This window comes from Sminthopsis crassicaudata, chromosome 5 (genome assembly GCF_048593235.1).
Source record: "Sminthopsis crassicaudata isolate SCR6 chromosome 5, ASM4859323v1, whole genome shotgun sequence".
NCBI lineage: Eukaryota > Metazoa > Chordata > Mammalia > Dasyuromorphia > Dasyuridae > Sminthopsis > Sminthopsis crassicaudata.
Genome location: NC_133621.1, coordinates 163,472,586 through 163,544,674, shown reverse-complemented (window position 1 = coordinate 163,544,674; position 72,089 = coordinate 163,472,586). Strand labels below are relative to the sequence as shown.

Here is a 72,089-nt window from a genome sequence, read left to right as displayed (position 1 = left end):
GATTTTCTTGACCCCTAGAATATCATCTTCTTCTTCCTTATCTACTACTAATGCCATTTTTCTTTAAAACCACATTATGCATATAGGGAACCATAAGCACCTCATCATTATCATCATCATGCATTCTCTCTCCTTGCATTGTTTGATGGATGGATATGAAGGTATGCTGTGATATTTGTGTGATAGTGTTAGAGTGGTAGCTTATTCAACAAAAGAATATGAAACTTCTATAGACATGACACCAGGCCACATTTTTGTTGTCATCTTCTTTTATGATTGACTTTGAATAGAATTTCAGGCAAAAACACTATCAAAAAAATCCATCTTCAATGTAATAACGAAATAGAACATCCTATGTAATTAAGGCCTGAATGATGGACTGACTCATAAAATCCACTGTGGTAATATTTCCTGTTCTGAATAGCACTTAGTCCATACACTGAACCAATGAAATAACACCAGAGGACAGGAAGATGATAAAAATATTACCAGATACTAACTCCACTTCCTTTAGATAAGCTCTATAATAACCTAGCAACAGAATAGCTTTATAATCCTCAGCTATTTATCTCCTCTGTGTGGCATTTAAAGCCCCTCATAATCTGTCTACAACCTTTCCAGATTAATTACACATAATTCCCTTTCACGTACCCTATGTCCCAACCAATCTGCTTTACTTGCTGTCTCTTGTGACTATCTCCAACAGTTCTTTCTGCCTATGGCCTATCTGTCCCCCATGCCTTGAATGTATTCCTTCCTCATTCCTTAACTTTAGAATTCCTAATGTCCTTTAAAGGTCATCTCAATGATCTCCTTCAACATGAGGTCTTTCCAGATTCTCCAGTTATTAATCACACTACCCTCCTACTCCCTGAAATTACTTTGTACTTACATATAAGTGTACATTTTGATTCCTTGTCAAATATAAGTTCCTTAAGGACAGGGAACTGTTTTGTTTTGTGTGGCACTTAGCAGGGCTTTAGAATCTAGACATCTATATTTTCTTGATTCTTACTTTTAAGGGAAAGTGAATTTGTCACCCAGGAGAACTGAATCCTAGAAACAGCTTGTTCCATATACTGATGGAAATAAATCTATGATTTTGAAGTGATCTCTCACTAAGATCTAAAAGGATGATAAAGCCAAAAGGGGGGACACTCTTTGTCTAGTGCGATATCAGTCTATGGTTTGTAAGTGATAGTTAAAAGAATGACTATTAAAAGCAACTCTTAGCTCATGAATCCCTTGGGCAGGATGATGACAAAATATGTCATATAAAAAATAAAATGCCTAGATTCTAAAGAAAGCTAGTTATATTGTAATATAGTTGTTTAAATTTTTTTCTTTAAGTTTATGGATCTCATGATTTGGTACAATGGCATCTTTTCCATCTCAATCTCTGTCTCTTCTCTAATAGGGGTTTAAACTAAGCCTCTATTTTAGGTGCATTTCTTTTTTTGTTGCTGCTGGTAAGTTGCACCCCAGTTGCATCAACTAGTTTTGATCAACAGGAATATATTTTAATGATGCAATAAGAACAGAAATATAACTTTCCTCCTTTGGGGGAACATTTTCCCTCATACTCTCCTCTATCTCTGGTGAAAGTAGGCTAATTCTTAGTACAGTTTCTACAGAGCATTTGCTTAATAAATTTATGTGCAAATGAACATTTGGACCAGGTGAATCCTTATCTCAGCTAGCACCAGTTATGTCCCAAAGGTTAATCCTCACTTTGGGATGGGATGAGGATTTAAAGAGGGTGGGGTAGAACATTGATAATAATAACATCAACAACTACTTACATATATTTAGTGTCTATTATATATCGGGTCCTGTGCTATGTTTTACAATTTTTATTTCATTTGATCCTCATAACAACTCTGGGATGTAAGTACTATTGTTATCCCCATTTTATAGATGAAGAAAAATAGAGCAAACCCAGGTTGTAATGTGCCTAAGATCACACAGATAGTAGTAGGATCAGAATCTGGATTTAAACTTAAGTATTCCTGACTCCAGATTCAGTGTTTTATTCACTGGGCCACCTGATGCTCACCTGGCTACTTACTGGATACTCAGCTGGACCCCTGGAGGCCCACAATCTCAGACTTCTGGATGGCTTGTTTTCTTAATTTTTGAAACTTACAAAATGATGCTTTGAACCTATGCAGCAAAAATTGTAACAATGCTTTTTTGGGGATAGCTGACATTTTTTGTAAAGCATTTACTTTGTAAAGTATTTTTAAAACACATGCATATGTTGTTTTCAACACTCATCCTTGCAAAACTTTGCATTCCAAATTTTTTTTCTTCCTCCCTCCCCAGCCCCAGACAGCAAGTAATCCAATATATGTTAAACATGTGCAATTATTCTATACATATTTCCACATTTATCATGCTGCACAAGAAAAATCAGATCAAAAGGGGAAAAAATGAGAAAGAAAAGAAAATTTAAGCAAACAGCAAAAAAATACTATATTGTGATTCACTCATCTCTCTGGATGCAGATGGCTCTCAAGCACATAGGACCATTGGAACTGGCTTAATCACCTCATTGTTGAAAAAAGCCACGTCCATCAGAGTTGATCATCATATAAACTTGTTGCCATGTACAATGTTCTCCTGATTCTACTCATTTCACTCAGCATCAGTCCATGTAAGTCTCTCCAGGCCTCTCTGAAATCATCCTGGTGGTCATTTCTCATAGAACAATAATATTCCATATCATTCATATAACATAATTTATTTTAACCATTGTCCAACTGATGTGCATCCACTCAGTTTCCAGTTTCTTGCCACTACATAAAGGGCTGCTACAAACATATTTGCACACATAGGTTCTTTTCCCTTTTTATGCTCTCTTTAATGTTCTCCAAAGCTGGATGAAAGAGTATGCAAAATTTGATAGTCCTTTGTTCATAGTTCCATATTGCTCTCCAGAATGGTTGAATTAGTTCACAACTCCACCAACAATATATTAGTTTCCTACTTTACCCACATCCCTTCCAACATTCATCATTATCATTATCATTTTCCCTGTCATCTTAGCCAATTTGAGAGGTGTGTAGAGTTACCTAAGTGTTATCTTAATTTGCATTTCTCTGATCAATAGTGATTTAGAGCATTTTTTCACATGACTAGAAATGGTTTTATTTTCATCTGAAAATTGTTCATAGCTTTGACCAATTATCAATGGGAGAATAGCTTATATTCTTATAAAGTTGAGTCAATTTTCTATAAATTTTAGAAATGAGGCCTTTATTAGAACCCTTGGATATAAAAAATTTTCCCAATTTACCTTCTAATCATGTCTGCATTGGTTTTGTTTGTACAAAAACTTTTAAACTTCATATAATCAAAATTATCTTCTTTGCATTCCATAATGTACTTTAGTTCTTTGGTCACAAATTCCTTCCTTCTCCACAGATCTGAGAGGTGGATTATCCTTTGTTCTTCTAATTTGTTTATAGTGTCATTCTTTATGTCTAAATCATAAACTCATTTTAAAATCATGAACCCTTATCTTATTATAGGGTGTTAGGTGTGGGTCAGTGCCTAGTTTCTGCCATACTAATTTCTAATTTTCCTGAGCAATTTTTGTCAAATAGTAAGTTCTTATCTCAGAAGCTGGGGTCTTTGGGTTTATCAAACATTAGAGTACTATAGTCATTGACCACTGTGTCTTATGAATCTAACCTATTCCATTGATCAACTAGTCTATTTCTTAGCCAGTACCAAATGATTTTGATGACTGCTGCTTTATAATAATATAGTTTTAGATCTGGTACAGCTAGGCCACCTTCATTTGCATTTTTTCATTAATTCCCTTGAAATTCTTGACCTTTTGTTCTTCTAGATGAAATTATAATTTTTTTCTAGTTCTATAAAATAATTTATTGAGAGTTTGATTGGTATGACACTGAGTAAGTAGATTAATTTGGGTAGAATTCTCATTTTATTATATCATCTCTGTTATTCTTCCAATTTATTAGATCTAACTTTATTTGTATGGAAAGTGTTTTATAATTGTGTTCATAAAGTTCCTGACTTTGTCTTGGCAGGTAGACTCCCAAATACTTTATATTACAGTTATTTTCAATGGAATTTTTCTTTGTATCTCTTGCTGCTGGATTTTGCTGATAATATATAGAAATGATGATGATTTATTTATTTTTATATCCTGCAACTTTGTTAAAGTTATAAATTGTTGTCTAGTAATTTTTTAGTTGATTCTCTAGGATTCTTTAAGTATATCATCAGATCATCTGCAAAGTGATCATTTGATTTCCTCATTACCCACTTTAAGTCCTTTACTTTTCTTTTCTTCTCTTATTGCTAAATCTAACATTTCTAATACAATATTGAATAGTAGTAGTGATAGTGGCCAACCTTGTTTCACCCCTGATATTACTGAGAATGTTTCTAGTTTATCCCCATTACATATGATGCTTGCTGATGGTTTTAAGCATATGCTACTGATCATTTTTTTTAAATGATTGTTTTCATTTACCAGATATATCCATGGGTAATTTTACAGCATTGACAATTGCCAAACCTTTTGTTCCAATTTTTCTCCTCCTTCCCCCCTCCCAAATGGCAGGTTGACCAATACATGTTAAATATGCTAAATTATAAATTAAATACAATATATGTATACATGTCCAAACAGCTATTTTGCTGTACAAAAAGAATCAGACTTTGAAATAATATACAATTAGCCTGTGAAGGAAATAAAAAATGCAGGCAGACAAAATAGAGGGATTGGGAATTCTATGTAGTGGTTCATAGTCATCTCCCAGAGTTCTTTCACTGGGTTTAGCTGGTTCAATTCATTACTGCTCTATTGGAAGTGATTTGGTTCATCTCATTGTTGAAGATGGCCACATCCATCAGAATTGATCATCATATAATATTATTGTTGAAATATATAATGATCTCCTGGTCCTGCTCATTTCATTCAGCATCAGTTCATGTAAGTCTCTCCAGCCTTTCTGAAATCATCCTGTTGGTCATTTCTTACAGAACAATAATATTCCATAACATTCATATATTACAATTTATTCAGCCATTCTCCAATTGATGGACATCCACTCAGTTTCTAGTTTCTGGCCACTACAAAGAGGGCTGCCACAAACATTCTTGCACATACAGGTCCCTTTCCCTTCTTTAAGATCTCTTTGGGATATAAGCCCAGTAGTAACATTGCTGGGTCAAAGAGTATTCATGCTACTGATCATTTTAAGGAAAACTTCATTAATTTTTATATTCTCAAGTGTTTTTAATAGGACTGGGTGTTGGATTTTGTCAACTGTTTTTTCAATATCTATTAAGATAATCATATGATTTCTGTTATTTTGGTTGTTGATATGATCAATTATGCTAATAGTTTTCCTAATATTGAATCAGCCCTGCATTCCTGGTATAAATCCTACTTAGTCATATTGTATTATCCTGGGAATAACTTATTGTATTCTTTTTGCTAATATTTTATTTAAGATTTTTGCATTCACTAGGTAAATTGGTCTATAATTTTCTTTCTCTGTTTTCATCTTACCTGGTTTAGCCATCAGTATCATATCTGTGTCATAAAAGGAATTTTGTAGGACTTCTTCTTCGGCTATTTGCATAGTATTGGAATTAATTGTTCTTTAAATGTTTGGTAGAATTCATATATAAATACTTCTGGGAGATGTGACATTTATATATTACTTCAAGTTAGCAACCAATGACTGCTATGAGGGGCAGAGTTCCAGGCCTGGATTCTTGAGTTCAAATCTGGCCTCAGACACTTACAAGCTGTATGACCCTGGGCAAGTCATTTACCTGTTTGCATCAGTTTCTTCATCTGTTAAATGAGGTGGAGAAGATATGGCAAAGCACTCCATTATCTTTGAGGAGAAAATCCCGAATGAGATCACGGAGAGTTGGACATGACTGAACAACTACTACTATAAAGCTACAATATAATTGCCATTCTATATCTTTACTTAATTTTTCATTATGTTGAAATATATAGGGAATTTTCCCTTTTCTATCTCCTCCCCCAGCTAATGAGACATAATTAGCCAACTTTCATCATGGAATAATGTCTTCCAGGATAAATGAGTTACTGCACAGATAACTATTTACTTCTTCCACTCACAGAAGAGATGTTCTAATGTTCCCTTATATTTTTTCCTATGATTCTGCATTTGCTCCTTCCTCAACTAAGTGGTTCTGGAGTCAAGAAGACCTGAGTTCAAATTCAGCCTTCAGATACTTATTTACTATACAAACTGGGCAAATCACTTTACCTCTATCTGTTGCAGCTTTTTCAACTAGAAAAAGAATAATAGCACCTACTGCCCCAGAATTGTTGTAAAGCTCAAATGAGATATTTGTAAAGTACTCCACACAGTATCTGGCACACAGTGGGCACTTATTCATGCTTGCTTGCTTCCTACATTTCTATAACTAAGATTCAAGAGCTGTCAATCTTCTGTCTCCTCATCTTCACTATTGCAGCATCTCCTCCCTGGCACTTGTCATCACTGTTTCTAATCCTTATAACCAGTGTTGTTGATCTCCACAACTTTCTTCATTTATTCCCTTTCTTGTCTCTGTCACTTCACAACTTGTGTACAAAAAGGATGGCCTTTTTTAGACACTGAACAACAGGGTACTCCTTTTGTGTTCTGGGCAAAGAATAAAATAAAAATAAAATCTGTAGACTTCCACTCCTCTGTTTCCTTGCTGGCTTTGATATAGAACTTAGACATCTTCAGGATATAGAAAAAGGATTGTGTGTTGGGGCTGAGGATGGATTTGCAGATTTACACAGTATATGATTTGAACTTTTCTTTATACACATCCAGGCTCTCTGGATATAATATACAAATCCAGTTTGTTGCTGATTATTCAGGAGCTATTTCTTTATTATCAGAAAATGATTTCTTCTGTTATTTCCCCTATTTTTGAATAAAAGGTCATTCTGGAAGTCTAAACATTCCTGAAATATGGGATCAAATGGCCACAGTTTTATTGTATTAATTGTTGTCATATACAATCAACACCACTACACCCCCCAAAAAAAAACTTACAAGAAAAGAAAACTACTTTCTGCAATCTAAGTCTTTGGGCTCAAGTAGAATCATAGACCTTCTCCTCTCCAAATTTTATCTCAAGACCAACTATCTGACTCCATTTGAAAATCTTCTTTTAGACAAAAAAGGATACATCCATAACAATCTAATCTTTGACAAACCCAAAGATACCAACATTAGGGATAAAAATTCATTATTTGGAAAAAACTGTTGGGAAAACTGGAAATTAGTATCGCAGAAATTAGATATGGATCCACACTTAACACCATATACCAGGATAAGATCAAAATGGGTCCATGACCTAGGCATAAAGAATGAGATAATAGATTAGAGAAACAGAAAATAGTCTACCTCTCAGACCTGTGGAGGAGGAAGGAATTTATGACCAGAGGAGAACTAGAGATCATTATTGATCACAAAATAGAAGATTTTGATTACATCAAACTAAAAAGTTTCTGTACAAACAATACTAATGCAAACAAGATTAGAAGGGAAGTAACAAATTGGGAAAATATTTTTAAAAGTAAAGGTTCTTACAAAGGTCTCATTTCCAAAATATATAGAGAACTGACACTAATTTATAAGAAACCGAACCATTCTCCAATTGATAAATGGTCAAAGGATATGAACAGACAATTCTCAGATGATGAAATTGAAACTATATCCACTCATATGAAAGAGTGTTCCAAATCACTACTGATCAGAGAAATGCAAATTAAGACAACTCTGAGATACCACTACACACCTGTCAGATTGGCTAAGATGACAGGAACAAATAATGATGAATGTTGGAGGGGATGTGGGAAAACTGGGACACTGATACATTGTTGGTGGAGTTGTGAAAGAATCCAGCCATTCTGGAGAACAATTTGGAACTATGCCCAAAAAGTTATCAAACTGTGCATACCCTTTGATCCAGCATTGCTGCTATTGGACTTATATCCCAAAGAAATACTGAGGAGGGGAAAGGGACCTGTATGTGCCAAAATGTTTGTGGCAGCTCTTTTCGTAGTGGCCAGAAACTGGAAAATGAATGGATGTCCATCAATTGGAGAATGGTTTGGTAAATTATGGTATATGAAGGTTATGGAATATTATTGCTCTGTAAGAAATGACCAGCAGGATGAATACAAAGAGTCTTGGAGAGACTTACATCAACTGATGCTGAGTGAAATGAACAGAACCAGAAGATCGCTGTACACTTCAATGCTGTATGAAGAGGTATTCTGATGGAAGTGAAAATCTTCAATATAAAGAAGAGCCAACTCACTTCCAGTTGATCAATGATGGACAGAAATAACTACACCCAGAGAAGGAACACTGGGAAGTGAATGTAAATTGTTAGCACTACTGTCTATCTACCCAGATTACTTATACCTTCAGAAGCTAATACTTAATGTGCAACAAGAAAATGGTATTTACACACATATATTGTATCTAGGTTATATTGTAACACAAGTAAAATGTATGGGAGTGCCTGTCATCAGGAGGAGGGAGTGGAGGGAGGGGGGGATAATTTGGAAAAATGAATACAAGGGATAATATTATAAAAAAAATTACTCATGCATATATACTGTGGGGGAAAAAATCCTAAATAAAAAAAATTAAAAAAAATAAAAAAAAGAAAATCTTCCTTTATTCTGTCTTCAGCCATAGTGAGCTGCTGCCAAGGTGATTATGTACAGAAATCTAGAAGACATGACTTAATTATCAGTTCAGGACCTGCTGTGTATCACCCAAAAGGTGTATGTACTTTATAATATCTGTCATCTGCATATACTTCTTGGAGAGTATTAGTAGGCAGGCATCAATTTTGCCAATGACTAGGGTTAATTGGTTGATTGTTATACTTCCTTCTTCAAGAAGACTAAAACCACATCACTGTTAGAATCAAGCTACTGTGACTGATGAGACCAGTATGAGCTCTGAATGCTCTGCCACAAGTTGGATACAAATAGTCCCTATGAACATTTAAGGTGTTCTGCACATCTCACATTTCTTCTGAGCTAACTCACTTCTACTTTGCTCATAGAGCAAAGCAGCGCCTTCTCTGGTAAGAGCATGTCATGCTGGACAGTCCTGCGACAATGTCTCCCATGTCATGCAGTCAATTTTAAAGTTCTTAAGAGAGACCTTGAGAGTGTCCTCTTGTTGCTTTTTCTGACCACTTGCCCTCTGTGAGTTCTCCATAAAATAATCTTTTTAACAAGTGGTCAGCCCAGTGGAGTTGTGCTCCCTGCAGTCGGGTTGGAATGTTTGGCAGTGTAGTTTGAGAAAGAACCTCAGGGTCTGATATCTTATCCTGCCAGTGACCTTCAAAATCTTCCTCAGACAACTCAAATGTAAGCAATTCTGTTGCTGTCAGTTGTGGGGGCTTATGGAAAATTATGATTGCCCATGGAAGTTCATCAGTATTGTACGGCCGTTTCATGATGACATGCTTGCCTGGTCTCTGGACAATGTTCTTGAGCTTTCCCAGTCACCAGTGGAGTAAAACAAGGCTGGCTGGGTGCTTGCTCCCATGGTTTTTTAGCATGATGTTTTCAATCATGTTATCTAAAGCTTTCAATGAAGACAAACATAGAATCAAAATCAATTACTGCACTGATGGAAAATTATTTTAATACTTATTTTTCAAAATATATGCAAGGATAGCTTTCAACATTTACCCTTGCAAAACCTTGTGTTCCATATTTTTCTCCCTCTTTCTTTCTCTCCATCCCTCCTCCCCTAGACAGCAAGTAATTTAATATAGATTAAATATGTGCAATTCTAAAAATATTTTCACATTTATCATGCTGCACAAGAAAAATCAGATCAAAAAGGGAAAAAAAGAAAAAACAAACATGCAAACAACAACAACAACAACAAAAGGTGAAAATGTTATGTTGTGATTCACATTTAGTGCCCATAGTCCTCTCTCTGGATGCAGATGGCTTTCTCCATCACATGTCTATTGAAACTAGCCTGAATCATCTCATTCTTGAAAAGACTCAAGTTAAGAGTAAATTCTTCAACTTGAAAAGACTACAAGCCAAAACTAAAGTGGAGGGAGTGTTGGTGCTTGATTTTTTTGTTTGCAGGTGACTGTGCACTCAATGCAGCCTCTGAAACTTAGATGCAACAAAGTATTGGTCAATTATGTGCTTCATTCATTCATTTAATAACCATTTATTAAGCACCAAACTATGCTAGGAACTGGGGAAGAAGAAGAGTCAAAGATAAGACATGATGACCCTTGCTCCCAAATTCATTTTGTTACTAAAGTGCTTCTTACCCAATAAATGCCACAAAGACTACAAAAAAGTTAAATAGTCCATAGACATTTGGATAGTGACTAGTGAATTCAAATAAGAAAATGTTATTTCAGTTTAGTTAAATGAAAATCATAAGAGTGGCCTTGACACTACCTTGTATGACTTTTCCTGTATGTAGTTAATACCTGTTAAAGAAACACTTTTATTTCAACAACCCTGAAATAAGACATTATTTCCCATGTTAAAAATGATGAGAACAAGTCAGAGAGAAGTTGTGACTCATTAAGTGACTGGTCACACAGTTATAGTAAGATAGGAAAGTCAGAATGAGACCTAGGTCTCTTGACTAAATCTATGCATCTTTCCACCATGTCCCTTTCTACTCTATCATAGAATAAATATCAGCCCATTGGAGGAGTTTAAGTTGATACATTCCTTTTTGTGAGGAAGGTAGGAGTTGCAAGCAGAGCTTGGAAAATCAGAAAGCCAAGAGCCAAAAAGATTCTGCATTAAAACTGTTTCCAGTCCTAACATAACACCTCTTAATCATCTCATTATATGCTTGTCTTGTAGGGGCTTAGAAATCAATAAAAGAAAGTTCAAACATTATATTGTGTGAATCTACAAATCTGTCTTCCAACTCTTTTTTCTGTACCCTGTGGACTTCTCTTGCATCAAGCCCAAGACACCAGGATCCACAGAACTGTCTTTTATTCCAGATTATTTTTGCAGCGTTCTGCCAACAATCGGCATGTCTTTAAAGGAAAAGCAAAAAGGTAGCAAAGACACATCCGTAAGGCAGAGGCAGGCAGGTGGTGAAAAGGAGAAGATAAATCAAAGCCAAGTGGAAGCCTGCCAGCAACCCAGAAATCAAATTGTGTCAAAGAGAAGATTTGTGCAGGGAAAAAAAATAAATTAATAGGACAATGGATAGGGGAGAGGAATGACAAGAAGCCTCAACAAGAATTAATGAGAGGTAAAGGAGACTTCCTAAAGTACCTGGAATGAAAAGGGCCAGGCATTGCTTTGGGCTAGACTAACATCATAACAAGTTATATTGATGTTTGTATAAATAATAGAATACTCACTACCCCAAGTATCTTTTTTCTATCCAAGTCACTTTCTAGGGGGTAAAACAAAACCAAAAGAAATGGGGCAAGAAGCTTTAGTATGTTCAAAGAGCCAGTTTCAGAGGCTGGAAAGGTGATGTGTCTCCTTATTATCCAACATTTAGCAGCAAATGCTCCCCAAACATATAATGATGGTAAGCTAATGCTTAATTAATACTTACTAATGCTGCCACAGAGGCAGCTAAATGGTTTAGTAATTAGGACACTGGGCCCAGAGTCAGAAATTTGGCCTCAGAGACTACTAGTTGCATGACCCTCCATTTGCCCTAATATTCTGGAGAAAGAAAAGGCAGGCCAGTCCAGCTTCTTTGTCAAGAAAACTCCATAGGCAGTATTGGCAAGCCACAGTCCATAGGGTCACAAAGAGTGAGACTCAACTAAATAAGACATTACCATAATGCCGTTAAAAAATGAAATCAGAGTTCAAAGAAAAGTCTAAAATGAAACATATGTATCACAGCCTATTGTCCCAAGATGATAGGGGCAGGCACTGATGAATCTTAGTGTCTCTGAATCAGTAGCAAACAGCTTCATCAGTGTAGGAAGGCCGTAGTGCATCTTTGTTAGCATATAATTTTTTTTATTGAAGTTTTTTATTTTCAAAACATATGTAAGAGGGGGCAGCTAGGTGGCGCAGTGGAGAGAGCACCAGCCCTGAATTCAGGAGGACCCGAGTTCAAATCTGGTCTTAAACACTTAATACTTCCAAGCTGTGTGACCCTGGTTGGGCAAGTCACTTAACCCCAGCCTCAGAGAAAAAAATATATATATGTAAGGATAATTTTTCAATATTGACCCTTGAAAAACCTTATGTTCCCATTTCCTCCTCCTCCTACTTCCCCCTCCCCCCATGGCATGTAATCCAATATATGTTAAACATGGTAAGAATATATGTTAAATCCAATATAGGCATACGTATTTATGCAATTATCTTGCTGTAGCAGTATAATTTGAAGATGGACAGTTGTTAATCATGATAAATGTTTAATAAATACTTGTTAAAAAGTAGATTAATATGCTTGTTGTTTTGAACTAAGACACATCTGGTTGCCCAATGGAAAGAGCATTGAACTCGAGTCACAAGATCTGATTCAAATTCTGACTTTGCCACTTATTATGCTTGTGACACAGGGCAAGTGACAATCTCTTTCCAGCTTCAGTTTCCTCATTTGTAAAATGAGGGAGTTGAACCCAATGACCTCCAGCTAGATTATCCTATGGTGCTGAGATATTTTCAGTTGCATCACTGTAGCCATATTGCTTTATCTGGATATGCTTAGTTAAAAATGTTCTTGATTGTCTCTAAAACTTTATCTGTATATTTGATCATATCTGAACCATTCATCATATTCTGTTGCACTTTGTACAATAAATGATTATTAACTATAAAGATGAACAAGATGAAGTGAGATCTCTCAAGACAGTTGTGAAAATCGAGTAAGGGTTCATCTACTTAAAAGTTGGAGTAAGCCTGAAGGTCCTTGAGCATTGTCTCAAGGGAATACTTAAGTCCCCTTCCTGCTATTCTCCCACTGATGAGGTTTAGGTTTGGGGGTTCCCTTTAGTAGGGAACCAAATGATGAGGTCTAGATTTAGGGAACCAAAATGAGATTAGGGTTTCTGGTGGTCAGGGAGTTAAATGATAAGGTCTAGTGGCAGGTTTGGGGGTTCAGGGAACCAAATGGAGAAGTTTGGTTCCCCTACATCCTCTTGGGATTCGGCATAAGAGTAGAGAATTTTGGAGACTCCCTTCTAGCAGCACAGAGATTCTCTGTAGGAATTTATAGACTGATAAAAGAGATTTATTATAGGGATTGGGAAGTAAGGTTAGAAATCCTGACAGAGAGGCATAAAGTCTGGTTAGGGAAATAGGTGAGGATAAAGAGAGGGTGACACTGGAAAAGAATATTATCCAGTGGGCAGAGGATGCCTTGGCATAGCATGACATAGTCTAGCAAGGCATGTTTGGAATCTCTGCAAAGAGAGGATTTTAATTTGGCTCTTTTATAATAGGAGCTTTGGCTACAAGCTGAAGGGGGCTTGTGGGTGGAGTTCCAAATTGGCTCATCTACTTGCTGGGTTTCAGCTTGAGCTGGAATTTGAATAGAATTCAATGAGTTTCTTCAATTCAATAGGACTGGAATTCCTTTTGCTAGATAACAGAAAGAAACTGTCCCTCACTGAGGCAGAGTTGAAGATTTTCTCCTTCAAGGATTTTTAGAGTTTCAGGGTCCTTTCTTCATCATGACATCATTTTCTCCCTACTTCAATCAAATATGGGCAACTATGTACTTATTGGCCAAATTCAATTTTTTGGTAGTTCCCGAATTTAGAATGTAAGGCCCTCAGCTAATGAACATGATGGTCAGTGTGGGAGGGATTATTTAAAGTGTAAAACCTGTTCCAAAAGGTGCCTCCTTCTTTCTATTGCTTGCTCAACTGGAGGGACACCCCCCCCCATTCTCAAAAGAACATACAATAAACTTTTACTTCGCTCCTAGAGATCTCTCCAGCTTTTTATTAAATGGTGACTACTTATCATTCTGAGCTGCACAAAGATATAACCAGGAAAAAAAAGATAAGAATTTTTGGGGGGGAGAAAGGGGAAGGCGAGACACAGTAATTGGAATTCAGTGACTTTCCCTGGGGTCTCATATCTAGTAAGGGTCATGTGTCTAAGTCCAGATTTGAACTCAGATTCTCCTGACTTCAGAACCAGTACTCAATCCACTTTACTACCTAGCTGTCCCAAGAAAAGTTTCTTAAATGAGAAAGAAGAAATAAAGTATGGTAATATTAAGCTTAGATATTGTCTTTCCCTGTTTATTACCCATTAAAAATTTCTCAAATCACTAAATATACAATAATCATTTATATGCTAGATACTCCGCTGAACACTGGGTATAGGATAACAAAATAAATCAATCCCTAATGCTTTCAGTACCTCACATTCTAATGAACTTCCGTTAATATCTTCAATAGGTTTTCCTAGTGTACTGCCAATCTTTCTAATACCAAGGAGACTACACACATTTCAATGAATTGTTCAAAAATGCCAGTGGCCTCAAAAATCCCTTTAAAATTACAGGATCCTATGGATGAGGTTGTTATGTGACTTGTTGGGGTCACACAGGTAGCAAGTGTCTGAACTTCATTTTCCTGAGTCCAAGCCTTTACTATATAATCTTAAAGACAAGCTTGACCATTAAATAAATGTGGAAATATACTTCCTTCCCTTCTTAGAGAAGAGGACTGTAGAAGACTGAATATACTATCAGATCAGAATAATGAGCTACTTCCCAGCTTCCCCTTTTAAAATTCTTCCTTACGAGGGTTAGTTTTTCAGCTAACGAAGAAGGAGCCATTTTCAGAAATTAAAATATCAAGAAAAATTTCCGAATTTCATTGTGGTAAAAGTTTAAATTTTATTCATTGATCCGCCCATCCAGGCATTTTTTCGTTCCTTCATTCAACAATATTAAAACCGTCTTGGGAATGATAAATCCTCTTTAGAATTTAAGCTCTTTAAGAGCAAAGACACACGTACACCGCGTTCTATATCGGACAGTGACCTTGGGCCCAAGAGCGTCCAGAATAAATCAACAAAGATAAGTCTGCACCGAGCTTCTGCAGTATGCCCGTAACAAAGCAAGCTTCTCTCGCATAGATCTGTGGGCACCTACAAGGCTTTTAAACTGAGAGAATGTGAGGAGGAAAATAAAATGTTGCGCTGTTTGTGTTACAGTTTCACGTGCAGACGACCTTGGGGCTCCGCACAGTAGATTTTGCAGTGGGCGAAAAGGGAACAATTTGTGGGACCAGGTGGTTGTCCATACCTCGCTTGCTCTTACTCACTGATGACTTCTCTCTCTTTCTCTCTCCCTCTCTCTCTCTCTTCCTGTCCCTGTCTTTCTCCTCTCTCTCTCTCTCTTTCTCTGCCTCGAAGACAAGTGCTTGGTTTGTTGGAATTGCAATCCTAAAGCAATCCTTTTCTTATACCGGAAGAATAAGGGGCGGGGTGGGAGGGAGATGCAGCCAATATGCACCCCATCCCCCCACCCCAAACAATCGAAGGCAAACCAAACTGCGACCACAAATCAGGCAGAAACTACCCCGACTGAAGATCTGGTTCCTTTCCCCCGCTCTCGCTCTCCTTTGTCTAAGGGGAGGGTCGAGAAACTACAGGCTTTCTTTTACGGAGCTGGAGGGTCGAGGGGAATGCCTTTAACTGCGCACCGCCCCCTCCCCGCCCCATCTGAGCTTGGGCGGAGAGAGCTCTGGCCTTTCAGGCCTCCCCTGGTCTTGCTCGCTGAGGTCTGTCCTCTGCCCGGGTAAGGGAACTGTCCGTGCCCCCTGGCAGAGCTGCTGAACAAGTCTGATCGCCTCAGCGTCAGCAGCGAGCCCGGCTGTCTACGTCCCTCTCCCGCCGCTGTGCTCTCGCGTTCAACGGCCGGCGCTATGAGCCTGCTGGCCCCCTGGGCCCGAGGGCCCGGCCGCCTCCTCCGCTGCCAGCGGGCTCTGCTCGCCTCCGGCGTGGGCAGGCGGGGAGCCGCCGGGGCCGGGCAGTCTCAGCCCGAACAGCAGTTCACCATCTGCCGGCAGCAGGATGGCATCAGGTCAGGCTCCGCGGGGCCGGCGCAGAGCCTCCCCGCAAACAGCCCCTAGCTCTCCGGCGTTTTCTGGGGCAAAGGCAGACGCAGGGAGCAGCTGCCACTGGTCACCGGGAGTTTATGTACTTGTTGGGTGGTAGCCTCCAGGAGATCTTTGCCCCCTACTATAAAAGTCTGAGTGGGCCCGGGAGCGGGCATGGATAAGTAAGGTGGGGGAGGGGCGGGCATAAAAAGAAGCGAGCTTTTTTAGAATGGGTTGTTCCGGTGTTCTGTCCAGGTTTCCTCATTCACTTCACTCCAATTCAGGAATGGAGATGGAGCAAATGTATAAAGAGATTTGTAAACTCAAAAAAGAAAATATGTTAGCAACTGTGATTATTATTTGCCCCCACCAATATATCCAGGGGGCTGCCTATTTAAGGCATCTGCCAGGCTGATATTTGTAACCGCTTTGGAAAGTACCTACAATCTGGGAGAGCTGTGGAAGAGACGTTTAAGGGGACAGTTTTAGGCCATTCACTGCCTCCTGTGCTTGGGTAGGCCCTGAACTTTGTTACATGCTAGAGGGATTTAAGGGAGGGTGTTCAGTCAATACCAAATACCTCTCCTATCTATGGTCAGATTTTTAAAAAAAGAAAAAGAAAAGACATACAAAACAAAACAAACAAAACCCAGACCTCAGTAGCAGGTACTTCCTGGCCAAGTTAAGCAACCATGGAAGTGGAAAAGGAAAGCCTGTGACTTTTCAGGAAGTCCTTCAAAACAATGTTACTTACCTTGCACGGCTTAGTACAGTATGTTCACTAGTATCAACAGATCTACTCTCAGGCTTGCTCTGTACTATGGGGTGTGGGCCCTTTACCAAGGATTCATTGTCTGTGTGGTAGTTAACAGGATAAAATATATACAGAGTAGTACATTCTTCTCTCCCCTTCCCCCTTCCCATCCAACCCCTATATCCTTTTAAAAAACTCTTCCTTTAAGGAGCTTACAAGTACACAGCTTCACACACACACACACACAGAGTTGCACCACTCAGTTATCCAACAAGCATTTATTAAGCATTTACCAAATGTCAAGCATTATGTTAAGCACTGAGGATGGGGGGGAGGGGATTTACAGAGAGACCAGTCCCTGCTCCTAAGGAGGAGCTAAGTGGTGGGCTGAATAGAGCTCCAGGCTTGGAGTCATTAAGCTAGGAGTTCAAATGTGCCCTCTGACAGTCACTAACTGTGTGACCTTGGGCAAGTTACTTACCTCTGTTTGCCTCAGTTTCCTCATCTGTAAAATGACCTGAAGAAGGAAATGGCAAATCACTCCAATATTTTTGCCAAGAAAACCTCCAAATGAGGTCATGAAGAATCAGACAAAACTGAAAACAATTCTCAAGGAGCTCGCAATGAAATAGGGAAGACAACACACTATGTAGAAAGAAGATAATTATAGAATAAATTGGAGATTATCTCGGGGAAAAGGCATTCATAAGATCAGAAAAAGCTTCTTGAAGGTGGGATTTTTAGAGTCTTGAAGGAAATCATCCCTCCCAAATACACCCTTTGCCCAACGAGTTATAGCTCCCCAACATTCCAGTATTGGGGACACCAAGGTATAGTTCACTAACCAATACATTTATTTCAATAGAAATAGTTGCATATGGTTCTCTTAAAAAGCACAAAAACCGAGGAGCTAATACCTAATGTAAAAAGGAATGCATTTTAACTCCTCCATGCAGAATACCTCTACTCCCTCTGTGTATTCATTAGCTTGGATCCCTGCTGTACTTACAAAAGATCATAAGTTTAATTCCTGGCATGGCATCTGGGTGGTGACAAAATGATTAGGTTAAAGGCTTTAACCTAGGGATACCACAGATGAACTGGAACATTTTTCTCTTCCGTTATACAACTTGCACATTTTTTTTTAATCTAGTTTCCTTTTTAGAAATTGTGTCCCCATCATATCACTAGATTGTGTCTGTTCCTAGTGGCCGGTCCTATGCCCCATATTCCAGTAATTCTACATATGTACTCATTTTGGCAACTACATATCAGCAGACTAGGCATTTTGGGAATCTATGGAAGCATTTTCATGGATTCCACTATGTTTTCTACTAGTATATTGGACTACAATTTATTGACTGTGGCTTTAAGATTGTCAAGCACTTTTGACTACATTTTTTGAAGAAGGAAAAGTTGCATAATAGAAAGATGAAGGCTATAAGTCATTTTCATTTATAAGAAAGAAATAGGAAGTATAAAAGGAGAACTTTCCCGGTTTTCCCCACCCCTTATACTCTCTGTTCTCAGTGCTTTTCTTCTGAGATTACCTCCCACTTACACTGTATACATTTTGTAGGTATATAAGTATGAAGATACTGTATGTAGATCTATAGTTGTTTTTATGTTGTCTTCTCTAATTATGAGTTCCATTAGACCAAGGATTGTGTTTTTGCCTTCCTTTGTTCCCCTAATACTTAGCACATAAGTATGTGCTTAATAAAAATAACTGATAGACTGACTGACTCTGGATTTGAAGTCCAAGAGAGATCTACATACAAATCCTGCCCCTGTTAGTTATGTGAACAAAGATAATTCATTTAACCACTTTTCTTCAGTGTTTACATCTGTAAAAGGGCACTAACAAATCACTTCCTTCCTAGGTTTTCATGAGAATTAAAGGGGAATAATATAAGGAAAGCATTTTGCAAAAGCTTCAAGCACAGGACCTGACATTTAGCACATTGTAAATGCTTATTGATTGATTATGAAAATTTATGTTATCTATAATAATAATGGGCAGATAGGTGTAATAGGGAATAGAATGCTGGACCTAGAGACAGGGAGACTCAGCTTCCTGAGTTCAAATTTGGCCTCACTTACTAGCTATGTGACCCTGCATAAGACACTTAACCTCTTTGCTCAGTTTCCTCATCTGTAAAGTGAGATGGAGAAGGAAATGGCAAACCCTTCCAGTATCTTTGCCAAGAAAACCCCAAATAGATTCAGAAAAAGTTTGACACAACTAAGAAAACAAAAATAATAGCAATGATGAGGGTTAATATAATGGGTACATCAGAATCCCATTTATTTTGAAAGACAAAGAATCTGAAATGTGTCACCTTTTAAAAACATTATTAGCAGCTATTTTTTTCATATTATGTTTTGCTTATTTTCTCTTAATTTTTAGAAATTATTGACCACACAGCCAGTAATAAATAAAATAAGCAATATGCTAAAAATAAAAAAGTATAAGGAATAAACGCTTTCTTCACTGAATATTTTTGAAAGAATGAAGAGTTGGTCAGAGACTAAAGAAGAGGCAGACATTATACCTGTTAAGCTTCCAGCCAATACAACACTTAAACTCTCAGACTTTAACTTTTTTTTTTAAAGGCATGTTGGTGAGGAAGATTGTATTAGTTGATTTCTGAAGTCTGGTCCAGCTCTAAGCTCTATGATGCTATAAGCCATTAAAATAAAATAAAATCTCCATTTTTGAAATAATTTGAAATGAAATTTTAAAAACCTAAGTTGTCAAAAATACTTATTTGTTAATCCCCAAGTCAACAAATATTCCTTATTGTTTGGTCATTTTTTTCAGTGGTATGACTCTTTGTGACCCCATCTAAGGTTTTCTTGATAAAGAGAGGTTTGCCATTTTCCTATCCAGCTCATGCTATAGAAGAACCTGAGGCAAGTGGGGTTAAGTGAGTTAGCCAGGGTCAACACTAATCAATGTCTGAGGTCAGATTTGAACTCAAGAAGATGGACCTCAACTCCAAGTTCAACACTCTATCCACAGAGACACCCTAAGTATTCCTTTAAGTACCTACAATATTGTCAGTATTGACTTGTAAGCTCTGTATGATTTTTAGGCAAAATAGTAAACCACTGTGTCAATTTCCTTTTCTTTTGTAAGATAGAAATATCTACCTACTTCAACTTTACAAGACTTTTAACTTCAACATAAATCTAAAAAAACTGAGAATTATAATTAACCAAGAGCAATCAAGCTTTCTATACTATAATTGGTTATCTAAAATAATTTTTTTTTTTTTTGGCCATGGCTTTCAGAATTCAGGTGGAGGTGGCAACTTACTAACAGAAAGCAAAGTTTTCTTCTGTATTGAACAGGTTTTCTCCAGAAGTTACTGAGATAGATAAACCTTTTGTCTTTCCTAGTTCCTGGTAATAACCTTAGAGACTTAATTGGAACAGAACATGGAAATTACTTCTATATTGATTATCTGCTAAATACTACACAGTGAATTTACATGCCTTACTCTTAAAAAAAAAAAAAAAAAAAAAAAAAAAAAGTTTCACACTCTTGGCCAGAACAGGATGAGAATTAAAATTCACCAACCAAAGTGCTAATAAGACATAAAGCCATAGTTACTACCCAATTAGGTTCTTGGAGTGTTAGGGATCTCCTGAGTGGGAAGGGGAAGTAGGGAGGGGTGCCTATTGCAAAATTTTGGGGACTTTATAAATTCTTTCCAAAATTTTGACTTTTGGCCCTGAAATTTGCTTTAAGTTTATGATATTAACAGTGATAACCTTTTTGATGTTTCCTAAGACAAGAATACTTTTCCCCCAGTAGAAATGTTTATAAGCAGCAAGCAGCATCATTACACATTGGGGGAAAATACTGGATTTGTACATCAAATCCAATATCTTCCATTTGCTTGAACCCCACTTCTCCCCCCCCAAAAAAAAAGCTTTCTGGACCTTGCTTTCCTCACCTTAAAAATAAGGGAATTTTATTAGAAAACCTATAAGATCCCTAACTGCTCTAAGCTTGTGATCCTATGGCAGTTCCCTTGGCACTCCCAAATGGAAATTTGAGCTGAACTAGTTTAATAGGTGCAGCAACTTTTATACATATAATTAAATAAAGTTTATATGGGAAACAAGAGGATGAACATCACACCCATTTGAAGAGAACCACAAAATTGAAATGACATCCTGGAACTACCCAAGAATCATTATTATTCTGATTGCACTGGGACTAATTCAGTCACCAATGGGGACTATAGCAAGGGATGTTATTTATGGAGGGACCAAATTGCCCTACATTGCAGTGAGGAATATGAAAGGAAAAAGTAATAATAAAAAAATCTAGGTGGAGAGTGGCAGGAGGCTGATGTCAAATATGAAACAGTGAAATTACATTTGACTCATTGCTGATTTCTGTACTGTTTTTTACAACAGTAATAATAATCTATTTCTGCATATAGCCAACAGGATGATGATCAAGGTGATTAGAGTCAGTGCATGGGGTATCGTGGAACAGTGATCAGGCAACTTTGCATACATAAAGGCATGTTAGATGTTTTTATCAAGAGAGCCTTTTCCACTATAAATTTTGTCCTTTTGTTCTCTCTTCACACATTAGCAGAATTCTGCCAAATTATGTGACATCAAGAAAAGGGAGATGAGAAATGCTGTCATGGAGGCATCCTGACAAATGTGCCAGTTTCTGTTCTTCCCCAGAATGGGTGATAGGAGCTCAGGGGAGGGAGAGGAGGAGTTTCGGTCATATTTGACTCTTTGCCTAACCTAATTCTGAAAAACAGCTGCAAGGAATCAGGTGAAGTAGCTGCAGTTTTGTCAGATTCTTTCTGGCTCCTGCCACTGTCATACAAAACTTGGAGCTTTTCAGCCAAGGACAATGATTTTGAAACTATTGTGCCTTGTCTTTTCCATGGAGGTGACAGCAATGTTTTTGACAGGAAGCCCAGAGAAAAAAGAAACAAATCAAGAGAGGCGAATAAACTCAACCCCACCTTTCAAGTATTCTTTTCCTTGTTTTGACGGGAGTTGTGGCTCCAGCAAGTTGACAGCTATTCTAAATTGCAAAAACTAAGCTATACCAGATCAGTTTTTTCCCTTTTGTTTTTTTTTTAATAATTCCAAAATTAGAAAAGAAATTGGAGGGGTTCTAACTTGTTTTGAAGGCTACATGACCTAGTAATTATAAAATGTTCTTTACAGGACCATTATCTTGAATAATCCAAAGAAAAGAAATGCTCTGTCATTGCGTATGCTGAAATCTCTCCAAAATGACATTCTCCATGATGCTGAAAACAAAGATTTAAGAGTCATTATCATTTCAGGTATTTTCTTAATAATAAGGGTTTGATCTTGAGAGTATGTTTAATCTATCCCAGTGTTCTAATGGTTTTAGGAAATACTTATCTCAATTTGAAGGTTAACCTGGCAATTCCCTCATATGGAAATGGAGAATTTTTAAATGCTAATTTCTAGATGTGCAAAATGGTAATATGACTAGGACTTTGGCAGAAGTGCTATCTGAGGTGTAAATTACAGCATTAATCAATAAGAACATTTCTTTTCCTTCTTGCTATTGGATGGTGTACATTGGCAGTTTCATTAATAATCTCAAATTTCAATAGTTAATTTGTAGGTCACTCAAAAATTCCATTCGTTTCCCACCTTGCCCCTGCAATATATATGCTTTTTTTCAAAATGACTTTTTATATACCTTAAGTTTTGTTTTACATCATAGGGTTAGCCACCAATCTTTATTTTTAAAATGCTAAGTAACTAGGGAAGCTGTGTTATTAGTGGTGAAAAGAGAATTTGCCATTAGAACTAGGTCTCTCATCCTAACTTTGTTACTTTGAGCAATTCACCCAAAGACCCTGATTCAAATGTTAAAGCACTATATAAATGTGAGTTATAGTCACCTGTCAAATGAGCATGATTCACAGGCCATGTATCTCAACTGAAAAATGAGAAAGTTGACTTAGATGACCATTAATGTGCATTTCAGCTTTAACATTCTATGCTTCTAACTTTATTAATAATAATTTATATTAATACATTTATATAATGCTTTTTATAAGTATAAAGTACTTGTTTCATTCTATTGTCATGACAATCCTGTAAGGTTTGTAAAGCAGGTTTTCTTAAACCAGACCTGTGTAGCTCAAGTAGCTAATAAGTTTACTTCTGATTCTTAATTTTATATTCATTCTACTCTCCATCACTGGTCACCTTTGTTGATGACCATTTGTCTGCTTATAATAGGGTGCCCAAACAGCAGTCCTATTAAAGACACAGCAGTTTTTGTTGGAATTTCTCTTTATAGATCCATCTGTACCTGAGAGTTTAGTTGTAAAAGAGTTGAGTTACAGGTCTAGAAAAGGTTCTTTCAGTCTTGGAAAATAAATTTTAGTTTTCCTTTTTAAAACTTGGTCATGAATCTTTCAGACTCTTTATCAAATAAATGGGGTTTGATTAAAACAAAATACAATTGTATACTTTTATCAGTTTTTCATTCTGATTTTGTGTAAGATGCTATAACCTTTTAGATATCATTTTGTTTTTGTTCAGTTGTGTCTTTTTCCTTGTGACCCCATGGGCCATATTAGCCATAGAGTTTTCTTGGTTAAAAAATACTGATGTAGTTTACCATTTTCTTTTGCCATGGATTAAGGAAAATAGAGGTTAAATGACTTGCCTGGAGTCATATAGCTAGTAAATTTGTGAGGTCACATTTGAACTCAGATCTTCCTGATTCCAGGCCCAGTGCTCTAGCCACTTAACTATGTAACTGCCTCCTTCAATTATCATAGTATAACATTATATATAACTGTTCAAGCCAGCAGATGTTAGAGTGAATCAAGTCTCAAGACTTGAGGAAATCTTTAGGTCAATATCAAAGGGTAGAAATAAGACTGAATTTTCTAGGACTGGTTTTTATATTTCTCTTTTTTTTCTCTCTCCTTTGGACTTTTTTTTTCTTCTAGCTGAAGGGCCTGTGTTTTCCTCTGGCCATGATTTAAAGGAATTAACTGAACAGCAAGGCCAGGATTATCATGCTGAAGTATTTCAGACCTGTGCTGAGGTGAGGTAACCAGGATTGTAATCTTGGAAATAATCATGGCAATTTACCTTATAGCTTAATTGTATTCATCCAAATCTTGTCTTTCTCTCTGGTGGCTTATGACATTTCACAAACATGTTGATACTCATCCTGACATCCATGTGAGTAAAAGGTTAATAGGGCTTTCCCCATTCCATAATATAAAAAACTAATTGCACTTAGTCACATAGAATGGAGAGAGAATTAGATCTTCTGTATTCAGGTTGATATCATAGAAAGGGCACTGAACTGGATCCTCTCTTCTCCAACTCCTAGTGCTTCTCCCCTAATATTGTCTTATATTAACTTAGTATCTATTTTCCACAAATTAATGCATGTACATATTATCTTCTTGATGGAATATAATCTACTTGAAGTAAGGGACATTTTCCTTTTTTATTTTTGTTTCTCCAAAGCCTAGCACAGTGCCTGGCACATAGTAAGCATTTTCCAGTGATTGATTAGTTGACTGAAGTCAGGAGGTGTAAGTTCTAATTGCCACTACTTTTCTGTATTATCCTTGAGAACTTGTCTGGATCTTAGTTCATTCATCTGCATAATTCAGTGGTTAGACTTAATGATTCTGCACTTTTTTCCAGCTCTGTATATGACTGGGGAGCAGCTAGGTGGCACAGTGGATAGAGCACCAGCCCTGAAGTTAGGAGAAGCTGAGTTCAAATGTGACCTCAGACACTTAACACTTCCTAGCTGCGTGACCTTGGGCAAGTCACTTAACCCCAACTGCCTCAGCAAAAGAAAGAGAGAGAGAGAGAGAGAGAGAGAGAGAGAGAGAGAGAGAGAGAGAGAGAGAGAGAGGGAGGGAGGGAGGCAGGGAGGGAGGGAGGGAGGAAGGGAGGGAGGGAGAGAGGGAGGAAGGAAGGAAGGAAGGAAGGAAGGAAGGAAGGAAGGAAGGAAGGAAGGAAGGAAGGAAGGAAGGAAGGAAGGAAGGAAGGAAGGAAGGACGAACATATGACTGTAACTCTTTGCTTCTAAGGACCATAAAATGTTTGTATTGACCAGGATATATATATATCTTTTTCCACAAAGGACTACTAATGATAGGGAAACAGTATTTTTTTTCCCCAAAGGAATTGAGAGGACAGATGATTTTCTTGAAGTTACATGGCAAGATGGAAGCAAAGCCAGGTGGAAAATCCAGCTCTTTGTATTCTAAGTGAATACTGTAGGTCATATGCTGCTTTTTTTGTCTAATCTTGAGGCTGTCTCAGTTTGCATGACTAGCATGGAAAACCATTGTAAACTTCTGTAGGAAAGGAAGGTCAGATCCTTGTTGTTGCTTTGACCTCCAAGAAATTATATGTCTGGAACTTCTTCCTGTTCTTTGTGAAGTATAGCTCCTGCTCAAGGGCAAAAATGAAGACTCAGAAGTCCCTATGACTTAGACTTGAAATAATAAGACCAACCATTGAAACTATGCCCTGAACCATTGATGTCAAACTCAATTGGAAATTAGATTCCTACAGTTGAATATTAACTTAGAAAACCACAAATTAACATTATCTATGTTGTATTATATTTTTATTTATTTTGTTAAGCATGTTCCAATTACATTTTAATCTGATTCAAGCTTCATTGAAGAGTTTAGCCAGCTCTAGGCTGTGAGTTTGACACCTCTGCCTTGGACAACTCCCTTCTCCCAACCTCTTTTCTCCCAAACTATTTTCCCTAATCTGCTCTGGAGTAGAATTACCTAATATTTATTCTAAACCTGATTTGCCTGATTTCTATTCTGTAAACTGTTTATTTAAGAGGGCAAGTTGGCTAAAACACACATACACACACACGCACACACACACACTTTGGAAACTAACACTAAGAGATTTTTATTTTTTATTATAAAACAACAATCTCTTCCCAAAGAAGTATATAGTAGAGGGTATAGGATACTGTACTATGTGGTATATAGTGGACAGGTTCTCACCTTTTTTATGTCATGGGTCCCTTTCACAGTAAATAAAAATGAAGAATGAAAAATTCCTTCTCAGAATAATATGTTAAATGTATAAATAAAATATGCAGGTTTACAAAGGACACCAATTTTATTGAAATTAAGTTATCAAAAAAAAAGTTTAAGTTCACAGGCCTCAGGTTAAGAGCTCTTGGTAGTAGAAAAAGTTAGAATCAGGATTCAAATATCATCTTGGACACTAACTCTTTGATTTCTGGACAAGTCACTTAATGTCTCTCTGTCTCTGTTTTCTATTCTGCAAAATTAGGTTGGACTTAACGGCCTCTAAACCTTTGGCTTTAAATCCATGACTCCATGACCTATATAAACTGAAGTCTAAAAACCTCCCAAAGAAGGGGAATAAAATCATTTACTGTCCTTTAGAGGGTTAAAGTCCATGTTACGATACACTTCTGACCGCTAGGTAGGCAGGTTACTAATAACTTGACACCCAGCCTAGCAGAGAGTGCTTGCTTCACAGAAAAGATGTAGTTCATAAACACACCTGAACCCATTGCAATAGAATGGGAGAAGGAACATATTGATTCCTTTAATACCATTTCTGAGGAAATCAAATTGTCTTGGATGAATATGTACACCATGAACTTGTGCAAGATTTCAATTTCCAAATGTAATCAACAGGCAGATTGGAACAGAATGAGTTAGATATTTCATTGTTCAGTTCATGGATGAGAAAATTTGATTTTCGAGAGGAAGACATAGGAGGTGTCTGAATTTGCTTGCTTCTAACAAATATAGCAACTTTGGGACAAACAACAAATGTTGCATGAGAGCTAAGATAATTATTTACAGCACAGGGTGGGAAGTAGAACTTGAGTTAATTCAAAAATGATAAGTGTGGTCATTTGAAAAGCAGAAATAATAATTGATAAGGCTGTTACACACTTTGGCCTTTATCAAAGAGGCCTGCTCTGTAGTTTTGTGCTTTCTTTCTTTTCAGGTTTGAGGACTGAAATGGCGGTCCAAGTAAGATCTTGTCCCTTTCCTTCCACAAATAAAATAAGGCTATGATTATTTCTGCAGCCTCTAAGCACAAGCTTCTCAAATACAACTTCTGATTTACTGGGTCTGGGATAAAAACCTGTGTTGAAGATGAAAATGACCAAAAGGGCAGTTGACTTAGGTAGGATTATGAAGGGTTTACATTTGTATATTAACCAGGCCTCTTGTTCCTTCTCCCTCTGGCTGTCCAATTTTGATTGCTTCACCTTTCCTTTGCTTCCCTAAAAATGATGTGCAGGCAGAGAAGAGATAGGATGTTAAACAGTCAGTCACCCTAGTAGTGACTTGCTTTCTCAAAGACTAAAGCTCAATATTAGGATAAATTTCTTTTATGATATATTAATTTCACTTATTCATATTATCCCATCCAGTATTCTAGCAGTAATACTCCTGGGTCCTTACTATCTCAGCTCTGTGACTCTATCAACAGATATAATTTGTGACATTACAGTCTCATGAGTCTAGTGGAAGGAAATTAAATTAGATTATTAGAAAATGAGATACTTATTTTTAATAAATTCTAACAAATGTAACATTTTCCATGAATAAGAAAATTGACCTTAAAAAATAAATTATTTGAGGCAATCTCTTGAAATTAAATGAAGACTAGATTTTATGGTATGTTGAATTTTCAGTCAAAATACCTGGGCTCAAATACCAGTTCTACTAAATATTCTTTCTCTGACCTTTAGCAAGATGACTAATCTCACTGGGCCTTGATTTCCTTATCTGAAAAAGGGAAAAGATTGGGCTAAATTGATTATCTATGGAGTTCCTTCAATCTCTTAATATATTCACCTATTATTTTTCAAATTGTCCTTTTATAGGAAAAAAAATCCAAATTTTGTTCCAAGTATTTAAGTCTTAAAGTCTATAAAATAATAAATTACCATGTACATTTGTTAACAAATAATTCTGTAATAAGAGTAACATTATCTATAATGTTGCAGATAATTTAACTTGTGTTTGCTCCCCAGAAACAAAACCTATTCTAAAGGAGCCTTTTAGTTAAAATGGAGAGGAAACAGAGTAGCACTATGTATTAAGATACAATAATGATAATAATGTTAACAGTAGATAACATTTATATTGCAATTTAAGGCTTATAAAGCACTTTACAAATTTTTCTCCTCTAGCTTCACAATAACCTTGAAAAGTTTCATTATTATCCTCATTTTATAGATGAGGGAACTGAGGCAAAAGTTGTCCAGAGCACACAGCAGCTAATGTCTAAGGCAAGATTTAAATTTAACTTTTTCTGACTCCAAGTTCTCTTTGCTATACCACATTGCTGCCATATACATATATGCTCATATGAGGAAATCCAGAATCCAGAGGAGTGAAAGCATGCTGGAAAGCATTGGACAAAATTCAATTGAGAAACAATTTGTCATTAGAATATCCTACAGACCACCTGGCTGACAGGAAGTAGGAAAGGCATGCGGGAAACAGATCATAAATCTGCTGCTGAGAAATACATAGTAATGATAGCAGTCTTTCATTGCTTAAACATTTGATCTCTCTTTGCCAAAAGTATATAATGTTGGTATAATATGCTAATAGTTTCTTAACTCATCTTAATAATTTTCAAAAAGTAGAAGAATCAGCAAATGATTCTATTCTAAATGTGATTCTCACATAAAAGGAGGAACTGGTTGCTGAGGTGCTAAAGATGGGAATCTTAATGGGAAGTGATCATTCCATTTTAGACCTTGTTTTTTTTTTTTTTTGTTTTGTTTTGTTTTTTAATAATATTATCCCTTGTATTCATTTTTTCCAAATTATCCCCCCCTCCCTCTACTCCCTCCCCCCCGATGACAGGCAATCCCATACATTTTACTTGTGTTACAATATAACCTAGATACAATACATGTGTGTAAATTACCATTTTCTTGTTGCACAATAAGCATTAGATTCCGAAGGTACATGTAACCTGGGCAGACAGGTATTAGTGCTAACAATTTACATTCACTTCCCAGTGTTTCTTCTCTGGCTGTAGCTACCTCTGTCCATCATTGATCAACTGGAAGTGAATTGGACCTTGTTTTTTAAAAGGAATAACTCCTCCCCTTTATAGAGCTGGGAGGTTTACAAATGGACATTGAACATGTTTTCAGACTTTTCCTATTAATTATGCTACTTTTTTTCTTTTTCTTTTTTTGACTTTAAAAATACTATTTGTTATATGAGGCATTTCTACAGGAGGGAGAAGTAGACTGAGGAAAACCGGTGACATAGAAAAAGAAAATAATCAATAAACTTTTTCTTAAAAAAAAAATAAAAAATTTACATTGAAAAGTAAGGCATAACATATAACATAGACACTAGATTTAGGAAGCCAACTTTAGAGGATTCAGAGTAAAAAAAAAAAAGTTAGGATTCTTTGAACTAAAAATCTAGAGGGGAAGTTGATTGAGAACAAGTGGGAAGCTCTCAAAGAATGGCATCCTGAAAACACAAAGAAAAACAGTTTTAAGAAGCAGGCTAAGAAAGCACCAAGCTGCCTTTGGGGAGTTCAACTCATTAAGGCCCAGGTGAATTAAATGTCAGATTATTGAAACAACTGGCAGATATAATTGCTAAGCCCATGTCACTGATCTCTGAAAGATCCTGGAGAATGAGAGGAACTGCCAGATTTCAAAAGGGCAAATATCTCAATTGTGTGTTTGTTTGTTTTTTAAAAAGAATTGGCACATTATGAGTTAAAGAATTGTACTTCAATTCCTGCCAAAATTCTCAACCATGTAATTCAAGGTATGATAAATAAACACCGAGAAAAGGAAAGAGTAGATCCAAAGAGCTAAAAGACTTCTATCAGTAACAGGTCATGCCAACTAACTTTGTCCTTTTTTTCTTTCTTTCTTTTTTTTTTTTTTTTGACAGGGTTAATAAAGGTAGTACTGTAGATCTAGTTTACTGAAATCTTCATAAAAGACTTGAGAAAATCTCTCATATCATTCCAGTGGACAAAGTGGGGGATATTACAGTGGGACAATAGTTACATGGATTCAGAACTGGTTGATTAGCTGAATCAACCAGAATGTGTCGACTTCAGAAAAGGTGTCTAGTGGAGAGTTCTAGGAATCTTTGTTTTTAAACACTTTTATTAATTACCTAATAAATGGCTGCAATAGAGTACCAAGTTTGGAATTAGGAAGACTCCTCTTCCCAAGTTCAAGTCTAACCTTGGACACTTACTATGTGATACTGGGCAGTCACTTACCTTGTTGGCCTCCAATTCCTCATCTGTAAAATAATTTAGAGAAGGGAATGGAGAATCACTCCAATAGCTTTGCCAAGAAAATCCCCAAATGAAGTCACAGAGTTGTCCATGACAAAAAAAAAAAAAAAAAAAAAAAAAAAAATGACAACACACATATTCATTACTTGGCTGAGGACTTAAATGCATATTTACCCAACTTTAAGATGCCATAAAACTAACAGGGATAGCTAATCCATTGAATGACAGTGTCACAACAGTCTCAACAATCTCTATTGGCTTATACTTAATTAATTAATTTAAATATTAAATATTTGACATCCCAAGTTTAAAATGGTCAGGCAGGGCTAGATAAGCTTTTTGTGTGTGTGTGTGTGGGGAAATCTAGATATATTAGTGGACTGCAATTTCAATATGAATCAACAATCAGATATAATTCAATAAAATATATATAACAAATATAACAATCAAATATAATATAGCTAATGCTATCTTGGACTTCAATAAGAGTAACACAACAAGGAAAGTATCACCAGGGATACTGGGACTAATTCTTACTAGTTCATAAGAACCAATTGTTCACTCTTCACTGTGACATATTATTTATAAGTGAAAACTACTACAAGTTAGACCTTAATTTGTTTTGTTGATTGTTTAGACTTAAGAAAGTTATGGAGAAAATGTTAATAATACAGATTAAACTTAAAAGTCTTCTGTGAGAATGTGTGGGTGTATGTGTGTGTAGTAGCTCAGTTATTAAATATTTACAACCCCACTACTCTGATAATGTCACTATATATTCACTATATATTACCATCCCTAGAGTACTGTGTTTGGTTAAAAAGTAACATGTTAGGAAGGATTATAATAAAATTGGAGACATGAAGAATCTCAAAGTTAGGCTATATGAGGATTGCTTGAAGAAACTGGGGATATTTATCCTGAAGAAAACAAAATGTAAAGTTGTCTTCAAGTGTTTTAAAAATATATTTATTTAAAACTTAAATGAAAAATAAGAAAAAAGTAAATAGAAAAAAGAAAGAAAAAGAAAAGAACCAAACACAAAACATCATCAGTACCTAGCAGAACATTGGGGAGGACTAAAAATATTTAATAATAAATTGTCATTTCAACAAAGCATACATAATAATAGAAGACATTATATTTATGACTGTCCATCTTTTCTTTGCTTCCTTGTAGGCTTTCTTTTGTTCTCTGCTGGGCACTTTTTACTTTATCTTTTTATCTGCCCTTTCCTTCCCTTCCCACCTCTCCCAAGCAGGCTTCAGTTAAGCATGGGTACATTTATGTATACATACATAAATAAGTGTGCATACATATATATATATATACACACACACACATATACATATACACATGTATATATATTCCCTTACATACATACTCACATGTACAAATACATATATATATACATACATATACATATACACATACATCTAAGATAATATCAATGTGACTGAAATATAATGTAGATCTTTTGATTGAATCTTAAGTTAATTCTAAGATCAATGATTACTATCTCTACTTTTTTTAAAAATGAATTCTACCACCATAATCATTGTTATATTTGTTTTTCTCTCTTATTTCCTCTCTTTGCTAACTCTTCTATTTTACTTCTCTCTGTTAACTTGCTTATCCCCCTAAAATCTTTATAGATTTATAGAATTTCTTTATAGATTTTAAAAATCCTTTATAGAGGCTGCTGTACTCTTCTTGGGGTGTGTGAGTGAGTGTGTGTGTGTGTGTGTGTGTGTGTGTGTGTGTTTTGGTTCCCTCTGTAACTCATTCCCAATGTGAGTGGCTTTTCAGAACTACCAGCTCTCCTTCCCCATCTAATTCCTCTGTGTTAGTTCTTGCTATTGTACCTTATTTGTATAGTATAATTACTATTTTTATCTTTTCCTTGATGATCTTGCTGTTAGTCATATTATATTCAGATCTACCTCAGTCTTTCTTTTGGACTATATAATTACTAAAGTTAATCTTACATATATGGTTTACATTTCCACATATAAAACATATACAATTTGTCTTTACTGAGTTCCTTGAAATTAGTCTTTGATGTTGCCATTTATATGTTAAATTTTTTATTGAGTTCAGGTTTGTTTGAGACAACATCCTAAACATTGAATATTATACTTAAACCTTTTTTGCTGGATATAATATTTTCAGCCACAACAACCCTAATTCTTTTGATTGTTGATAATATGGTATCCCAGGACCTATGGACTTTTATTGTAGCTACTGATAAATCCTGTGCAATTCTTATTGTAGCTCCAGAATATTTGAACTGGGTATTGTTGTTGCTTATAAAATTTTCTCTTTGAACTGAGGATTTTGAAATTTAGCAATGATATTTCTATGTTTTCCTTGTACTATCTCTTTGAGATAGTGATTGGTGGATCTTTTCTTTTTCTTTTCCCTTTTTGTTGTATCACTTCAGAGTTCTTCAGGTTCTTTTTTAGTCATATCTTTCAGATAGTTATATTATTCTTATGTTTACCCTTCTTCATCTGTTCTTCAGATCCAGATTTTTCTTATATTTCACATTCTCTTCTTTTTTTTAATTCTTTATATTTTGTTTTATTATTTTTTGGTCTCTTGTTACTTCACTGGCTTACGCTTGCCCAATCCTAATTTTCAAAGAGTCATTTTCTTCTTTAAGATTCTAGATCTTGGGGCAGTGAGGTGGTATAGTGGATAGAGCACCAGCCCTGAAGTCAGGAGAACGTGAATTCAAATTTGGCCTTAGATACTTAACACTTCCTAGCTGGGCAAGTCACTTAACCCAAAATTCCCTCAGCCAAAAAAAAATAAAAATAAAAAAAAATCTCCTTTTCTAGTTGGTTGACTTTCTTTTCAGAATATTCTTGTTTGTTCTTGGATGGTTCTAATTTATTTATTTTGATTTTGCCTCAATCTCATTTGATTTTTAGAATCTTTTTTGAATTTTTCTATAAATTCCTTCTGGGCAGGTGATTATTTAACATTACTGTTTGGGGTAGAGGAATCTTTTTTTCCTTAATGTCCTCCTCTGAAAATGAACCCCAGTATTCTCTATTTTCATAGTAAGTTTCTGTGATTGGGTTTTTCTTCCTTTAATGCTTTTTTTTTTTTTTTTAAGTGAAAATTTGTTAGTGTAAGCACCTGTAATTCTAGGTTTGAGAGGATGATACTTCTGGCTTCACCTCAGCTTTCCTCTTTGATGGAACCCCAAATCAAAAGTTCCACCCTCCTGCAAATGCCCACAGCCAGCAGTCCCTGCCCCACTGCTTCTGCACTTACCTGGTGTACTGGTTCCTTCTCACCTAGGGCCTTGTCTCAGAAGTACAGGTGGGCCTGGTTCCTTATGATCAGAGGTTCACTCAGTCTTCCCAGATTCATATTCTCCCTACACTTTTTGGGAAGTGAAAATTCCTGTAGTTTTGTTTAAAGCTCACTCTAAATCCATCTAGCCCCAGGACTCTTTACTTACTATTTCCCTAGAGCTAGCCTAGAGGTGTTTACATTTTATACTGGCTAAAATCTCAGTCCTGAGATCTTTATTTGGGACTTCTGTTGTCTGTCCTTGGAAGACTGCTGTTCTGCCCCAAGTCTTACTTATTTTTCACTGCTCTATGTTAGCCCTGAGGCACAATTTTTGTTTGTGGGGGAATCTGGAGAGCATGGAATTTTCTGACATACATCACCATCTTCCCACTCCACTTCAGGAATTTAAGGCAGACCTATCTTGTGGAAGAGTGATTAGCTTTAGGAGCAGTGAGTGAATTTTGCTGAGAGGCATGTTTTATTGACAGTTCCATGACAATTCCATAACAATTAGAGCTATCTAAAAGTTTAATGGGCTGCCTTTTATGGGTTCTCTTTCATTGGAGATCCCCAAAAAAGGAGTGAATGAACCATACTTATTGGGTAAATTGTAAAGAGATTTCTTATTCAGGTATAAATTAATCAGAATCACAGATTCTTTGATGTGAAAGCAACATCAAAGGCCATCTTTTCCAATCCATACCAAATCTCCACCATAACACATCTTTCTAGAAAACTGGGACACTAATACATTGTTGGTAGAGTTGTGAAATGATCCAATCATTCTGGAGAACAATCTGCAACTATGTCCAAAGGGCTATAAAAATTGTGTGTACTAAAATTGTGTGTACTCTTTGATCCATCAGTGCATTACTGAATCTGTATCACAAGGAAATCATAAAGGAGGGAAAGAATTCACATGTGCAAAAATATTTGTAGCCACTCTTTTAGTGTAGCAAAAAATTGCAAAATGAGAAAATAAGTCTATCACTTGGACAATGGCTGAATAAGCTGTGATATATGAAAATAATGGAATACTATTTTATAAAAAATGATGAACGGATTGATTTTAGAAAGGCCTGGAAAGATTTACACGAACTGATGCTGAACAAAACAAGCAGAACTAGGAATACATTGTACACAATAACAACAAGAATGTGCAGTGATCAACTGTGAAAGACTTGGTCCTTCTCAGTGATCCAAAGAAACCCCAATAGACTTTGGACAGAAAATGCCATCTTCGTCCAAAAAAAGAACTATGGAGATTGAATGTAAAATCAACACGTGCTATGTTCACTTTTTTTTTTTTAATTTGTTTTTTCTCTCCCATGGTTTTTCCCTTTTGTTCTGATTTTTCTCTCCCAACATGATTCATAAAGCATTGTATATTAAAATAAATAAACTTAAACTTGGAAAAAAAATTTATTTTTTTTTGATTAAAGTTGCTTATTTTCAATGTTTCAATTTTTTTTCTTTCTTTCCCCCTCCCCTAGACAGCAAGTAATCCAAAATGTTAAACATGTGCAATTCTTATATATATTTCTATAATTATCATGGTGCATGAAAAAAAATCAGGTCAAAAAGAAAAAAAATGAGAAAAAACAAAATGCAAGCAAACAATAATTAAAAAGGTGAAAATACTACATTGTGAGCCATACTCAGTTCCCACAGACCTCACTCTGGGTGCAGATGGCTCTCTTCATCACAAGATGATTGGAACTGGCCTGAATCCCCTTACTGTTGAGCAGAACTATGACCGTCAGAATTGATCATTGTATAATTTTGCTGTTGCTGTGTATAATATTCTCCTGGTTCTACTTCACTAAGCATTTTTTCATGTAAATCTCTCCAGGCCTCTCTGAAGTCATCTTGCTGATCATTTTTTATAGACCAATAATATTCCATAGCATTCATATACCATAACTTATTCACTCATCCTCCAACTGACAAGCATCCACTCAGTTTCCAGTTTCTTGCCACTACAAAAAGGGCTGCTGCAAACATTTTTGCACACATAGGTCCATTTCCCTTGTTTATGATCTCTTTGGGATAGGCCCCGTGGAGACATTACTGAATCAACAGATATGCACAGTTTGATACCCCTTTGGGCATAGTTGGAAAAAAATTTAAAAAAAACAACAAAAAACTAACTACTACAAAAACCCCAAAACACCCTACTATTAGTAATCTTTAGATCTTCTAGAATTTTCCAGGAATCTAAGCAAACTTCACTGGCCTAGAATTTGCAGCTTCCATTATCTTTTTTTGAAAATCAAAATATTTGTTATTCTCTAGTACAAAAGAACTGATGAGGTCAGGATAGCAATTCTTAATTCAAAATAAACATGTGACAAATGCCTAATGGCTATTCTCTTTGGCAAAAGGTAAGATTTATTTAAGGGAAGGAGGCTACTGACAAAATGAAGTGGCAAATATGAAATAGAGTTTGGAGAGCGATAAGGCTACAAAGAAAAGGACTTTGGAAGAATCCATTAAAGAAATATGGCATGAGGCCTGAGTTTGCTATCGATTGGTAGGTTAGATCTATGCAGAATTTTAGCAGACTAACCAGAAATAGCTATGTGAGGAGAAGGACACCATTAGAGGAAGGCACTATGAAGGGAAGGAGAGTAACCTCTTAGTAGGCTTAGTCCTGAAAAGGACTTAGCAAAGATCTTCATCATAACCAGATCTTTTATGGGGGAAACATAGCCTTGGAGTTTCCTAGGTGCAAAGGCTCAAACTGGAGAGGGAGGTCAGAGAGCTAGATGTTAGATGTAATGCACCTGGCAGACCAGGTCCCATGCTAAACAAGATAGTCTGCGAAAGCTAACTTCCTTTCTGAATATAATTATGTTTTATAGTTTACATTATGACTGTCTTAACTTAGAGTAATGAGACAATCTGGGAAAGCTAAGTTCTCATCAAAGGTTGTTGTGACTATCTTTAAAGATGCTAAGTGGATTGGAGACAGGATGTATGAATTAACAATAGACTGACTTCACATAATTCTATATGAACAGGATTTGTGCTTCTTCCTAACAGGGGAATATAGTCATTTTGCATCAGAACCTTTTCCATTCTCCATGGCCTAGCAATCATAGCTGCTAATTCTTTCAGTAAATGAAGAGGTAGTTCATCTGGGCCAAGTGCTTGAATCTATCAAGGACAGCTAAATAATCTTTTACTATCTCATTATCTTACTATCAACCCCCTATTAGCCATTTTGGTTCTGTCCTTTCCAGCCTAAAGGTCATTTTTTTTTTGTCAGATTAAATGGAAGCAAAATTAAAATTAAGCCCTTCTCTCTGCTGTTAATTGTCATCCTGTCCATCCTAAACTGCCCCCCCCTTCCTTCTTTAATTTTCCTCTTTTACTTAATAAAAACTCAATTTTGTCATCCTTAGCTTTCCTTGCAAGGTGTTCATTCTGAGCTTTCTCACTCTGGACACAATTCTTTAACTACCATACCATACTTTTGAATTCATCCTATTAGCTTCCCTCATTTCCATATTCATAAAAACATATTGCATATATTTTTTAAAATTCAAGTTAGTTGGTGAATTCTCTATGCAGTCTTATCAGTCACTTCAGACAACTATTTTTCCTTTTCATCAGTATTGTTTCCCTTTATGTCTTCATAATTTCCTTCTTGAGAATTTCCCTTCCTGCCCTGATTTCCCTTATAGAGTTGTAGTCCATGGTACTCTACTTCTCCTTCCTCTGAATCTTAGAAATTTGCTTTCTCAGAATCTAGGATGTATGTAAGACTGTGGTTATATTTCCTCTCCTTCTATACCACACGCTCTAGGATGGATTTGTCACTTCCTAAACAGACAGTTACTTCCTGTTTGTAAGAGTCATATCCAGAATAAACTTCTTTTTTGGTTTTCAACTTTCAAGGGATATAATTATCAATAGGGTAATCCAAGATATATAATAAGATTCTGAGCTTCTTCTTTCAACCAATAGATGCCTTTCTTGTGGGTTATACTAGCTATATATTTCTTTCAAAGTCCTAGGAACATCTGTGAGGTGGAATAAGGTTCTTTCTAATGCTTTTCATCTCAAGCACCCTTGCTGGGGTGTTAGCCCCACTATCAATCACAAGCAATTATCAGTGCTATTTGTCAATGCTAGTTAATATCTTTTCAATATCATCAACACAAGCAGTTAGCACTTCATTTTGAGCAGCATACCATCAATTAGCTTTTTTGAAGGGAATATTTGCAGAGAAGATATAAGAACAACGGAATATAAACACATCTCCCCAGAGCCAGGATGCATGTTTGCCCTTATAACTCAGCCCATAAAGAGAATAGCCTTAGAGTTAAAAGTGTTAACTCTACCAATTTTACTTCCAAATTCAGCATAACATCTTAGGTCACCAAGTTGATTCACTCCTGGGCTAGGTCAAGGAGGTAACTTCAAGAATATGTTGGTTTACTGAGTTTAGTTGCTTACAGGCTCTGGGATGGACTTCCATTACTAATTCTTTGCCCTTTTGGCCTTTCAAAATCTCACAGACCTTGTACCAAAGGAAAGAATACATTAACAGGAAGGACCCATCTCAACCACTAGAATAAACCTTTTTCTTCACTGAAGTGAAGCTATCACAGTAAACTGTTTTTATTTTAAACTAATGAACCTAGATTCATTTTTTTCTAGGATTAAATGAGACTTTTTTTTGCTGCTGAGATCACTTCAAACTCTAAAATTTTATGATTTTAAAACCATAAATTGCTTTAGAAATGCAATGTGTCATTATTTTTAGAATTGTTAATATTAGCTAATTTCTGAGTGGAAGTAAAATTGATTTCCTTTGCTCCTTCAGATCATGATGCTAATCCAGAAACACCCTGTCCCCATCATTGCTAAAGTGAATGGTTTAGCCACTGCTGCAGGTTGTCAGCTGGTTGCAAGTTGTGACATTGCCCTGGCAAGTGAAAAATCTTGTTTTGCAACTCCTGGTGTGAACATTGGACTCTTCTGCTCTACTCCAGCAGTTGCCCTGGGAAGAGCAGTTCCTAAAAAGGTAAAGCAATCTCCTTGAGTCTTTTCCACCTTTAGTGTCCTTGGTAGATTATTTTAGAATCCACTTAACCATGACCTCGGAAAATTGCTGATATTTGAGTGGTTTTGCCTACAACATGGCAGGACTGGACATTATGTGGAAACATGGCCTTTTTTGGAAAGTTACTAAGAAATAGAGAATGTCCAGCTGCTTCCTCCATGACATCCTCTGGTGCTGCTAAGTAACAGGGTAAATTTGTGAAAAGTCACATGTATTCCAGTGAATTTTTTTTTCCCATTGAAGGGGTGGAGCTTGTATATGAAATAATAGGTTTTACTTTCATAGAACTTAATACCTGCTATCACAGACAGTAGAACCCTTGCTCTTTGTCAGTGTTTGGGGACAGGGCTGGTACTCACATTTGATTAGACTTATTATAGTGTGTAGTTCTATTTCTGGGGACTTGCTTTGACTCATGGGTGAGGCAACTCTATGCAATAAGAAGCCATGCTATAAAAGCATTCTATCATATCAGGAATGATGACAAACTTCATCTTCAATTGCCTTTCTCCCTCAATCTTGATAAGAGATAGGCTCTCCCATTTCCTCTATTAAACTCTGTAGTTTTACTATCATATTTATTGAGCATTCTTTAGTTACGTGGTACTCTACCAAGACATATCACCACATAAAGAGTTCCTTTACTCTTCACTCTGTACTAGAAACCTATAAACTTCAGAATTTGCTAACCCAGGTTCCATGAATTGTTTGGGAGGAGGGGAATTATGAAGAGGAAAGAGGTATAGGTGTGGGTGTATAAATAGACAGATAGAAGCTAGATAAACAGATGGACAGCATTTCAGAACAGATAAACAATATTTCAGTATAATTAGTTTCCTTTGCGATCCCATTTATTTTATGCATCTAAAAATACTGCTTTGAGAAGGGGTCCACAGGCTCCATCAGATTGACCACACCACCAAAAAAAGGCTAAGAAACCCTGTTGTTAAGTTAGAGAAATGTCATATACAATAACTTTGAGGGAAAATCAACTATCTAGAATATATTAAAAACTTGCACATGTGCCTGGGGCACAGAAAAAATGAGACCCAAGGGAAATCAAGCCAGTCAGACTGAGTAATTTTGTAAGGCCTGCCTCTCTTTTACATTGTTTTACTAGGCTTCATTAGGAATATAAGTTTGTGGGAGAACCTAGATGGAAAGCACACATATTTGCGGAGAAATAATTGCAAGTGGACAATGACAATGTGGCTATTGTGCCAGAAATTATGACATAATGGTGATCCATTATAAAGATTCATAGAATTTGAGAGTTAGAATGAATAAAGCCAGTAAGAATTCAGCAGCTTGATAAAAACAGATTTAAACTTTTTTTAATCTTTAAAATGGAAATTCCTTGAGATCAGGGATGATTTTAATTTTGCCTCAATATTTCTATTGGCCTTTATATTAATTGATGCTTAACAAATGTATACTGAATGAATTCTATTTGCAAGAATAAATTAGATATTCTATACTCTGTAAATTTAGTTTACTATGAAGTATATATTAAAATGCATCAAAAGTTGAGTATAAAATATTATTTATTCTTATTTAGGCTGAGGATCAAATCATGACACCTACGTGCAATAAAAGACATATATAATACAATCCATTTAGGAATTGGGTTATTAGTCCCATAGTCTTTGTCCCTGAAAGTAGTATCAAGATCATTCACTTTAAATCCTTAATAAAACACCTCCCACAATTTTTATTTTTTGTTCCATTCTTTTTCTGTGCTAAAATTTGAAATCAAAACTTCTTTTACTGAAATATCTGTCAGACACTTGAGAACTGCTTTACTTTTGTTAAATAAATTGTTTCTTAAAAGGAAAAGAAAACAGAAATGAGAAAAAAAAAGTAACAAACTTCAATATGAAAAAATAAAATAGGCTTCTCATTCCAAAGAAGCCAGCAGACCTGAAGCTTTAAACAACAAACCCACCCACATTCGCTCTACATTATTGTGCAGTGAGACCATAAGATAAAAGGGATATAACAGGAGCCTTCATTGTATTCACTTTGTCCAGTTGTTTCTTAAAATGGAATTTAGGACAAGGGTAATAATTATATCGCCTTTCTCAAAATTCTACATGTATCAATAATGATCTGACTCCTTCTAGGCCCTTGTGCTATTTAGGGTAACTACAATATTTCATATATATATATGTATATACATATGTATTTTTTTTTTAAATTTAGGGAACCAGTCTTTTCTAATCAATGATCCAGACCTATGAGATCAAACTCTTGGGCTTCATATTGACTTAAAAAAATCACAAATTAGCATCATCTATGTTTTATTGTATTTCTTATTGTTTTTAAATATTTCCCAATTACTTTTTTTTTGTTTGTTTGTTTCAGCTGAGGCAATTGGGGTTAAGTGACTTGCCCCATCACACAGCTAGGAAATATTAAGTTTCTGAGGCCAAATTTGAACTCAAGTCCTCCTGACTTCAGGGCTGGGTGCTCTATCCACCTAGCTGCCCCTCCCAATGACATTTTGATCTGATTCAGGCTGCACTCAGAAGTGTTGTGGGGTCATATCTAGCCTAAGCTGTGAGACACCTCTGATCTAAACAGTATTTTAAAGTGAAAGTATAGTGATTTCATTGAGCATTTAATTTTGCATTGCTTTCTTCTCTACCAGGAATAGAAAGCTTAACTCACAATAATAGGTCAATATAAAAGAGCCAAAATAAAGATACTGATTAAAGGAAATAGAATAAAAGCCTTTCTCAGTGACCCTCTTAATTGTGGTGTCTTCCCTGTTATTTCCTATTTATCCCGGATATAGCTTGCTTCATATATATTTGTTTACATGTTGCCTCTTCCATTAGACGTGAGTTCTTTGAAGGAAGAAAGATCTTGTGGCTCTTTTAGTATCCCATAGTTTAGCATGGTGCCGATCACATAGTGGGTACTTAATAGTGAATGTTTATTGATTAATTGCTTGAAACATAAAGAATATTAGAATATAAAGTCTCTTTCCCCTTTTTCTGAATCATCTGTCTGTCTATCTGTCTGTCAACTGGATTCATTTTCCCACAATCCACTTTTTCAAACAAAAGGATCTACAAAAAAATAAAAACCAATCAGAAAACATCTCTTCAGTGGAACACACACCCAGCATTCATCAGTACCTAGCGCTGGAAGCTTGCTTTCTCCTTCATTGTGTTCAGTACAATATAAGCAAGTCACCAGTGCCCTCTGCTGCCCAGAAAGGCAAACCCACTCAGCAATACAGGGATGCAGTTTAAATGCCAGAAGCTTAGACAGCTGGCATTCAAGTTCAAGTTCAGACTGACCCTTCTTGGTGATATTAAGCATTTACAAAGTGTTTCTTTTATTTTTTATTTTGTCAGTAATTCATTTTTATAGCCTTTCAGAGAACGTGACTGTGGCTGGCTTCAACTATAACCCACACAAAAATAGGGGTGAGTCATTAGCAGTTAAAAAGGGCTTTGTTCAAGGAATGAGAGAAAGCCCTTTGGATCTCCACTTCAGACCCGATCCCTGCTTGGGCCTAAACTGGCAGCAGAAAAAACCCAATAAGAATACTGCAGAATCTCCTTTTTCAAACCATTCATTGAACAGGGACAAAAGCTGTTTTCTTCCATTTTTCTAAACTTTTTATCTGTAAGGCCTGTTTCTCTAAAGTTATATAGTATTTAAACAACATAATATTCTCACTCTTTCTGATGCTGTTCCCTTGCATTTTGTTTTTTTTTACTCATTTTCTTTCCTTTTTGGTCTGATCTTTCTTGTGCAACAAGAGAATTGTACAAATATGTTTTCACATATTTTTATATATATATATATATATATATATATATATATATATATTTTAACATGTATAACATATATTGGATTGCTTGCCATCTAGGGGGGAAGGAGGGGAAAATCTGAAACATAAGGCTATGCAAGAGTCAATGTTGAAAAATTATCCATGCATATGTTTTGAAAATAAAAAGCTTTAAAATAAGTAAATAAATATTCAAAAATAATAAAAATAATAACTAATATCTATAGAGTACTTTAAGGTTTACAACTGTTCTCTATAGCACAATTTCTATCCCCTCTATAAGCACATCTGGGACTATGATGTTAGGGTCCTAGGGTGGTTGTTTCTCTGTTCTTGATAGAGACAAGTCTGTTATAATGAGTTTTATAAAAGATTTTCCATTTTTCTTCTGTTGTCTTCCTGCCATTTTCATCCTTAAATGCCCTTGGGATGACTTTGCTTACTTAGATCTGCTTGCCAAGCTTTCTTTAAACTTATTTTATTGTCCACTGTTTCTCTCAGCTTTGGGAGACAATGCTGCTCATAATCATCCATCATTCTTCACAAGATTTTACAAACAAGTTTATATTCTAACCCAGTGTTGCCTTTGGCAGCCATCCCTCTCTGTTTGGCAAGTAAATCAAACATTTTATTGACTAAGGCACTTTCTGGGAAGAAAGTATCCTTGTTTGTGGTAATTAATTTACATTGATTAAACTTTTGGATAAAATTATCATAATCAGTATCAGGATCATTTCTATTGTCCATTTCCCATTTTTGATTGTCTTGTTTAAATGGGGGATGTGAACTTGTGGGTTAAACAGAAGCCTCACACTTTTTTCTATGGTGAAGACTTTATTTAATAAAAGAATTGGGAGGCACTAGACATGACAAGAACCAAATAACAGTCTGAAAAATGAGTTCATTTTTCCTGACTCCACTAGCTTTGTACAGTCATCCCGTGGACTTATTAGAGTTAATACAAGAGTTAGCAAAAGAAAAAAAAAAAAAAAAAAGCAAGAATAATGAGGGGGGAAAATATAGCCAATATCATAAGAGAAGGAACTTATACCTCCTACCTAGATCCCAAGCCTCTAAACTATAACTGTCTTACTCATAGGTTCCATCAAAACTGGTATTAGCTAGTTTTCTCATTGATGTGGGCACTCCATATGTCAAAAAACACAAAACAATAAAGAGTCCCCTAGGCATAACAGCACACAGACCTGGCCTTACAATATAGTCTATTTGATTTTTTTATATATTTTTAAAATTCTGAACTTTAACAAACACAAACACAATAAATCCTTATAGTGGCCATATTCCAAAATGCATTTATTTCTATACCTCAATTCCATCAACTCTTTGTCAGATTGTAGATAATATGTTTCCTTTTGAGACATGATTGGTCATTACATGATCAGTTCTTGAATCTTTCAAAGTTGTGTTTCTTTACAATGTTGTCCTTGTTTTAAGTGATCTCCTGTTTCTACTCACTTCACTCTGTCTCATTTTATATTATCCAGGGTTCTCTAAAATAGTTTGTTGTTGTTGTTATTTCTCATGGTACAATAATATTATATATATAATATTATAACATCTAATAAATCCAATCTAATCTAACAAACATTTACTAAACATCTACAGTATGACAAGAACTGGGGTAAGCACTGGGAATACAATTAATAAAAAGGATAGTTTCTACCTTCAAGAAGTTTGCAACCTAATCAATGATGGACAGAAACAACTACACCCAGAGAAAGAACGCTGGGAAGTGAATGTAAATTGTTAGCACTACTGTCTATCTACCAGGTTACTTATACCTTCGGAATCCAATTCTTAACATGCAACAAGAAAATGGTATTTACACAGATATATTGTATCTAGGTTATATTATAACATATGTAAAATATATGGGATTGCCTGTCATCGGGGGGAGGGAGTGGAGGGAGAGGGGAATAATTTGGAAAAATGAATACAAGGGATAATGTTATATAAAAAAAAAATTACTCGTGCATATATATTGTCAAAAAAAATTATTAAAAAAAAAAAAAGTTTGCAACCTGATGGGAGAGAAGATAATACAAAAGGAGACCAAAAAGGGGCAGGGGAGTAAAAAAACAGACTATCTTGTTCTGTAGAGTTGAAACCTAAAAGAAGAGCAAATTCAGAGTAAAGTGAACTGCCCTCTAGAAAGGAAGACATTTAAAGGAGTTTTCCCTCCAATCTGAGGGGGGGAAGAGGCTGAAGGAGGTGATGTCTGTCAAGGCTTGAGTAAGCAGCATGCTGATGAGATTAGAAATGATAAGCTTAGCCTGGGTGAGGTACTTTGTTCTAAGGAATAGATGCCAGGCAGAACAGCAGTTATAAAGTGAAGGTTATATTCATATACCAAAATTTGTTTTGATTATTCCATAATTGATAGATTCAAATTCCAACACTTTGGTTTTGTTTTTTTTCCCCTTCCTTTTTAATCCTCTCTCTAGGATCAGAAATTTTTTGTTTGTTTGCAAAACAAAAATTTTCCCTTCTGGGTATTTTCCTATAGTTGCTTATTTTCATATTGAGTTTAATATATTTTTATATTAAACTCTGTGTGTGTGTGTGTGTGTGTGTGTTTATTCAATTCTCTGTACAGTAAGGTTCTTCCACTCCTTCCCTCATAATTATATATTCCTTCTAACATATCCTAGTAATAAAAATAGCAAGTTCCACTCCCTTTCACTTCCTTTTTGTATTATTATATCATTTTTGCTCTCCTTTCTCTTTTCCTTCTTAAAACTAACAGAACAGAACTCATCTACTCTCTAGGTCTTTATTTTTCTGATTTAAATTCCTCGATACCTTTTGAAGACATTATGGTTCTGGGGCATAAAATGATATAGGAATAAAGTACCCATCCTGGAATCAGGAAGACTCATTTTCTTGAGTTCAACGCTGGCCTCAGACATTTATTATCTGTGTGATCCTGGGCAAGTCACTTTAACTCTAAGTTTCCTCATTTGTAAAATGAGCTAGAGAAGGAAATTACAAACCCTTTCCAGAATCTTTGCCAAGAAAACCTTAAAAGGGGTCCTCAAGAGTCAGATACAACCAAACAAGAAGAATCTGAAGGAACATTTGATTCTTCTCTCCCTATTAGAATATTAGCCCTAACTCATCATGCAGCTACTTTCAATTGCTCAAATTCCTATTCATCTCTGAGATTTTCATGAAAAAAACTTGATAGGCCTCTATTCCATTGAAAATTCTTTTTTTTCTATGTAAAATTATAGTTAGCTTTCCTGAATAAATTATTCAGATTGTAAACCTTTATATTTTGCCTTTTGGAATACTGTATCCCAAGAGGAGTTCTTGATTATAATAGAAGCTGTCAGGATTTAGGTAATTCTGACTATGGTTCCTTGATACTTGAATAACTCCTTTCTGAATGCTTTTGGTATTTTTTTTTTTCTTTGAAAGAGAAGCTCTGGGTTTTGACTATGCTATTTCTAGGACTTTCCCTATTTGAGTTTCATTTTAGTGGTTATCGGAACATACTATCAAAACCCACTCCTGCTGCTCCTGCCTAACTGGTCCCTGATGTTACAAACCTCTCCTAAGTTGTTTCAGGGTGGACAAATGTCTCACTCTGATCTTTTCTTGGCTCTGCCACTCTAAAATTTGATTTGAGGCATTTTTAAAAAGTTGTTTGGAGGGGAACATTAAGAGAGAGTTTAGCTGTACTCAAGCCATCTTGGCTCCACCCATAATTTTCACTAGTCTATTCATTCTTCAATATTGATACTACTTGTGATTGATGAGTCAATGGTCATACTATTGAATTTCATAGTAGTGCCTTTAATGGAGGAAGAGGAAACAAAAGAAAGTATATCAAGAATAGACAAGTCAAGGTCAATTGAGCTTCAGGTGAGTTTGAACAGAATGAAGTGGATCTCTCCCTTTTTTTTCTTAAATTCTGATTTTTTAAGGTGATAAGCAACTGACAACTTAAACTGTGGTTAAGGACAGCCTTGATTATCAGTAATATTGCCTCTAGGTATTTATGGGTTCTAGTGTTCTGGGGTGGACTGCCATTCTCTACTTTATCTATTTAGATGATGAATGAATGAAGCATTTTTAAAACTTACTAAATGCAAAGTGAATAGCATAGGTATTACCTTCCATTCCTTATTCTCTCTCTCACCCTCCATATCTAATTGTTTTTGCCAACATCTGTCAATTTTGCCTTGGTCGCATCTCTTAAGTGGGTAGCTGGGTGGTGAAGTGGATAGAGTACCATACATGGAATTAGGAAGATTCATCTTTCTGAGTTCAAATCTGGCCTTTGACACTTACTAGCTGTATAATACTGAACAAGTTCTTTTATCTTGTTTGCCTAATTTTCTTATTTGTAAGATGAGCTTAAGAAGAAAGTAGCAAACCGTTCTAGTATCTTTGACAAGAAAACTCCAAATGGGGGCACAAAGAGTCTGACATGACTGAAAAGGCTAAACAACAAATAACATATGCAAAGTATTTTGCTAATTAGATGTGATGCTAGATGAGGAAAGGAAGATCTAGAGATTTAGAGACAGAAATACTGAAAGGTGGAGGCAGCCTTCGGAACTGAGTCCAGGCTTAGTCAATGCTACTTCTCAGCCTCAGATTAAAAACTGTTAATCCCATTAGAGAACTTTTCTTAGTCTTCCAGCCTGAAGGGGAGATGGAGATGTGCCAGGATAGAAGGAATTGCATGCAGCTCAGCTCTCTCCGGTCTGTCCATTTTTATTTTCCAATTTGGCAGAGAAGGCTCATATATAAACTGACTTTCTAACTTGGGGATATGGCCACAATTCCCCCGACAAACCTATTCTGGGCCTGCTATTGATTAAAATGTGCTCATTAGTTGCTAATAAGGAAACCATTCAACCAGCTTTTTCCTGTCTTAACTTCTCCCTTACTTTTCCATCCCTAACTAGCTCCTGTTTAAAAAAAAAAAAAAAAAAAAAATTGGTGCTCCTTTCAATATGTTGATTTTTTAAATACCCAAGGGTACATACAGACAGATTACAAAAAAGGGAGCCAATAAAATCTGGTAGCTAAACATAAATCAATCAATGACTCAACAAGCATTTAATAAGCAATTACTACGTACAAGGCACTGGCTAAGTATGAATGAAAATGGGGCAAAAACTGCCTCTGTCCTTAAGAAACCTGCTTGGCAATGGAGGAGACATAGCATATAAGGGCAGTGATGGCTAAGGAAGGAAGAAGAGAAGGAAAGAGACATGTAGGAAGCATTTACTATTTGCTAGGTACCAGCAAATGTGCCAGACACTGTGCTAAGCACTTTATAAATATCACCTTCTCTGATCGTCACAACTTGATGAGGTAGTTCCTATTGTGGTCCTAATTTTTCATTTGAAGAAGCAGGGTGACATAGAATCAGAATCAATAAATGTTTATTAAGTGCCCACTATTTTGTGTCAGGAACTGTCCCAAGCGATGGGGATTCAAAGAAAAGCACTGCCCTCAAGAATCTCACAATCTAAGGGGAAAGGCACCACATAAAAAGTGTTAAGAGGAAATGATGAAATCCTATAGCCAGAGAGGGAGATGATTAGGGGCAGGGGGTGAGGGGGCTGAGGGCGATAAGGGGGAGTAAGAATTTCAGACTTGATTTCATCTGGCAGAAATATGTGTTTCTGGAGATCATGAAGTCCAGGAAAGCAGGTAGGTGGGAATTGTGGAGTGAATGTCAGAGAACCTTCCTTACAGGGTGAAGGATCAGGGGGATCTTCAATATCCACCTCCATTCACTCCAATCAGGGGGATGGAGGAATGCCAGGAGCAGGGAGTGCTGAGGAGGTAAGAGTTTCAGGGTTGATTTTATTTTGCAGATTAATGAATTTCTGGACATCATGTCCAGGGGAGCAGTTAGGAAGAAAATGATGAGGTGCTTGCCCAGGGTCACACAGTTAATAAGTCTGAGGCAGAATATGAATTTTGCAGGTCTAAGAGACCATGCCCTCTGCCGCCTAATTTCCTTCCATCCAGAGATCTTTTGTGTAGAAACAGAATGGAGTAATGGGTAGAGAGCTGATCGCAGAACCAAAAGGACCCACCTGGATTCGGGTCCCTTCTGACTCATACATACTGGGTAAACCACAAACCTCTCAGAACTCTAAGCACCTACAGCTACATTGCAGAGGTGGCAGCCTAGATTGGCAAAGAGAGTAACCTCATCCAGGAGTTCCAGATACTAATGAAATTACAGGTCTGGTCTATCCAGTCTGTTATTACTTGGGGAATTTCTTCATATGTGGTCCTGGGGGTGGGGGTGGGGAAAAACCTACTACAGGTCTCAGTTACTCCAGGAGTCAGCACCCAGTTAAAAAAAAAAAAAAATCAAATCAGAAATCACTCAAGGATAGCAATTAAAGTGGTAATAAAAGATTCTTTCTCGCCTTCCCCACCTTATGCAAGTAGGCAACATTCTGCCACAGGTACCTCACCACAAGGCAGGCAGGTGAGGCAGAGAACATACGTGACATGGAGGATGCACCCATCAGCGCCTCTGAGGCTAGGCCACGTGTTGGCGGGCACACCTGGGTCCGGACCTGGGGTAACCCACACCTCTGAAGTGGCGGTGGATGGCTGGCGCTGTCAGAGCTGCATGTATTCTTCCTCGTCTCCTCTCTTTTGATCTTCCGCTTCACTGGGCTAGGGTGTAATAGCTGAAAATCTCTCCCTGATTACAATAAAGTTGTGAAGCTGAGGGTGAGCTCAGCCACCTCATCCATCCAGGCAGTCAGCAGAAACCAGCAGGATGCCTCAAGCTAAGTCTGTTCTTGTGTTTGTTTGGGGAGAGCGGGGAATAATCAGGCCTACGGGAGTCACCTAGGGTCATCCAGTTAGTGAGTGTCAAGTGTGTGAAGCTGAATTTGAACTCGCATCCTCCTGACTCCGGAGTCCGACTTCTATTCACTCTGCCACCCAGCTGCCCCAAGCTTATGCTTTTAACTGCTTCCAATACTGATTCAGAAGCTGTAGTCTCATACATTGTGTACCATAAGGGAAGGCTGTTCCTTCTAACGCCCATGATATCCCTGATTGGGAATCTACTTTGGGGAAGCTGTTGAACTGCATGGTGACTGAGTGAGCTAGAGCCCCTCACTGCAGTCATTTGAAAGAGAGCTTTTTGTGCAAATTTTAAATAAAAGATTCGGTCAGCTTCTCCCCATTTCAGTTCCTACATTTGTAGGATTGAAAATTTACAAACCTTCATGTGATTAGAATAATGATGACAGCAGCAGGTAAGATTTTATATAGTGCCAAGCACGGTGCTAAGCACTTTATGGACATTATCTCAGCTGATCCCATGACAACTCTGTGGCTATTATGATGCCCATTTTTGAGTTGAGGAAACTGAGGCAAACAGGTGAAGTAGCTTATCCAAGATCACCTATTAAGTGCCTCAGGTCAAATTCGAACTCAGGTTTTGTTGATTCCAGGTTCATCCAGTGAGCTATCTAGTTGCTAAATAAATAAAGAAGAAAAGAAGAAGGAAATGGGAATCCACTCCAGTACCAATGACCGGAAAACTAATAGGAACTATTGAACAACAACAATCATCAAATCAACTTCTTGAACTTGGGAAAAGAAAATGAGAAAGATCCTCTCACAAGATTTGTGTGTCCTATCAAGATTTTATTAAAGGATATGGCCTCAAAGCCAAGAAGATCTGGTTCAAGTGATCCATCCTGGTTATATACACTGATAAATTCTGATCCATACAGAGACATCCTGACTACGAGAACTTCCCAGGGTTTAGGAGGACTATCTAAGACCCTAAGTTGCAGAAAAGGCATCAGTGTTTTAGTGCTGAGATTTTCCTTCCCCTAAAGGTTCCCATGTGAATGAAATCATAGGTGCAGTCCCAATCCCTGTTTCTAAGGAGTGCTACAGACATGATGGGGTCCTTCAGACTTCATAATGGTGGCTCCACAGGTGGTTTCCTAGCTTTGTCACTGAACGGAACAAGATCCATTTCTGACACACGTTTAGGATGTTTCCTTTTCAGAGTTTCTATGATAGTGATTGGTAGAGAAGCAATGTGTCTGTCACGTGTCATTTAGACTTTCTTATACTTTGGCAAATGAATTGAGTGCTAGCTCTGGAATCAGGAAAGCTCAAGTTCAAAACCAGCTTCAAGCGCTTAAAAGCTGTGTGATGCGAGGCAAATCATTTAATCTCTGCCTCTGTTTTTTTTCTTCTGGAAAATGGGAATTAAAATAATATTTCTACATGATTCCATCACTTAGTAATGTAGTATCTCAGGAAGTTCCTTGGGGCTCTTCAAAAGGAAGATATGGTATAAATCCTCATTTTAAATATATTGTTACTATCTATCTTGAAGCCTTCCCTATGCAATTTTCTCTTCAGTGATGAGAGAGAATACCTGATCGGTACCTTTAATAAACTTGAAGATTATTATTAGGTCTCCTGACCTTCACCTCTCAAGGAAAAATAATTAAAATTATCTCTGCCAAGATTGTTGTGAGGATTGAATGAGATGATATTTGTAAAACACTTAAATCACAGAGCCTGGCACATAGTGGCTGCTTAATAACTGCTTATTGCCTTCCCTGCCACTTCTGGGATTCGAGAGCTTTGATGGGGCAGAGAAGGGAGAAAAAGAGGTAGAGAGAGAATCTAATTTATCCTCTGGCTGACTTTGGGCCTCTTCTAATAGAGACAGGGGGCCAGTTCTTCATAGCCTTGGCACACTTCTGTTTCTGAAAAACTTTCCTTGCTCAGACGGTTAGACCTTGAACAAAGGGCAAAGGTGTCAAAGTTTGTTCATGACCTGAATTTCTTATTTAACTGAATTCCTGTGGGCTAGGTTCTAGCCTCTAAACCAATGGTTCCCAGACTTTTTGATCTCAGGACCTCTTTACACTCTTAAATATTATTGAGGATTCAAAAGAGCTTTTGTTTATGTGGCTTATATCTCTGAGTATTTATTTATTGGATATTACTATTATGGATACACATTTATTAGAAATTAAATGTCTTCTTGTTATTATGAAACTATTTTGACTTAAAAAATCTTTACAAATGTCTCTGAGACCCAGGGGCCTCAGGGACCTAAAGCAGACTTTGAGACCTACTACTCTAAACTCTACATTGGGATCGAGTTAAGAGGTTAGCATTCAGTCAGAGACTTTTGTTGAGCACTTGATATGTTGGGATGCAATTGCTCTGGTCAAGATGAAGTCCTAACCCACAAACAATGATATGGACCCCACTCTCAATCTCCTCGTTGATGTACATGCAACTAAGGGCCAGAACAAAATCTAGGTTAAGGAATCAAGGAAATCAGCTTGTACACCCCCACAGCTGCTTTTATGAGGCTTTTCTACCAGTTCTTAAACGCCACTGCTCCTCTTTTATTTACTTCTGCCTAGGCCAGAAGGTCTGTTCCTCTGAAACTTTTAGTAGAGCAGAAGTGTTCCCACTAAGAGGTGCACCCCACCGAGAAGTGCTGGAGCCAGCTCTTACCAGCTGTAGGCAGCCCTTACCTGGGAGCATTTACACCTCAGAAATCCACAAAATCTACAAATCAGGGCTTCATATATTGCTTTGTTAACTGTCTTGATTTAAGAAAGTAATGAAGATGACGTTGACCATGCATGTTAAGCAGGGTATGTTTTTTTCAGAGAGCCCATTATTAAATATTTACCTCTTCCCCCCTTTAGGCAGAATCACCTAGAAAGTTATGTTTCTGCCCTAGCATAAACATTATCAGATTTCTATCATTTAATAATATGGAATCTCAGAAAGTTCCTCAGGGCTCTTTAGAAGAATGACAGACATAGTGTAAATCCTCCGGGTTAATATGCTGTTATTGTCTAATTTGGAGCTTTCCTCATACACTTTGAGGCCAATTCTCATGGTTTCTTTTCAGTGGTGAGAGAACATCTGTCTGGTCATTACTTTTAATAAATTTAATAATAAACTGCGTCTTCAGACTTTCACTTCTCAAGGCAAAATAATCAAAATGGTCTCTGCCAGCTTATATCTTCCTGAAACATGCCATTTTCTAACCTTTCCATCAAACTTTATGTGGACTAAGTGCTTTCTGATCATGGGTTAGTTATCTCTCCCAGAATCCCTGGGAGGAAGTTGGTCTTATCCATGAAGAAACCGAAAAAGCCAAATACCGTGTTCAAGGGGTCACACTGAATCAGTGGCCGAGACTGGAACAGAATCCACAGCCCCCGTGTCTGTCTCAGGCTCTGCCTACTATGGGATACTGCAGCTTTAAAACTTAAAGGGCTCTTGTTGAAAGCTACTTGTGGCATCTGGGATCTGATGCAGCTATAATGCCTAAAGAGACAAGCAGGGGAGCTCTTTATAAATCTATAATGGGGACTATAAAAAGGGAGAACACAGACAAAGAGACACAGGGGAGGAAGAGAGAGAGAGAGACATAAAAAGGAAAGTCAGAAAGCTGAGTGTGAGGCAGAAAGAAGGTATTTGATAAAAGGGAAATGTACTTATGGAAAAATCATGAGACCAACCTGCAGCCACCTACTACAACATGGGAATAAACAATTTCTTTTATCAGTTGGAAGAAGCCCTGAAATGAGCCCTTACTTAGGATTTTAATATCTGCCTGTTCCTCCCAGGATTTTCCCATTTTTCCTCCAATGTAACATATTTGGGCCTTTTGTCATTCTGAACTATAAAAAAGAGAGAGCACTTTTCACTTAGCATTTTCATTTTGCATCATATTTCTCAGAATTGGCAATTTCATGTTGGTATAATCCTCCTAATTCTCTTGAGAATCATATGTATTAATAGGACAACACTGGCATATGGCATCATAAAGAATACCTTTTATTTTTTCATTTTGGTTTCTGATTTGGGTGGATCCTCACATTTTGAATATGGTCCATCTGTCCAGAAATTTTTCTCTAGTCCTTTTGTTATTTTTGGACTCTCTGGACTTGTGAACTCAAATCACCAGTGAGAAAACTCTCTCTGTCAACATGAATCAGAATCTTGTTCCATTTCAAGTGTTGGGCATCTGTCTGGCAGGGACTGAATGTTGACAAGATTGCTCAGAGGCGAACAACAACAATACTTGTCAGAATTTGAACCCAGGTTACCCTAAGCTGCACACTAGTTCTCTGCCCATTATGCTTAGAGAAGTGCCCTTCCTGTTTGTCATTAGGGGATAGGGACTGAACCTCTACCAAAGCGGGTTGGCATTTTCTCTGGAACTGATAATCTTGGAGAGCTTCCTAGGTCACTGAGAAGTTAACTGATTTGCTCAGAGTCACACAGATATACCAGAGAGGAGCCCAGTTCTATGCTTGGAGGAGGAAAGCTTAAAAATTTTTTCTTTGGGGGCAGCTAGGTGGTGCAGTGGATAGAGCACCAGCCTTGAAGTTAAGAGGACCTGAGTTCAAATCTCACCTTAGACACTTAACACTTCCTAGCTGTGTGACCCTGGGCAAGTCACTTAACCCCAACTGCCTCAACAAAAAAAGAAAAAGTTTGTTTGAGTAGATAAGGTATGTGTGTATGTGTGTGTGTGTGTAACTTATGTGCTGAGGTCCTAAATGGTGGGTGTGGTAGACAGAGAGAAACTAAAAACTAATAAAAAAAATTTTCCCTGCGGCAGGCAAGAAGAAGAAGAAGTATCTAATATATCGGAGATGGCACTTGAAGCATCTGGCTCCAAGGTCAGCTCTATCTGCCATGCCATATGACCTGCCTCTTTGTTATTAATCAGTGAGAATGTGCCACAAGAACAACAGACCTATTTATGAATTCACTAAAGTGTTCCACAGGAGATGTGGCTTTCCTTTTAGCGTCTCAATGTAGAGCAGGAAAAGTTCCTAGAAGTCAATTATTCTAATCCTTCATGTTATTGATAAAGAAATTAAGACCGGGGCAGCTAGGTGGCTGTGTGACCCTGGGCAAGTCACTTAACCCCAATGGCCTCAGCCAAAAAAAAAATAAAGAAAAGAAATTAAGACCTGCACAGGGGAGTGACTAAGCTAAGGTCATATGGCTAACAGTGGAAGAACCAGGATTGGAACCCAGACCTCCCCATTCCCAAATTCAGTGGACTTTTATTCTGTTGTGCTGCCTCTACTTAGTATCATCCCTGAAGGTCTTAGAAATGTCATATTCTTTAGATAGAAATGGAATGGAACACCAGCCTTTCCTAGAGGAAACTGATGTGGTCTCTGATGGGGGGTTTGGCACCCAATGATGGCAGGCGCCAAAAGTTGGGGTTCAGTCATGTGAAGAATTCAGTAGCCATTTTCTTTGAAAAAAGTAGATTTAGGGGAATAGGCTACAGACAAAATGAAGGGATACAATAGACAATAGAATATGAAATAGAGTGGGAGAGCACAGGAAAGACAAGTTCCTCAGTGGAACTCACAGTTACCCAGCAAAAAGGGAGCCCCCCATGAGGCTGGGGCAAGCCCTTAGCTGGTGTCCTGAAAGGGACTTAGCTCCCTAAAAGAGTTAGCTAACTGTAAGGATGAGAACTGGGGTTGGGAAGCATAGTGGAGGTAGGGGAGATACCACATGGCATGGGGGAAAGGAAATGGGAAAGAAAGACACCACACGGCAGAGTCCCATGAGGGACAGACCCAGAGGAGGGCAGTAATTATAATATGGGCTGTATGTTGTCTTATAGGGAGAATTTAGTCTCAGGGACATGACATAATTTGGATTTCTTACTGGATGGATTACCTCCAGTCCATCCTTCTTCCTGCCTGCCCTAGGGAATAATTTTTAGTTTCTCTCTGCCTACCATAGCCACTATTCAGGTGGGTATATACATTATATACTATCTCTCTCTGTGTGTGTCTGTGTCTGTCTCTCTGTCTCTGTCTATCTATCTATATATGAACTGGGCTCGAATGAGTGTGGTATCATGGTGTGATACAAGTTTTTGGTGTCAAGAGAAATGAACATTTTTTTCCCTCTAGAAATGTCTAGTACACAGGTGTGTGGTAATTGGTTTCTTGGCTACAATTTAGGGGGTTTTATCCAATCAGATATGGCTGAAGACATGAGTCAGCAGATCAGATCTACTTTCAATAGGAGAAAGTTGAGAAAGTGAAAGAAACTAAGAGAATAGGATGGTTTTCTTGAGCTATATTGAGTTTTCTTTTCTCTTGAAAAGACCTGGTCCTGCCCTGGCCTGGAATTATTGTGGCAGGGATAGCGAGGTGACTCAATGGATAGAGTGCTGGACCTGGAGTCAGGAAGACCCCATTGTTAAATCTGGGCTCAGACATTTACTAGCTATGTGAGCCTGAGCAAATCACTTAACCCTATTTCCTCAGTTTCCTCATATGTAAAATGACCTAAAGAAGGAAATGGCAAACTACCATCTACCAAGATAACCTCAAAATGGGGTCATGAAGATCAGACACGACTGAAAAAATGAACAGTGAGGCTAGTAATGAGACAGGAAGTAGAGCAGGGATTTTACTGGCAGAAGGAATTAGAATGGAAAAAACTCTACAGGTCAGTAACCCAGATAGCTTGGTGACTGAAGCAAGTGACTTCCAAGTGCCTTAATAACCTGACTTGACTTCCTCCTTAGGTTGCCTTAGAAATGCTGTTTACCGGAGAACCCATCACAGCCCAGGAAGCGTTACTTCATGGTCTGCTCAGCAAAGTGGTTCCAGAAGAGAAACTGGAGGAGGAGACCATGAAAATAGCCCAAAAGATCTGTACGATGAGCCGGTCTGTTGTGGCAATGGGCAAGGCGACCTTCTACAGGCAGCTGACACAAGACCTGAAGATTGCCTACCACCTCACCTCCCAAGCCATGGTGGACAATTTGGCCACTCAGGATGGGCAAGAGGGAATCTCAGCCTTTATCCAGAAGCGCAAACCTGTGTGGTCACACTCTTAGGTGTCCAGAAGAAACAAAGCCAGCCCAGGGGAGCTCAAACCTCTCTAAATGATTACATAATGATGCCTTTGGGGGGAAATTGTTTTCTCCTTATCTGCAGTGCCTTGTATATTAGCTTATGGGTTTGATTCTAGAGCTGGAGTCTTAGAAGTTTCACTGTGGAGTTCCCTCCTTCCCCACCCCACATCTGCCCCAAGTCCCCAAGCACAAAGATTCATTCATTGTCTTAGGAGATCAAGGACATTATTGGGGAAAAAAGTGAAATTTGAAATTTCCAAGTTGAAATTAGCCTGACTTCAATTTGTTTCATCTTTAAAATTCTAATTCTGCGAGATACAACATACAAAGAGATAATAAAAGTGAAATATTATTCGGAATAGCAAAATGCGATGAAAGGTTATTGAATACCTGCTAGTTCTTCTGCAAAGTATGGTATTTGATATAGTTCAAAGGAATTTGGATGAGCAAAGAAAGGCAATAATCTAAGGAAAAGATGAAAGTCTTTTTTTTTTTTTAAAAGAAAGATGCACAATTCGGTTGTAATTATATAAGATTGAGTTGACTAGTCATCTTCAGATATAAAATAAAATGAAACAGGTTGACAGTGTCCCTGAGATAAGATGTCAGAGGTGCTAGAAATCTTCACTCTGAAAGTTTCTTTTATTCCATTGAGAACAAGACTTGATCTCTCCCTTTTTTCCCAGTATCTCTCAGATTTAAAATGCAACAGGCACTCGAGTTTAAAATCCAATAAAAATCAACTTTACTCATGAAAATAACCAGATTTATTTAAAAATTTAAAAAAAAAATGTAAAATGTTCCTTTCCTAAGATCCTATAGCAAAAACTAGAGAAAGGTTAGGGACCCAGAACTGGAATTTCTAACACAAAATCCCCCAGGCTAAGCTTTTTGTACTTCAAATGGCAGAAACGCCCCTCCTCTCTTTTTAAAGGGCCAGTCTTGTTCACCTGAGGCTAGGTGCCTCCTAGCACTTACGGTATTAATCCGGACTACCTATAAAAAAGAGGGCAACCAGGTGGCAGAATGGATAGAGCTTGGAGACAGAAGAACCTAAATTCAAATGTAACTTCCGACACTCAGCTATGTGACCCTGGGCAAGACATTTAACCCTTGTTGGCCTTACTTCCTCATCAGTAAAATGAGCTCAAAAAAGAGATAGAAAATGACTCCAATAGCTTTGCCAAGAAAACCCCAAATGGGCTCATGAAGAATCAAGTACAAGTGAAAAATGACTGAAAAAAGAGAAGTAGGAATAGTAAGGCTGATAATATGAATGAAACTCTGTCCTACGTAGGTAGGGGTAGCCCTCCCTGCTTTCCAACACTAAACCAGGACAGCTCTTACCACTACTGAATTAATGAGGCCTGGATGATAGGTTTTCTTGTATATGTTACACAAGTTACATCTCATAAATAAATTTTAAAAGTCCCCAGCTCAGTTTTGTGATTTCCCCCCCCCCCAAATCATTTCTGTAGAGGACATACAGCTAAAGAAAAAAAATTAATAAAGTGAAAGTTTTTCCTGATTCCTCCAGCAAAGTAAGTGTGTCATGTGTGTAAGAACCAGATTGATAGACTATATAGTTCCTGATGTGAACTATGGTATGGGGTTTGCCACCAAATGATGATAGGCACCAAAAGTTGGGGCTCAGTGGTAAAGAATTCACAATGGCCATTCTCTTTGCACAAGGTAGATCTATTTAGGGAATAAGTTACAGACAAAATGAAAGGATGCAAAAGACACTGGGAATGGTAAATATGAAATAGAATTGGGAGAGCACATGGAAGACAAGTTCCTCAGTGGAACTCACAATTACCCAGCAGAAAGGAAGCACCCCATGAGGCTGGGGCAAGCCCTTAGCTGGTGTCCTGAAAGGAACTTAGCTCCCTAAAAAAGTAAGCTATAAGGAGAAGATAAGAATAGTGGAGTTAGGGGAGATACAGTGTGGCTTGGGGGGAGGGAAAAGACACCACCAGGCAGAGTCATATGGTGGGCTGACCCAAAGCAAGGTAGCAGCCATAGGATGGCCCCAAGTAGGTTTTATAGGGGAAATTTAACCTCAGGGTCATTACTGGAATTACTAAGGGCATGGCAAAGTGAGACCTCTCGAAACCTCCACAGAGGATGGGTCGCAGGAGTATGACCTAACTTGGATTTCAGAATGGACCACTTCCCCTAAAGGGACCTTGGAGTTAAACTGATCTCTTATTAGAACTTTTTGCCTGCTTGCCTCAAGGATCAATTCTTTAGTTTCTCTTAGTCTGAAACAATATTCAGTATTTCATTTTATCAGTTCCCAGAAGTCACTCCTCCATTACAGTGGCATCAAGTCAAATCATTTTATCTTTATATCTTGTGTCATATCTAAGAATATCAGAGTACCTGAGTAGAACCACTGAGGCACCAGAAGGCCTTGGAGTTTATGAAAGTGAAAATAAAACGATTTGCAGTTGAGCATCTTATGATTATACTGAGAATACTTGGAATTCAATCCAAATCTCCAGGTGAATGAACTGAATGATTTTTCTTTTCGTTCAGACCAATGGATAATTGTACCTTCAAGACAATCTCTATTTGGGGGACAAATTCATGAGTCTCTGTTTGTCTTTTTATTTATAATTGATCTCAAAATCTCTGAATCCCTATAAAGGGTGGAATGCTTTAATTATACCTGAAAAGACTTCACCTTTATATCATATTGACTCAATCGTTAACCCTTATGACTTTACTGGAGTCTTACTTACACATTCTTCCATGGGGGGAAAAAAAATCTCAAATATGAAAAATTGTCTACAGCAATGGTTTCCATGGTGGGGAGGGGCACAAACAAGGTTAAGTGACTTGCCTGGGTCACATAGCTAGCAGGTTTAAATTAAGATCTTCCTGACTCCAGGGTCAGAGCTCTAACCACTACCCCTCATCAATGATTTCCAAAATTGAGAATATGACATGATAATTAAAAGGTGACCATGGCATAAAACCAAACAGTGTGACTGATCATTTGAAGAATTTGAAGAGGGATCACATTCTAGATCTTTTGGTAGCATAATAGCTAGTGCTGGGCTTGAAGGTGGAAAGATCTGAGTTCAAATTCTTTCTTGAATTACAAAGATACTGGGCAAGTCACTTAATTTCTCTCAGCCTCAGTTTTCTTTTCTGTAAAATGAGAGAGTAGGATTTTGTTGTCTCTGAGAGATCCTTTTTAGTTCTTAAGTCTATAATCTTTCAATCTTATGATGCTCATCACTTGGGAGCTTATCTCCAACACAACCGTACCTTCTCTAATTCCCCAACACTCTTCCATTGCATTCTCTCTTCTTCAATAATAGCTCCCCTTTTCTGATCCAGGTATCAGACCCTCAGCAAACAAACCTTATGTGCAAGGTGACATAAGCTGAAAAGGAGTGAAAACATATAAAACAAACAATTTTGTCTTCAAAGTGTTTGCAAGCAAGTTTGGCAAATAAACCAAAAATGTGTGACATTTTAATAACAGCATTTATGTAGTGCTTTAAGGTTTGTAAAGCATTTTACATGTACTGTCTCATTTGATAGTAAATGTAAGATGGATGTCACAATTCTAGGCAAAAATAGAACTGTCAAAACTACTTATAATTAATCATGTATTAATAATATATACATGATTGATAATATATAATATATAATTAATTGATGATAATAAGTTAGCACAAGAGTTTAAAGTTCAGAGAATGAAAAAATGAGCAGATTTTTTTTCAATGATTTTAGTTTGTCTTTATAAGATGTTACATAATCCTTGTATTCTTTGATTAAAAATGACCATTACTGAGGTTCTGATCTAACCTCAGACACCTAACACTGTATGATGCTGGGCAAGTCACTTAACTCCAATTGCCTCTCAAAAAAAAAAAAATCAAAAAGAAAAAAAAAGTACTTTTTAGGATCAAAACTTGTTGTACTCTAAAGTGTATGACAAGTCATTTTTAAAAATACAGAGCCAGTCAATTATAGAATTCTGACTCATACATAAGTCTTTGACATAAGTCCCACAGCCAATTCTGGGCTGAAATTATGCCGACAGAGGCCTTGCTTTCCGGGTTTGTCACATTCCCTATTGCCTTTGTGAACTCATTGAGACATAAGCCCTTCATACTAACTACAGCCTCCCTTTCCAGACAGTTCAAATTATCCCCCTTCAGACTCTAGGTTCTAGTCAAGTGATTGTTTCCCAAGCTTCGTTCTTCATCTGCCTCCTCCAAGTCTTTGGATGTCAAATATACTCTTTCTTAAAAGCCTTAGATTCCAAAGAGGGGCAAGGTAGTACAGATAGCCCATCAGCCCTGGAGTTATAAGGATTTCCGTTCAAATAGAGCCTCAGACCCTTGACACTCACTGGTTGTGTGACCCTTGTCAAGTTGCTTAACCCTAATCACTAAGCCCTCCCCCCCTCCAAAAAAAAAAAGCCTTAAATTCCTTCAGTCCTCAATTCACATGGGAATGGAGAAGGGGATTTTCCAGATTCCCCCCTTCTTGTTATTACTCTTTCTTTCTTCAAATTATATTATGTTATATTAAATTATATATTATATGCCTTCTATAGGATAGGGACTTTTCTTGTTCTGTTTTTATATCCCCAGCAATTTAGCATAATTATTTTTTTTATTCAGATCTGTGATCTCACTGGTTAAAAGAACTTCCCATCAAGGAAACTCTCTCTAATAATGTACATCTGTTCTGCAATATTGTAGAGAATTGCTTGGACACGTCACAGTTAAGTCATACAGCCAGTATGTGTCATGAGTGAGACTTGAACCTAGCATTTGCATATAGTAGGTGCTCGAAAAAAGCTTCATAAATGAATAAGTGACTATTTCTCTAATTTTCCTAGAATTTCTGAAAGTTCTCCATTTATGAGAAGAACATGGCAGGTGTATTGTCCTTAAATTCTCCTAGGGCAGTCTGAAAGAAGGGATTTATGAGCTACTGTATCTCCAGTCTGTCCCTTTCTTGACATTTATTGTCTTTTTGATGAATGTGAGAGCAATTTTTCTGTCAACAACTTCTCATTAGGAGCCCAGTGATGTTCTTTCTGACCATTATTTTGTTCAGTATCACATTTGGTCACTGCAAATAGGAGAGATTCAACATAGAGACTATCCATCTCTACAGCTGCATAAAGTTCAATAATCCTGCTTAAATACTCCCCCTAACATGCTGACAGCTGCCTTGGAGCACTAACACAGAATTTAGACAAATGGCTGCTCTTTAATGAATAGCTCATCTTTCTGTATCCCATCTCTGTCATTCTCTTATAAATAGATTTTGGTTTCAATTCTTTTTTTAAAAAATCAGTTATAGAGAACTTGGTGAAATAATCACTAGGGCTTGCTTTTTGAGGACAGATAATATATAAGAATGATAAGTCTGACATGAAGAAGGCTTGGGATGACAAGCCAGAAATGAAGGTATAAGGTCTCCTTAATGGACTGTTTATTTCCTACTCTAAATCTACCATCTTAAAACAATTAGGATCTAGGAAAGGCATTGAGAGGAAACTTATTGAGATTTTTTCCACCATGCTTTTCAGATTAAGCTCAAGGTTGCTATTTTTCTCCTCCTGCTTTATGCTGAAAGATAAAAATTAAAGATTCAAAAGGAACACATACATTAAGTGAGAGAAGACCAATATTTGAATGAATGACCTATAGAATGTATTAATGGAGTTATGTTTTGCTGAGTCAAACTTTATTGCTAAAATCCACAAGAAATTTATTGTTTTCCTGTGATATACACTTATGAAAACCTCCTAGCCGAGTCAATACAAAGAAGTTCAAAATGGAAAGGAAAAAATATGATGGTTCTCAATGAGAATTGGTTCAAATCCTGCCAGCTATAAACTGCCCTACTGAGAGGCAGCATGGTGTAGTGGATGAAACCCTGGATTTGAAGCCAAGAAACTTGAGGTCCAATCAGGTGTCAGACTAAGCAAATCACTTAACTCTGTTGCACTTCAGTTCCCTGAGATATAAAGTGAAGGAGTTGAACTTGGTCTCTAAAGTTTTTTCAATTCTAAATCGATCACCATGTGAAATATAGGTCAGACATCCCCACTATCCCCACTATCTGACATTTAAAACTTAACATAACTCTTGGTTCAAAAGGCGTAAAACAATTTTCATTGGTGGAGATTGTATTCTCAGAGCTCTTTGTGTGGAGCTGGTTAAAAGACAAAATAAAACTGAGTCTTCTGGTTTTCTCTTTTGAGAGAAAAGATGTGCTATTTCATTCTCTCTTCATCTCCCTGAAAGGAGATAAAGACTGGGAAGACACTGATATATAGAGGAGTTGGGAATCATTGTCATGTCTCCATCCCCAGTTTATTATACTAGAGATTTCAGGGGATTTCCCTTTGATAAGGTCTCTCTGTCTCTTTCTCTCTCCAACTCTGTCTCTATCTCTCTGTTTGTCTTTGTCTCTCTCCATCTCTCTCTCTTTGTGTCTGTCTGTCTCTGTCTTTCTCTGCCTCTTTGTCTCTCCCCTGACTCTCTGTCTTTATCTATTTCTTTCTGTGTCTCTCTTTTTCTTCTGTCTGTCTCTCTGTATCTCTATGTCTCTCTCTCTGTTTGTCTGTCTCTTTTTAATCATTAAATCATCTCACTCCCCATGAGATAATTCATTGAAACTGTATTATATGGCATGTATTCTCTTATATATGATTTCTCTCATTTCTATTTACTATTTGTTTTGATAAATTAATTTATTCAATGTTTGTTCTATGTGTTCTGGCATCTATATATCCACACAATGGATCTATAGTTTGGAAATCTCTTTCCTCATTAGGAAATTATCAGAAATTCAACCTCTAATCTAAAATTTCATTCCCTTAGGTTACACTTTTTAAAGGAACAGATAGATATAATCCTAGCCCCATACTCTGAGGAGATCTAGAGGCCAGCTCCTGCTTCCCTTACTAGTGTTAAAGTCTCTCTTGGAGAAAGGTAGAGGGAAAAGACTCTAGAGATCTATTCTTAGCTATCTATGAGCCACATCTAAACAGAGCCATGTGGACATACAATCTAAATAGGCAAAACAACACAACCCACACACATCTTGCTCTCCCAAAACTAAATATATTCCTTATGATTATGCTCTTAGTTTTATTTTGTATAGAAATGATTTTAAAAAATCATTAAAATATCTTTATTTGAATTGAAAAAAACAGAAAAATTCTACTGAAGTCGGTCAACTAGCATTTATGATGTACCTATGATGAGGTAGAAATTGCTGATACAAAGTATTACTCTCTTCCCACCTCAAAAAAAAAAAAAAATCCCTACTGTCAAGATTTAACAGTGTTTTTAAGTAATGATTTTTTTTTTCTTAACATAAATATTTTTTGCCTGATCTTATTTGAGGGATTCAGTTCATATTTGGGCCAAATCTAGTAGTCATCATTGAAGACATTATGGAATAGTAGAATGAGTGTCCAGTTTTATGCTCCAATTTTACTATCTCTAAAATTACTGTTTACTAGTAACTGTCAGGAAACTCAATCCCATTTTCTGGTCATACTAAGTTACTTCCTTTACAACCTTACAACCAGAATGACTGATAAAATTAAAAGTGTTAATACAAAATGCATTATCCCCTGCAGGCATCCTTATCTAGCTTTTTTGTGATTGATCTTTTTCCAGATATCTGGGACCCACTTATTCAGGATTACATTTGTCTTAGGCTCTACTTTCCTTTAGCCTCCTTTGAACTCAGAAATTCAAGAGTCATTCAAGGTAGTCTGTGCTCCGGGCAGAGTAGATCAGCAGCTGAGTGGACCAGAACAGGAGGGCTTTGTCATAGAATGGCATGTGACTTTACTATATCCTTTGTTTGAACATCCATTTTTTGTATGTGAGGAAATTGGGGTTAAATGACTTGCCTCGGGTCACACAGCTAAAATAACTTATCCCTTCTTTCCTTCATGATTGGGATTAAGTTACTTGCTCAACTAGGAAGTGTTAGGTGTCTGAAGTCACATTTGAACTCAGATCTCCCTGACTTCAAGACTAGTGCTCTAACCACTATACTATCTAGCTGCCCCTTGAACATCCATTTTTAATGGATTTCATAGTATGGGGAAGTGCCAGAGAGGAGACTGTCTCCCCAAAGCAACACAGCACTGGCTCCGCACTTTATTGTATTAGAGTTGCCTTTGGCACTGAGAGTTTAAGTGACTGACCCAGAGTCACACAGCCAGGATGTGTGACAAGTTGGACTGCCCCTCCCAATCAATAACTAGGTGAATCATCTATGTATATTAACTAGATAGCTCTCTCTTAAACCAAACAATCCATTCTAAGTACATCCTGTGATGACTCAGATACTACAAAGCATGCATTGAGGTACAGTGGGGAAAATCCCTGGATTTGAAGGCAGAGGAAATGGCTTCAAATCTGTTCTCTCGTTTACTACTGTGTGTTTGGAGTTTTCTGAATCTCAATTTTCTCATCTGTAAAATGAGAGGATCATACTATGAGCTTTCTAAGATTTCTTCCAGCTCTAAAACTAAGAATATATGATTCGAAAACTAAACACAGTCTACCATCAATTGTCTATAAAGTATGATGATCAATTATGATAGACTTGAGTTCTTCTCAGTAATACAATGATCCAAGACAATTCTAGGAGACTTGGAATGGAAAATGCCATCCACATTCTGAGAAAGAACTATGGAGATGCAAAGCATATTATTTTCATAAATTTTTTTTCTTGTAGTTTTTCTCTTTTGTTCTGATTTTTCTTTCACAACATGACTAATGTAGAAATGTTTAATATGATTCTACTTGTGCAACCTATATCAGATTACTTGCTGTTTTGGGAAGGAGGAAAGGAGGGAAGAAGAAAAAAATTGAACTCAAAAACTTACAAAAATGAATGTTGAAAACTTTTACATGTAATTGGGAAAAATTAAGTGGGAAAAAAGTAAATTACTTATAATCGGTCACAATTGCACCAAGTATAGACTATTAATTACTCTGTGCAGAGTGCAATATTTTAGAGAAGGGCAGGACAAGGCTTTTAGCTGAGAGCTTTCTGGATAAGCTTAGTGAGATGTGTGCAACGACTAATCAATCTGGAGTCTGCCCAAGGAGAAACTCCTCTGTTACTACTTTGTATTTCTTATCACTAGCCTGTTCTGTCCTTTCTCTTCTACATTTCAAGTCTGCTCTGCTTTCAAGGCATCTGAGATATGCAGCACATAGAGCACTGGTTCTGGAATCAGTTGTGTACAACTCTTTATGACCCATTGGGGTTTTCTTGACAAAGACACTTTCCTTCTTCAACTCATTTACAGATGAGGAAACTGAGGCAAATAGGATTAAGTGGCTTGTTTAGGGTCACACAACTAGTAGGTATCTGAGGCCAGATTTTAATTCTGGTCCTCCTGACTCCAGGGCCAGTACTCATGCTCCCTCAAACATAGTCTCAGACATTTAGGCAAGTCACTTAACTTCTGTCTGCCCCAGTTTCCTCAATCATAAAATAAGTTATAACACCTAGCTCCAAAGGTTGTTGTAAAGATCAAATGAGATAATTGTAAAGCACTTAACACAGTGCCTGTGTAAGAAATGTTTTTTCCCCTTCCTTCTGAAATTCCATTCTACTTTTGAAAAATGACTTTGTATATTCAATTTCTTCCTCTCATACTCTTTCCATCTTCCTGCAACCATAGTAACCTGGTTCCCCACAATAAAAATGCCATTTCTAGGCACCCTCTCCTGTACTGGATATGCCTTTTCTGTTGGCAATGTACACACTGCAACCTATCCTTTGATAGTTGTCCCAGTTCCAGAACATCCCCCTGCCACTGACATTCAATAATCCTTCATTCTCTGAAGTTCATTCAATTCAGGTCAATTATCACCTCACCCAGATCTAGGGTAGTTATCTCTCATCCCAGAGATCATTCTCTTTCTTTGGGGAAGAAATTTGGTACCTGACTCATAGACATTCTCTCCTTCCCAACCCGTCCTTATACTTAAGGAGTACAATATACCGTTTGATATGCTCTCAAATTTTCTAGCTTCTCAGATCATCAGCCTATTCAATTCCCATGACTTGTACCTTCAACATACTTCAGCCACTGTCAAGATGCTCATAGCCTTGATGGTCTCATCATCACCTCCATGACTTCTACAATCCAGAAGTCTGAAATTCCTCTCTCTGACCCGATCTCTTATCCTTCCTCCCTCCATATGCCTCAGTCCTTCTAAATCTCTTCTTCATCCTCACTGCAAGTTCCTGTGACTCTAATCTAGACTTTTTAAATTTACCATGCCTGATATGGCCTCATGAACCTTCCTTTATAATCTTGGCACTAGAGTTAAACAGTTCAACTTTATGATGTCTTCTGCCCTTGAATCTCTTGCCCCCTTGTCTTCTCAGAGCTACTCCCTTTCTGTATTCCAGCACTGGATTACTTTCTACCATTCACTTTTGTTATGCGATTGTTGATGTACAAAATCTCATAACCAAGAAGATTGAAACTACTATAAATTTATATTATCTCATCTCAACTGGGCCTTCATTGGTGCATGTTAATATCCTCTTCAGAGTGACTCTCTTTCCCCTCTCTCATCATCTATTACAAATGCTTTTTCTCCTAAAGGTTCCTATACCACCAGCCCTCCAGCCTCATCAGAGAACCTTTCCTCATGCTTTAGAAACAAAGCATCTATCATGAGCTCCCTCTTCTCCCCAATTACACAACTTAGATATCTTCAACATCATCCTCCATTTGCTCCTCCTTTATTCCAGTTTATGAAGGTAAAGTGGCTCTTCTGCTTGCGAATAGTAATCCCTCTGTGTCCTTGTTTTCTTCCCCTTACACCCATTTTCTCTCAGAGGTTACCCCCTTCGATCACTTCCTACTTCTTTTTAATCTTCATTCTCTCTTTTGTCCCCCTCCTGCTGTCTGCAGTCTTAACAAAGATCTTGTTCATCCTTAAAAAAACATGACTTGAGCCTGGCTTCCATTCAAGACTTCTCCGATGTCTCTCTCCTCGTATATCTGGGATGGAAGTGGGGAGAGGGAAGAGAGAAATGATCAACAATCCACTTCCTATCCTACTCACTTCTCAACACTGAAATCTGATTTCTGACTCCACCACTAGATTGAAACAGCTAATTTCATAGTTACCAATGATCTCCTAATTACTAAACCCAATGGCCTTTTGTCATTATTTGCTTTTCTTGACCTTTATGCAGCTCTTGGCACTTGACCTCTTCTTGGACATTCTACCCTTCTATGTTTCTCAAAACCACTTTCCCAATTTGCCCAATTCCCTTGATGGGATTGGTCTAGCTGTAATTTTTATCCCCGGTTGCTCATGATGTAAGTTTATTCCCAGTTGGACCATTCTTAAGGTCTGGAAACTGATTCTTACAATATTTGTGCTTTTTTCACAGATTTCACAGTTTGAAACTGTCTACATTCCTGATGGCTCCCATTGGATCTCTTCAGCCTGGAGAGGCTATCCCAAATCCTTGCTTGGCAGCTTCCAGGCTGGTAACCACCACGCTGACACCGTGGAGTGCAGGCCCCAGAGCCTGGAATCTGGGAGTGTGCGGTGTGTATGGAGAGTGACTGCATGGCTGATGGGAATAATATTTATTAATAATTAATAATTTATTCCGGCCTAGGATTCTTCCTGGATCCTTCACCTAATAAATAATGTGATTTGATCTGCTAGTGGTGAGTGTAGTGGTCTCTTCCTTGGCTCAAATCCTGATACCTGAGAAATGGGGCCAAAAAGATACCGTCACATAGCGTAACTCCCCACTACTTTATACTGCAGCATGAAAACAGTTCTTGTATCTTGTTAATGCTCAGGAACACTCAGGTGGGAAAGTGCACAGGTCCATTTGGACGTTTAAGCAAACATCAGATTAGTTCTATTTCTATAGAGGAAAATGAAGAATCTTGGATTATCATCTGTAATGTGCTGTTGTCTCTAAATTATAATCCTTTTCTCTGGGAGCAGGTTTCTTGGGAGCCTCCAGCCAGAGCAAAGGTAGACGTGGGAATGAGTCAGACCCTGCCTCCAAGAGTGTGGGATTGTGGGTTTCCGGGAAGTCAATCCTCGTTGTGAATCTCCACGAGCAGGCTTTTCCTTTAGACTTGTGAATCTGCTCTTGTCCAAGCGTCCCCAGTCAGCACCGCAGGAGAATCTCAAATTCACGGGAAGTCTTCTCCTTGACCCAATCCAGACTGCCTCCTTCCAAACTGCCCACTCAATGTTGGCTCCTTTTACCCTCCCAGAGAATGGGCTTGTGGGTACTCCCAGGGGCTTGTGGGAACTCTTTACAACCAATGAGCTAGCTCCTTTTAAAGGTATAAACTCCTTTAAAGGTTTGAACTAAAGGTGTGAATTCTGAGCTGTAGAATTGTTAAGTACCGGCTTAGCACCGGTAAGGACCCTAACAATCATCAACAAATGAAAACATGTCCCCGTGTCCATACTATGGTAGGAACTTTACTTTTGGTCCAGAACTGCTATTTTTCTGGTATGAACAATTCAATATCAACTAATTACTCAGTAAGCATTAATTGTACACCTCCTATATACAAGGCACTGCGATAGATACTAGGAATACAAAGGCAAAAATAAAACCATCCCTGTTTTCCAGGAGCTGCACACACACATACATGGGATAGAAATGTACACAGATCCACATTTTGCACATCTATATGTATGTATATACATATGTAACACATGTTAACAAGAATATGTGCATGGTTTTACATGGGTGCACAAATACACACACACACATACAGATATACGTGGGAAGGTTCTGGTAAGGAAGAGCCGCTTCGGGAGAGGTCAGGGAAGTTTCATGTCTGAGTCCTAAATTGAGGCCTACAGGGAACAAAGCGTTCCAAGGGGGAGAGATAAGGAGGAAATATTTCAAGCATGAGAAACTGCCCGGTAGCGAGGCACAGGGACGGAAAGCGCGGAGGAGCGAGCACTGGGAGGCCGGAAGCGCGCCGAGGCCTCGGACAGGACTGGGAAAACCAGGAGGCGGAGCTTCGGGAGCAAGCCCGGAGCTGTTGGGGACGCCCCATTTAGTGTCACGGTCTGGCTGCGGCTGTTCAGTTCCCAACCCCCGCTGCCGCACCGTCCGTGGTTCTCCGGGCAGAGACCCCGAGCCCGGGCGGTCTCGTTTTCCGAGGCTAAGCGGCTTGCCCAGGGCTCCGCGCGCGTGTCCGAGGCCGGCGGGGTCTCCCCGCCGCATTGTCCGCCTCCTGTGCCGGACCGGTCCGGACTCCCTGGGTCCAGAGTTGGCCACGCTGTTCATCAGACTCCGTGGCCTCTCCTGCTTAAGTCCGGCGGGCCTCTAGTCAGTTACACGTGGTCTGGTTCTAAGTGAAATCACCTAAGGACGGCGTTTTCTGTTCCCTTCCTTCTTCCCTACCCGGGAAATACGAACTGCGGCAGTGAAAAAGCAGCCCGGCAGAGGGCGGCAGGTGCCCACGTTTGGGAGACTCCAGCCCTGCCAGCAGCCGCGGCCGGTCTGGCTCGCTCGGAGTTTGACTTCTCGCCCTTCCAGAGCATACTTTCTCTTACCCTGAGCTCCCTGGTTAACGTGCAGAAGGGATTAAGAGCCCCAACGTTACCAGAGAGAAGTAAGGTCACAATAGAGTTTTTCTGAATGAGAAAAATGTAGGTAAAGAACATTATTTTAATCATTCTAATGCCAGCTGGTATTAAACAAAGAATAACTAGATATTTTATTTTTAAATTAATTTTTTAACAATCAAGCATTCGTTTTTCCCTCCGGTCGATGTTTTCCCCACGCCTCTAAAACAAAGTAAAAGTAAAATCTTTACAACGGACGCGCGCAGTCAAGCAAAGCACGCCCCCATACTGGCCGTGCTTAAAAGTGTTTTTTAAACTTAGGAGACCACACAAGCATTCCCAAGTAGTGCTAGAATTAAGCAAAAAGAGAGAAAACCTGTTGGGTGTGACTTACTATTTCCTTTTACTATATAATAGTTATTAAAGGGCCCTTTTCCCCTTCTATTTTCTTCCCCTCCCCCAGAGGCGGTCACCATTAGTTATAAACACATAGACGCTTGCACAGGTAAAATTCTTTGATGCGTTCTTCTTTTTATCATTTTTTTCTCCGGAGGCAGACAGCGGCTTCTTTCATCGGCCCTTTATTTGGATATTTATAATAAGCAACATAACTCAGTCACTCAAAGTCGTTTTAAAAATAATGTTATTTTTCCTTTATCCAACGTTCTCTTGGTTCCGTTCATTTCACTCTTCATTATCTCAGGCAAGTCTTTCCGTGCTTTTCTACAGTCGATGAGCTCATCACTTATAGCACAACAGTACTCCATCTCGGCCGTGTGTTATTTTATGTCAGTCACTGCTCTTGGTCACAGCAGGGTTGAGAAGGCAGGTGACTGAGTGACGTCTTCTTCGCTGGTAGAAAAAACCCGAGCCCAGTCAGTAATGGCGCTGGGCCAGCAGTGCCGTCTTTTCCCTTCCCCGTCTCCATTATACAGTTACACAATAACTGTAACTGTCCCGTGATGTCACTGGTGAGGGGAGCTCCTTGTGGGAAATCCTCCTTGGTGATCTGGCGTCTTCTCTGCTTCTTCTGGACACGATCATGTGCCGTCCAACTCAGAAGGGGATTTAAACACAGGATGAAGAGTTCGTTAATTAATTAGTAATATATGTATTAAACAGTAATCCCATTTCTAAGCTATCAGATGACACGAATACTTTCCTCTTTACTTCTTGGGGCAGCGGTGAATACAAAATCTGACCCACAATCGAGAAAACCCCAATTCAAAACCTTTCCTAGCCGTGTGACTAGGCCAGTCACGCCACCTTAACCTGTTTCCTCATCTGCACAATGAGGTGGAAAAGGAAACGCAGTATCTTTGCCTCCCCCAGAAACCCTGGAAGCAGTGATGAAGAGTCAGAAATGGCTGAACCACCTCCGCACTTCTTCGGCTCTTCGACGGTCTCAGTAGAAGCACGTGAGCGCGGATGTAGAGTGACTGCTCCGTGCCTTCCCCTCCCGGGATCTCTTTTCCGTGACCTTTCATAAAATCTCCCGAAAGGATCCACCCAATGACTGGAGGCCTTCTCGGGGCTTATCCGGGCAGCGCCGAGTCCCTTCGCGGTGCTCGGTTTTTGTCACATGACCTCCCCTCCTCCTTTCCTGAATAACATCCTTTAAGGTCACTTCTAGAGCACGCATCTCTCCAAGAACGAGAGGTAAGAGGTGTGGCGATGATAATGGAATCTAAAAAATGACCTCACCTAGCCACACAGAGCTTCTTAGTCTCCTCTGACTGATTTACCACTAGTTTGTGTTTGTAAGTGGAAAACTTTCTGGGGAGAGAGGGGCGGTTTCTGGAAAAGAATGTGAAAGAAAAGCTTAGTATTCAGAGTTGGGCTCTCTGGCTTGTCTAGGAAAAGGTTTTGTGATAAGAAAGAGAAATTAAGTTATTTTCCTAGTGTGAAATAGAGAACATGCTGAGAAACAATTTTGGATTTGGAACTAAGAGGCCCAGCTTAATCCCTGCTCCCCTTCTTCATTCCTATGTGTCCTTCCATAAGTTACACTCTCTCTGGGACTCAGTTTCTTCATCAGTAAAACTTCTTTAAGTTTGGTACAGGGAAATACACTGGCTTTAGAGTCAGAGGTTGTTATTGTTGAATCATGTCCAACTCTTTGTGATACAATTTGGAATTTTCTT

General features: G+C 37.7%; 1 protein-coding gene across 2 annotated transcripts; it reads left to right on the top strand.

The window, feature by feature from the left end:
• The first annotated feature begins 15,542 nt into the window (after nt 1-15,542).
• On the top strand, nt 15,543-68,048 carry ECHDC3 (enoyl-CoA hydratase domain containing 3). 2 transcript variants are annotated; one of them, XM_074268661.1, is made up of 5 exons: nt 15,543-16,085; nt 22,073-22,194; nt 23,854-23,951; nt 38,346-38,546; nt 55,997-56,696. In XM_074268661.1, exons 1-5 carry the CDS (start codon nt 15,928-15,930, stop codon nt 56,309-56,311), a joined length of 894 nt encoding a protein of 297 aa, XP_074124762.1. In that variant the 5' UTR covers nt 15,543-15,927; the 3' UTR covers nt 56,312-56,696. The 2 variants fall into 2 exon arrangements, with proteins under 2 accessions (XP_074124762.1, XP_074124763.1); XM_074268662.1 differs by lacking the exon at nt 55,997-56,696 and adding an exon at nt 67,775-68,048 and having other exon boundaries at nt 15,774-16,085.
• The last annotated feature ends 4,041 nt before the right edge of the window (nt 68,049-72,089 follow it).

Bases quoted from the DNA above. Each gene is read 5' to 3' on its own strand.
- ECHDC3 (XM_074268661.1), top strand. From the start codon at position 15,928: ATGAGCCTGCTGGCCCCCTGGGCCCGAGGGCCCGGCCGCCTCCTCCGC. The intron at 23,952-38,345 runs GTGAGGTAACCA...TTGCTCCTTCAG, and splicing joins TATTTCAGACCTGTGCTGAG to ATCATGATGCTAATCCAGAA. The intron at 38,547-55,996 runs GTAAAGCAATCT...CTTCCTCCTTAG, and splicing joins GAAGAGCAGTTCCTAAAAAG to GTTGCCTTAGAAATGCTGTT.